The 70,962-nt window shown below is 47.3% G+C and overlaps 4 protein-coding genes, 1 non-coding gene and 2 pseudogenes across 6 annotated transcripts; 3 read left to right on the top strand and 4 right to left on the bottom strand.

The window, feature by feature from the left end:
• Window positions 1-31,858: 31,858 nt before the first annotated feature.
• On the top strand, window positions 31,859-41,937 carry LOC136522453 (uncharacterized; annotated as a pseudogene).
• Window positions 41,938-43,442: 1,505 nt separating this feature from the next.
• On the top strand, window positions 43,443-47,719 carry LOC136523531 (carotenoid 9,10(9',10')-cleavage dioxygenase 1-like; annotated as a pseudogene).
• A 1,563-nt stretch (window positions 47,720-49,282) lies between these two features.
• LOC136521997 (carotenoid 9,10(9',10')-cleavage dioxygenase 1-like) lies at window positions 49,283-57,215 on the top strand. The gene is made up of 4 exons (XM_066515782.1): window positions 49,283-49,604; window positions 54,529-56,422; window positions 56,589-56,907; window positions 57,059-57,215. Exons 2-4 carry the CDS (start codon window positions 56,201-56,203, stop codon window positions 57,124-57,126), a joined length of 609 nt encoding a protein of 202 aa, XP_066371879.1. The 5' UTR covers window positions 49,283-49,604; window positions 54,529-56,200; the 3' UTR covers window positions 57,127-57,215.
• Window positions 53,515-53,979, bottom strand: LOC136523530 (SH3 domain-containing protein C23A1.17-like). The gene has a single exon (XM_066517186.1). The coding sequence runs from the start codon at window positions 53,977-53,979 to the stop codon at window positions 53,515-53,517; it is 465 nt and encodes a 154-aa protein (XP_066373283.1).
• Window positions 57,216-61,386: 4,171 nt separating the features above from the next.
• On the bottom strand, window positions 61,387-64,098 carry LOC136521996 (jasmonate-induced oxygenase 4-like). Of its 2 annotated transcripts, XR_010775749.1 has the most exons (5): window positions 63,466-64,098; window positions 62,574-62,895; window positions 61,999-62,376; window positions 61,614-61,746; window positions 61,387-61,491 (listed from the first exon to the last, which is right to left on the bottom strand). XR_010775749.1 is itself a non-coding variant. In XM_066515780.1 (3 exons), exons 1-3 carry the CDS (start codon window positions 63,930-63,932, stop codon window positions 62,128-62,130), a joined length of 1,038 nt encoding a protein of 345 aa, XP_066371877.1. In that variant the 5' UTR covers window positions 63,933-64,098; the 3' UTR covers window positions 61,987-62,127. The 2 variants fall into 2 exon arrangements, 1 of the variants encoding a protein (XP_066371877.1); XM_066515780.1 differs by lacking the exons at window positions 61,387-61,491; window positions 61,614-61,746 and having other exon boundaries at window positions 61,987-62,376.
• A 69-nt stretch (window positions 64,099-64,167) lies between these two features.
• Window positions 64,168-64,239, bottom strand: TRNAP-UGG (transfer RNA proline (anticodon UGG)). Its single transcript has one exon. It is a non-coding gene; the product is annotated as a tRNA-Pro (tRNA).
• A 699-nt stretch (window positions 64,240-64,938) lies between these two features.
• LOC136523529 (uncharacterized) lies at window positions 64,939-66,962 on the bottom strand. The gene is made up of 4 exons (XM_066517185.1): window positions 66,471-66,962; window positions 65,523-65,835; window positions 65,034-65,090; window positions 64,939-64,985 (listed from the first exon to the last, which is right to left on the bottom strand). Exons 1-4 carry the CDS (start codon window positions 66,960-66,962, stop codon window positions 64,939-64,941), a joined length of 909 nt encoding a protein of 302 aa, XP_066373282.1.
• Between the last annotated feature and the right edge of the window lie 4,000 nt (window positions 66,963-70,962).

Here is a 70,962-nt window from a genome sequence, read left to right as displayed (position 1 = left end):
CTGGTAGACTTCGTACCCGTCGGCGAGCCGGAGTACGATGAGGTGATCGAGGAGTACGAGAGGAGATCCTCATGCAGGAGGGAGCCTAGGAGCCTGTTGGTGCTGACCCTGCTGACCCGACGCCTACCCAAGGCAAGCCCCGAAGCATAACCCATATTTTTATGATCACTAAATATATATATGTGATGTGCATTTAAGTTACAGGCATTTTATGAAAACTACCTGCATAAACATACCCACCCATGAGTCCTACTAGTACAGGCTGAGTAGCTACTATGCTCAGGATACCGGTAGCGTGAGTAGCCTGCCGTTACTCGCAAATAGATAATAAAATATGAACACTCATGATAAAATGGTGGAAAGGAAAATGGTGGCCGGGCAGAGATATGGATTGGGTACTGGTGGGTGTAAGGGGTTGTGTCCTGCGGCCAATAGGGCATGACTTGGTTACACTTTTTTCCTTGTCCGTGTCGATTAAGGACCGGTCGTTGCATATGGCTCTAGGCAAGTCATAGATTCATTGTCCTGAGCGCATACTTGGGTATGGGCGCAGGGAAGACTTGTTGCTCTCTTGTCGTGGATCTAGCTCTTTTTGGACTGACTGATGGGAAGAGGAGGTGGTGGAGGTCCTTGCACCACACTAAGTCTGGGACTCAGGATGTGGGGGCTTGGAGTCCAAGTTTGGACAGGGACCTAGACACCCAGGACGGGAGAGTGATGGGTTAGTCATGCTTGTGCCTGGGGTACAAGCGAGTGAAAGGGTCGAGATGGCAACTAGAGGGGGGTGAATAGTCCTTTTAAAATTTAATCACGTTGACTAACCGAAACAAGTGCGGAATTAAAACTATCAGTCTAGCCAAGACTACACCCCTCTATCTGTGTTCACTAGCACCTTGCAAAGATACTAATCAAGCAACAAAGGTGCCGGGCTATTTAGAGCTCACCTAACCAATTCTAGAAGCAAGGTCACACAAACCTATGCCACTAGTACTTTATGCAACAAGGGAGCTCCTACACATGCTAGTAAGCAAAAGCACAAAGCCACCTAATGCTCACTAGTAATGCTCAATAACAAGGCAACCAATGCCAAATTAGAGAGCGCAATTACTTAGCTACACAAACTAAGCAATGTGACTAATAAGATTACACAAACTAAATTAGCCACGCAAAGGAGCTACTTCTATGTTATACAAGCAAGAAGGTAATTAGCAAGCTACACAAGCTAACTAATTACAAAAGCAACAACACAAGCTCAATGTATAAGAAAGTAATCGCGAGCTTGTGTAACGGGGATGCAAACCAATGGGAAGAACAAGGTTGACACGATGATTTTTCTGCTGAGGTTCACGTGTTTGCCAACACGCTAGTCCCCGTTGTATCGACCGCTCACTTGGTGGTTCGGTGGCTAATTGGCATCACCCACCAAGCCCGCACGTCGGGCGCCGCAAGAACCTACCCTGGAAGTGAGGGTAGCTCAATGACACGCTTTACTAAAGTTGCTCTTCGCGACTCCCACGGGGCGAGCACAATGCTCCTCACAAGCTCTTCTCTAGAGCGCCGCACAAGCTTCTTGCGAGCTTCGACGGAGACCACCACTAAGCCATCTAGGAGGTGGCAACCTCCAAGAGTAACAAGCACCACCGGCTTACAACTCGATCACCTAGTGCCACTCGATGCAACCTCACAATGCAATCGCACTAGAATCACTCACTCACACAATCGGATGATCACTATCAAGTATGTGTGAGATGGAGGGCTCCTAAGCACTCTCAAGCATGGACACAAAGTCCCCCAAGGTGCTCAGCACCAGCCGTGGCCGAAGGCCACTTCTATTTATAGCCCCAAGGGCTAAACTAGCTGTTACCCCTTCACTAGGCAAAAGTCGAGCTGACCGGATGCTTCGATCGTGTTGACCGGACGCTGGACCTCAGCGTTTGGTCGCCCAATGACAGCCACATGTCACCTGTGTTCAATGGCATTCTTCTGATCTCAATGGTCATCTTCTGACTGAACGCAGCAGCTTCAACTGATTGGACGCTGGACCCTCAGCGTCCGGTCATTTATAGTAAGGTACCGACCCTGACCGAAGACGTCTGGTTGGACGTGATCGGACGCAACCCTAGCGTCTGGTCACTCTCTAGTGACACTACTTCGTCTGACAATAGGACCGGACACTGCCTCCAGTGTTCGGTCACTTTCAGAGCCAGCGTCCGATCAACTGACCGATGTTGCACACTGACTGCCACCACTGACCGGACACTGAGCCTCAGCATCCGGTCACTGCATGACCAGAGTTTGATCCACTCTGTGGGACCTTTCTCATCTCCGTTTCTCCACCGAGTTGATCCACATCAACTCCAACTTCATCTCCTTTGTAAATGTGCCAACACCACCAAGTGTACACCACCATGTGTATGTGTGTTAGCTTTTCACAATCATTTCTCAAAGGGTTAGCCACTCAGCTTGCCACACCACTCAATCCTAGTGATGATGCAAAGTTAGATCACTCGAGTGGCACTAGATGACTGATATGCAAACAAGTTTGCCCCTCTTGATAGTACGGCCATCTATCCTAAACCCGGTCATAAACTTCTCTACACACCTATGACCGGTGAAATTAAATGGCCTAGGTTATACCTTTGCCTTGCGCATTCCATTCCATCTCCTCCAATGTCGATGCAACACATGCACCAACATGATCAACAATGATATGATCCACTTCATATCATCATGTGATCATTTTGGTTCATCGATCTTGACTTCACTTGCTCTTCACCATTGCCTTCGTCCATCGATGCCAAGTCTTGCTCAAGCTTCACCGCCACGCGGTCCATCACTCTAAAGCCTCCGACTTGCCCTTCACGCTTGCAACTGGTCCATCAAGCCAAGTCATGTCTTAATCTTCTCCACCTTGATCACATGACTCAATGTCATGTCTCATGTGCAATAAGCTCCTTCATCATCACATGTGTGAGCTTTGCAACATCTCCAAGCCATTTTCACCTTCATGGCATATGTTGCTCACACATATATACCTATGGACTAATCACCTGTGTATCTCACATAAACACAATTAGTCCACCTACATTGTCACTCAATTACCAAAACCACACAAGGACCTTTCAACGGGGCATGTGTTTCTGGGGCACCTAGCTGGGCACATTGATTCGTGAATCGCCGAGAAATCCGGTACGGCTTGTCTGCGGTTTAGCACCATAGTAAGAACTAGAAGTTGAAAGGAGAAGAAATGGAACTAATTGCTCAACTCTTGCTTGAAAGTAGAACAGGTGCTTATATAGACTGGCTAGATGATAACTTAATATGGCTAATAATAAGACATGAATAAGGACTCACTATTAGCGTTGCTTTCTGCTAAAGAAAACCAGCAAACCATAAAGCCTATCATATTCCTTGGAGTCGGGAAATTATTCCCACTAGTTGGATAAGTCTTGTGAGTACATTGTGTACTTAGGGTTTATTTGCCCCTGTTGTAGGTGATGCTTGAGAAGTACCTTGTGTGGAGGATTCTTCTGGTGGGCTCAGACAGATCCTCGTCCCTATCGCTAGATGTATATTTTTAAATTCTATTGTTTATTATTCCACACTCTGGTATTTGGTATTGTAATAATGTACTTTTTAAGAAACTCTTATGTATGAAATGGACTTGTATTGTACTTGTTTCCATTATTGGATCCTTGGGAAAAATGTGGATCTTTTGGGTTCTCCCTTGGGGTGTGCCCGACGGATACCACCCGATGTAGCTGGCTTTTGGGGTACTTAATGTCTGGTGGAAGACAAGCGCCTCTGTAAGTGTGCTATTTCAGGCAGTTCTGCCATAGTTGGTACCAGAGCCAATAACGGTTACGAGTGCATCACCTTTTTTTCAAAACTTAAAAATTTGACCAACAAAAGTTTTGCAAAAAGTAGGATGCGATTAAGTTAAGTTATATAAGTATAAGCCCTAGCAATATGGTCTATCTAGGATAGCGGCACTGGTTTTATCTAATCAATTTTCTGCAGGTACACTGACTTACGTTGCGTAAGAAATCGCTTGTATACGGAAAGTGAGTGTGCGATGTGCCAAAAAGTTTTGCGAATGCCGCTATATTCTGGCTTGAGTGAACGTATAGGTCGAAGCATGCATCATGATAATAGCACCTTACTTTAACTGAAATTCCCCCCCCCCCTTCACGTATAATGGAATTAGTAAATTGATAGGACTAACTAAATGGATGCTTTAATAAATGTGCTATCATTTCTCTAATCCCTTGATTCTGATCGGAAGGGTGTTCTAATGGATGGTTCCTTTCTCTTACAGATGAACCTAAGGTCAGGACATGGAAGCACCAATGTTGGGGTAGCTCACGAGCTTGGTGAGGGCCTTGGCGATAGTGGCCAGGCCCATGAGCACAACGGGGAGAGCCATGAGGCTCCGCTTTTGGCTCCTCCTCCACCGCCACCATCACCTCCGATGACCCACGCTAAGATGATGGCTGAATTGTTGGCTACTCGCCAGGAGTCAGCTCATGCCATGGACATCATGGCACAAGCTGTCGCGGGCCTCGCCCATGGAGGCCACGGGGGCAACGGTGGGAACGGGGGTGGTGCCCGTCGTCCTGAGAGACCGTCCTCCTACCAGGACTTCCTCAAGACTCACCCCCACCTTCACCCTATCTGATGAGCCCCTAGAGGCAGAGCACTAGCTTCGCACTCTAGAGCAGAAATTTTGGCTCCTCGGAGTGGCCGACAAGCAGAAGGTGCACTTTGCAGTGCTACAGCTTTTGGGGTCCGCAGGTGCATGGTGGGACATCTTCTAGGCCATGGAGTAGCTAGATCATCTGGCAACCTAGCAGGAGTTCACTACCACATTCCAAGAGTTCTTTATCCCTGCTGGTGTCATCAACCAGAAGGTGACTGAGTTCCTAGAGCTGCGCCAGGGGAACAGAACAGTGATGGAATATGTGAACAAGTTCAATCACTTGGCTCAGTATGCTGGCAGTTAGGTGGATACTGATGATAAGAACAAGGACCGCTTCTTTCATGGTCTAGCTCCCCTCCTTCAGGAAAAGCTATACACGGCAAACTATCAGACCTTTAGGGCTCTGATGAACGCCGCCATTGCCATGGAGGGTTTTCAGCGGGAATCCTAGGTTGAGTGGAAGAGGAAGTGGGTGGCAGCTGGATCCTCTAGCTACCCTCACACATAGAAGATATAGGTTGTCCGATGGGGGTCATATCAACCATCTGGTGGGCCTTCATTCCGACAGCCCCAGTAGACTTCGCAAGCTTCCTCTACACAGTACCGTGCACCTCCATAGCAGGTGCAGCCTTAGCAGTCTCGGGGACAGCAGGTCCCACCTTATCAGGGGTTTAGGAACAAGCCAGGTGCTTATTTCAAGTGTGGCAAAGATGGCCACTATGATCAAGCTTGCCCCCTGAACTAGCCAGCTCAACCCGCTCAACCGTCAGCAAATTCCAGGCTTATCAAGAGGACCATAATCAAGAAGAAAGTGCCCAGCAGATCTGGCCAGGTGCATTTCATAAATGCTGAGTAGATTCTACAGTAGGAGCCGGTGATGGCTGGTATGTTTACCATCTACTCCCATCCAGCTTTGGTGTTGTTCGATTCTGGTGCATCACATTCTTTTATGAGCATGGGGTTTGTAGAGTGGCACAACTTATCACTTATGGCTATATTGTATGCCTATAAGATCTATACTGTGGGTTCACAATTGTTCATCAATACCCGCACAGATACAGTAAGTTTGGTATTAGCCACCCACACTTACCGCCTATTGTTCATGGTCATGCCTGGGCAAGGCATTGATGCTATTCTTGGAATAAACTAGTTGCGGGTGTATGGGGTAGTATTGGATATGAAGAGAAGTGCGGAGTTACAGCTTCCTTCTTCTGAGGATAGGATGTCTCTTGTGGTACCCTCAGACCTAGTCTTACCTGTTGCTACCCATGCTGAAGCCTCTCCTGATCTTACCTCCATTCCGGTAGTATGTGAGTTCCCGGATGTTTTCCCTAAAGATTTTCCTAGGTTGCCACCGGACTGAAAGGTAGAATTCTTCATTGAGCTTAAACTTGGTACTGCCCCTATCTCTAGACACTCGTACCGCATGGCTCCAAGGGAACTAGTAGAAATGAAGAAGCAGCTGGAAGAGTTGATGGACAAAGATTTCATCCGTCCTAGTTCTTCACCATGGGGTTGCTCGGCTATTTTCGTGAAGAAGAAGGATGGTACCTTGCGGATGTGTGTGGATTACCACCCCCTTAATGTGGTAACAGTTAAGAACAAGTATTCCTTGCCCCGCATAGATACCTTGTTTGACCAATTAGCTAGTGCTAAAGTGTTCTCAAAGATAGATCTCTGATCAGGCTATCATTGGGTCAAGATCAGGCCACATGATATACCAAAGATAGTTTTCTCTACTAGGTATGGGTTGTATGAGTACCTAGTGATGTCTTTTGGTCTTACCAATGCTCCTGCCTTCTTCATGTACCTGATGAATTTAGTTTTCATGCCGGAGCTAGATAAGTTTGTGGTAGTTTTCATTGATGACATCCTAATCTATTCCAAGAATGATGAAGAGCATGCACAACACCTTTGGATAGTACTAACTCGACTAAGGGAGCACAAGCTATATGCTAAATTCAGCAAGTGCGAATTTTGGTTAGATCAAGTGCAGTTTTTGGAGCATGTGTTGACACCTAAAGGTGTTTCTATAAATCCCAGCAAGGTGAAAGATGTATTGGATTAGAAGTCTCCCAAGTCTGTGCATTAGATTTGTCAGTTCCTTGGTCTGGCTGGATACTATCAGCATTTCATTCCCAATTTCTCTAAGATAGCCCAGCCAATGACCAAACTGCTCCAAAAAGAAGCTAAGTTTGACTGGAGCCTAGCCTGTGAAGAAGCTTTTCAAGCTCTGAAGACTTTTCTGACCACCGCTCCTGTGTTGGCCCAACCAGATATTGATAGGCCCTTTGATGTATATTGTGATGCTTTGAAGATAGGGTTGGGGTGTGTGCTTATGCAAGATGGGCATGTGATAGCTTATGCTTCGTGCCAACTGAAGAAGCATGAGGTGAATTACCCCACTCATGACTTAGAGCTAGCTTCTATTGTCCACGCTCTGAAGATTTTGAGGCATTATTTATTGGGCAATAGAGTGCACATCTTTAGAGACCACAAGAGCCTCAAGTATATTTTTACTCAGTCTGAGCTGAACATGAGGCAAAGGAGGTGGTTAGAATTGATAAAAGATTACAATTTGGAAGTCCATTATCACTCAGGAAAGGCCAATGTTGTAGCCGATGCTTTAAGACAAAAGTCACACCAGGTTGAGGAACCACCTTTATCTCTCAACCATGCAGAGATATTGGCTCACATTGCATTGACCTCAGAATTGCTGGAGCAGGTTATTCGGGAGCAGAGGGAAGACCCCAAAGAGATTCCTCACATCAGGAAGTTGATGGCTAAAGGGCGTAGCCCTCACTTTAGTGTTGATGAGCATGGAGTGGTGAGGTATAAGGATAGACTGGTGGTTCCATCCAATGAAGAGCTAAACAGAAAGATTTTGAATGAAGCTCACCATTCAAAATTATCTATTCATCCTAGCAGTAACAAGATGTATCATGATCTGCGCCACTTGTACTAGTGGTCTAACATAAAGCATGACATCACCCGGCACGTCGCGGAGTGCGACACTTGTGGTAGAGTTAAAGCAGATCATATGCGTACCCTAGGATATTTATAGCCCTTGCCCATTCCTGTTTGGAAATGGGAGGATATTTTCATGGATTTCATTGTGGGTTTACTCCGCACCTCCACGGGCTTTGATTCTATTTGGGTCATTGTGGACCGCCTCACCAAGTCTGCTCACTTTATCCCGGTGGACACAAGATATACAGCCAAGAAGCATGCTGAGATATATTTCGATTAGATTGTGACCCTTCATGAAGTTCCCCTTACTATAATCTCTGATAGAGGGTCGATCTTTGTCTCTTATTTCTGGGAGCAACTTCAGCATTGTCTGGGAACTCATCTTCTTAGAAGCTCAGCATACCACCCACAAACGATGGTCAAACTGAAAGGGTGAACCAGGTGCTTGAGGATATGTTAAGGGCTTGTGCCATCTCTTTTCCTAAGAAGTGGGACAAGTGCTTGAAGTTAGCAGAATTTTCTTACAACAACAGCTACCAAGAGAGTATCCGCATGGCACCATTTGAGGCTCTATATGGGCAAAAGTGTAGAACACCACTGAATTGGGTTGAAGTGGGAGACCGTGGGTACTTTGGGCCTGATTTCATAAAAGAGGCTCTAGAGAAAGTGAGTATTATTCGGAGTCACTTGAAGGCAGCTCAAAGCCAATAGAAAGCTTATGCTAATAAACAGAGAAGGCCCTTAGAGTTTGCAGCTAGAGATTATGTATACCTCAAGGTGTCTCCTATGAGAGTGGTGCATCGATTTGGCATTCATGGCAAGCTAGCCCCTCGATATATGGGTCCATATCAGGTGTTGGAGCAATGTGGTCTAGTTGCTTACCATCTACAACTTCCAGATATTCTATCTATAGTGCACAATGTGCTCCATGTATCACAACTGATGAAGTGTTTGCGGCTTCCTGATGAAGCGGTGGAAATGGAAGGACTTCCTCTCCAGCCAGATTTAACGTATCTGGAGCACCCTATCAAAATCTTGGATGAGAAGGAGAGAGTGACAAGGAATAGAGTGGTAAAATTCTACAAGGTGTAGTGGCAAAATCATTTAGAGGCTGAAGCCACCTGGGTACAATAGAGTTACCTATTGCAGCATTACCCTCACCTTCTCGTCGGCTTGGATAGTTAGTTGTTGCGCCAAAAATGTATCCCCTATCTCTTTCTCACCCTAGGCACACGAAATCTCGGGTCGAGATTTTGTTTTAGGGGGGTAGATTTGTAACACCTTAGGTGTTACATTGTACCATTTTGCTAAAACATTGCATGAGCATCTTACTTATGTGCAAATGTGTATGACATGAATTACAAATCAATGTTCGGCACTGGAAACATTTATATCAAACAAGAAACAAATGTTACATTTCATGTCGCATAATATTGTTTAGTATTCTAATCTAATGTTTGTCAAAACAAAAATGCTATAGAACGTTTTGTGAATGGTGATAAAGCATGTGCGGTCGAGGACAAGGATAGCAAGCTAGTACATCCCATAGGTCAGATTTGGGATTCGACGCGAAATCATTTGAATCGATGTCATTCCAAGTTTTAAAAGGGGTCGATGAAGCCGCTTTTGGCAAGTTTTGTAGGGCGATCGGCTTAGGAGGTTGCGCGATGTCATGATTTCGGTGGATAGCTTGATGTACCCTCTTGCGCATCAAACAATTAGTTTGGTGTTTGGAGCATTATGTATAAGTTTTCTAACTGCTTTAAAAAGTATGCACGGCACATGGCCGAGCCCTAGGCGTGGTCACCACCTGCTGCTGGCCTAGCACCGCTGCTGGCTGGCCAGCACACGCTACCACGTTGGTTGCATCCTGCTGCCGTGCCTATGCACGCACACAGCCCTTGCGCTACGTGCCAAGGCCGCCTGCCACCGCACGCTGACCGCGACCACTGCTGCTGCTCGCCTGCCACCGCTGCTGGCCCGCCCAGCGTGCCGAGGCGCAGTCCATGTCTTCGTGCCACCATGATTGTGATGCACGCAGGCCCAGGCACTACTGCCTTGGCTGCCTACTACCACTCACTGGCGCGTGGGTTGCCTCGCCGTGCCTGACGCACTGCGTCCGGGACGCCGACCGTGTCCTGCCATGTCGGTCGCGTCCCACTATCGTGCCATGTCCTACCCTGCTTTGGCCGAAGGCACACTGGGTCCCACGCTACATGCCTCTAGCGGCCATGCCTGGTATTGCTCCATTGACTCACCTTGGCTGCTCACACGAAGGATGACAGCCTACTCCACCATCACCTCTACGTCGCATTGCACTCTGTTTCCCTTGTCTGGTGCTACTCGTTGCGACGCCATGCCGAGCCTCGTCGGTTTATAGCCGCGGCCGTGCGGACGGCTGCGTGGAGCACATCTCGCTATCCCCCATTGTTGTGCGTGCTTGTTTGTTGCGTTGACATCCATAGCCGGACCGAGCCAAGCCACGCCAGGACCCTCCCCTGCCTCCGCTGTCACCATGGCCACCGGGACTGTTCTTTCAAATTCACCATAGTGGCAGTGCCGTGATTCAAATTGATTATGTCCTCGACTCTGCTAGGTAGCCAGCAGCCCTACCGACCCCACATCACTACCTATAGCTCCGTCCTATGCTTCAATTTTGAATCGCCGCCCCGCCAGGTCCATAAGACCGAACGGACGCGCGCCGTCGGCTAACCACGCAACCAAGGCATCCTATTCCAATTCCTTGCTCTACTAGCCTCCCCTCTAGCTGGTCATCACCATGCTCACCATAGTCTAAGCCCTACCACCATATAGCAGTCCCTGGCATAGCCGTGCCATCGCTGTACGCCGTCTCCTTGTCGGTATGCATTTGGCCAACTCAGCTCTGGCCTTCTTCGGCCAGACCGTCACCTCAAGGGTCTCCATGGGTAGTGCCTCGAGCTCGCCAGCTATTTGGTATGTTCCATTTTCACTGAGGCTCACAGGAACACACCCGCCATCGCAAGTCAAGGACCACCATCGAGGAGGGAGCCTAGGACGATGCCCCTGTTCACCGTATCGCTTCCAGACGCTACGCGTTGTCGTGGAGGTAATCATCGGCCCCGTAGCTAGGCCTTGGAGGCTCGGGTGACACCGGCGTGGCTGCCCGGTGCCCGCGACATCACGCCAGTGCACGCACGGGTGCCGGGGGATGTCACCACGGTAAAGAAGGAGAAAGGGGAGGGTGCAGCTGTAAAACCATAGACTAGAGAAATAGTGCCTTGTAGCTCGCTATAAATACCCAGTAGTTCGGGGACATTTTTGCATGTTGCTGATGTGTGCGGGTCTCTCTTCCGTCGTGGGCCATTGGCCAGCTAGGCCATGCTGCGCTGGCATGCGCATCGTGCCATGGTGGGCTAGGCCGCGCGTGTTGGGCCACGAGCCAGGATTCGGTTTCTCAATTTCTAGAAGAATAGAAATGCTTATTCAAATTAGTTTTCAAGCTAAACTTTAAGAATTTGTAGTAAATTGGGTAGTGATCCTAAAATAGTGAGACTAATTTTGTTAGGTTCACAAAAATACCATCTACTTGATAGTATAGTTGGATTGCAGTTAGTTGTGACGAGTATTGGGTCATAAATTCAAAACTAGAGAAGTAATATTAGGTAGGTTAATACTTGTAGGAATATTTGTGGATAATTGGTGATAGATATAACCACAAAAAATTTTATAGTAGGTCCACTAGGTTGTTATATACTTGCTATAAATTTTGTAGCCTTAGAATGGGTTGTTAAATAAAATAGCCATTACTCTTGTTTTATCGTATCTAGATTAAATCGCTATTAGGAGTAAGAATACCTGTAGTTGTTATAAGAATGTATGTCATGTTTCATACTTGTTAGTGGTGACAGTACGTAGCTTAGCCTTTAGTGGGTAGACCTCGCTTAGTAGTTTAATAGATGTACTTTCAGGATAAGAGTTGCTGTTGTCATATTATTAAACATTGCATCATCATTTCATGTAGATCATGAACTGGTAGACTTCGTACCCGTCGGTGAGCTAGAGTATGATGAGGTGATCGAGGAGTATGAGGAGGAGATCCTCGTGTAGGAGGAAGCCTAGGAGCCTGTTGGTGCTGACCCTACTGACCCAGCGCTTGCCCAAGGCAAGCCCCGGAGCATAACCCATATTTTTATGATCACTAAATATATATATGTGATGTGCATTTAAGTTACAGGCATTTTATGGAAACTACCTGCATAAACATACCCACCCATGAGTCCTACTAGTACAGGCCGAGTAGCTGCTATGCTCAGGATACCAGTAGCATGAGTAACCTATCGTTACTCGCAAATAGGTAATAAAATATGAACACTCATGATAAAATGATGGAAAGGAAATGGTGACCGGGTAGGGATATGGATTGGGTACTGGTGGGTGTAAGGGGTTGTGTCCTACGGTGAACAGGGCATGACTTGGTTACACTTTTTTCCCTGTTCGTGTCGATTAAGGACCGGTCATTGCATATGGCTCTAGGCAAGTCATAGATTTATTGTCCCAAGCGTATACTTGGGTATGGGCGCAGGGAAGACTTGTTGCTCTCTTGTCGTAGATTTGGCTCTTTCTGGGTTGACTGATGGGAAGAGGAGGTGGTGGAGGTCCTTGTACCACACTGAGCCTGGGACTCAGGATGTGGGGGCTTGGAGTCCAAGTTTGGATGGGGACCACCACACCCGAGATAGGAGAGTGATGGGTTAGTCCTGCTTGTGCCTGGGGTACAAGCAGGGTGTGTGTTTTTGGGGCACCCAGCTGGGCACATTGATTCACGAATCACTGGGAAATCTGGTACAACTTGTCTGCAGTTTAGCACTATAGTAAGAACTAGAAGTTGAAAGGAGAAGAAATGGAACTGATTGCTCAACTCTTGCTTGAAAGTAGAACAGGTGCTTATATAGACTGGCTAGATGATAACTTAATATGGCTAATGATAAGACATGAATAAGGACTCACTATTAGCGTTGCTTTCTGCTAAAGAAAATTAGCAAACCATAAAGCCTATCATATTCCTTGGAGTCAGAAAATTATTCCAACTAGTCGGATAAGTCTTGTGAGTACATTGTGTACTCACGGTTTATTTACCCCTATTGTAGGTGATGCTTAAGAAGTACCTTGTGTGGAGCATTCTTCTGGTGGGCTCAGATGGATCCTCGTCCCTATCGCTAGATGTATATTTTTAAATTCCACTATTTATCATTCCACACTCTTGTTTTTGGTATTGTAATAATGTACTTTTTAAGAAACTCTGATGTATCAAATAGACTTGTATTGTACTCATTCCCATTATTGGATCCTTGGAAAAAATATGGATCTTTCAGGTTCTCCCTTGGGGTGTGCCCGACGGATACCGCCCGATGTAGCTGGCTTTTGGGGTGCTTAGTGTCTAGTGAAAGACAAGCGCCTCCGTAAGTGTGCTATTTCGGGTGGTTCTGTCACAGCAACTTTGTTAGGATTTTGACAAAGGAGTTTAACAGTGAGATTGGTCTAAAATCAAAAACTTTTGTAGGTCCATCAAGAGGCGGGCAAAAAGAGTTAACCGAGGTGAAAAGGTCATGGTTAATCTGGCCTTAACGGAGGTGGTTGGTTGCCCACCGTGGTTAATCAAATAAAAAAACAAAAAAATAAGAAAACTTGTGGACAAGCCTAGCAAGCCCATCTACACATCGTTGTCGTCGTAGCTGCTCATCGGTGTGAGCATCCTCACCAGACCACACATAGAATCGGGATCCGGCCACCCATCGCCAAATCCATAGCACCCTCGTCGGAGACATAGGTCGAAGATGCTAGATTCACTACACCCAGGCTAGATCTACTGTGTCCTCACTGGAGACATTAGATCCACTGCATCCTTGCCAGAGATGTGGGTCGGAGGCGCCAGATCCACTGCACCCACGCCGGATCCACTGCGTCCTCACCGGAGACGCAGGTCAGAGACACCAGATCCACTACACCTAAGCTAGATCCACGTGCAGCCCATGCAGCCCATCCATGGTCACCGAATCTAGGAGAGGAAGAGGAGAGGGTCAGCGGTTGGGGAGAGGGAGAGGGCACCAAATCCACACCGGCCGCCCAAGCGCGCCCCGCCTTGGTCGGTCGCCCACGCCCACGCCTCCCTCACAGGCTACCCGTGCATGCCCTGCCCTGGCTAGCCGCCAGCACCCACGCCTCCCTCGCTGGCTACCCATGTGCGCCTTGTCCTGGCCAGTCGCCCACTCCCGCGCCACCCTTGCTGACCGCCGACGCCACCCCAACTCCTTGTATTGGGTGAGGGAGAGAGTGGAAGAGAGAGATGGATCAAGTGAGGGAGAAAGGGAGAGACAGCTGAGGGAGGGGGAAATGAGTGAGTGAACCCTAACTCCTTGTATATATATAAGCCTAATAGGTGGGTTGGTATGGGTTTTTGCTGGCCCCTAAACCCTAAACCCAAAAATGACCTGATTTTTTAGGCGAGCCTTAGGCGGCGCCTCTGCAAATAGATTTTGTGAGGCGGTTGATTGTGACCGCCTTGGTTAATAAAAAACAACTACATTAGTTAATCTCAGTCATTAACCGAGGCAGTTCAAAAGCCCGCCCGCCTCCGATGCCATTTTCAAAACGCCTCGCATGATGTTTTCTGTAGTAGTGGATTGTACAAAATAGTCATTTGTAGTACCAACATTGGGACGCTGAACCATGGTGGCCGGTCATCACGCCATCGTGACATCAGACCCTCATGCCCCCAACTCCCAAAGCCTACGACTACCATATGATCTATCGCTATATTTTTTTGATTACTGAGCGGGGTTAGATCACCCATCGCCCATTGACCTCACATATATCTACTTCAACATCGGCGTCGACTACACCAGAATCTACCTCCTCAACCATATGGCTAGCCTAGGCACATGATGTTGAGGGGTCATCACCTTCCCACATCACTTCTTGGTTATCTCGTTCGCATGTGTTCGTTATCTGAAAGCTCTAGTTTTGTTTTGGTGAATTGATGAAACCCTTAGTGCTAACCTAGTTTATCAAAGTGATTATGAGACAAGTAGCACTACTCCAACTGATGAAGCAATTGAAGATCATGACATGATGATGATGATGGCATGGTGATGATCAAATGCTTGGACTTGGAAAAGAAGAAAGAAAAAACAAAAAGCTCAAGGCAAAGGTGAAATTGATAGAAGCTTTTTGATTTAGTGATCAAGACACTTAGAGAGTGTGATCATATTTAGGATTGATAGCCATCCTATTAAGAGGGGTGAAACTCGTATCAAAATGCGGTTATCAAAGTTCCACTAGATGCTCTAACTCATTGCATATGCATTTAGGATCTAGTGAAGTGCTAACACCCTTGAAAACATTTGTGAAAATATGCTAACATATGTGCACAAGGTGATACACTTGGTGGTTGGCACATTTAAGCAAGGGTGGAGAAGTTGGAGTTGATGTGGATCAACTCGGTGAAGAAACTGAGGTGAAAGGAGGTCATTGTGAGTGACCAGACGTTGGGCTCTACTGGACTGGTGCATCCAGTTAGTGGCAGCAGTGAAGGCGTAGGCGTTGGTCTTCAACCGGATGCTGGGTTACTTCGTGATCGGACTTAGTAGAGGTGCGGAGAAGAGGAGAAGGACTGGACGTTGGTGTTGCGTCCGATCATGACCTACTAGACATGTCCGATCATTGTTGAGCAGCTCTGGGAGCTCTTTGGACTTGACCGAACGCTACCCCTCCTATGTCTGGTCGTGATCGAACTGACACGTCTGGTCATCATTTGGCTCTCTCAGGACCTCTCTAGAAACGACCGAACTCGGTAGAGGTGCGTCCGGTCTTGGCACTATGCTGTGTCCGGTCATCACTTGACCATTGGCATGTGGCATCTGACCATTGAGATCAAGCAACTGAGGTTGAATGGAGACGACGCATGGTGTGCATCCGATGACCGGATGCTGGACCGGGTGCGTCTGGTCAATCTGATCAGCACATTCGGTCACCCTAATTTCTCAGTGAACACAGAGCCAACGGCTCTATTCATGGAGGCTCTCTATTTAAGCCTCATTACTAACACTAGCTCACTCTCTTGGCAATTTGCATTGGCATAGCAACCTTGTGAGCTTAGCCAAAGCCTTCCCACTCATCTCCATCATTGATTCATCATCTTTGTGAGATTGGGAGTGAATCCAAGTACATTGCTTGAGTGTTTGCATCTAGAGGCACTTGGTGTTCGTATTTCGCTATGGGATTTGCTTGTTACTCTTGGTGGTTGCTGCCAACTAGATGGCTTGGAGCATCGAGGATCATCGAGTAGAGGTTGGTGATTGTCTTCGGCTCCGATCTTGGTGATTGTGAGGGGTTCTTGACCTTTCCTCGGTGGAGAGCCAAATGGTACTCTAGTAAATTGCTCATGGCTTGTGTGATCATCATCTTATGTTGGTTATGCGGCACCCTATTGAGGGTTTGGCGTGTGATGCCAATTAGCGTATGAACCTCTAAGTGAGTGAATCACCATAACAAGGACTAGCTTGCCGGCAAGCAAGTGAACCTCGGTAAAAAAATATTGTGTCAACATTTGATTCCAAGGTGATTGGTCTTCATTGGTATTCATTCTTATGATTGATTGGTTCATTCCTTGACTCGGCGGTATAACCATCTTGCTATATCTCTTTACATTACCGCAAACTAGTTGTTAAGCTCTTTAGTGTAGCTAGTCGTGAGAGCTTGTTAGTTTGGTTAATGTGGCTCTTTAGTTAGCCTTTGAGAGCACACTAATTTAGTGTAGTGGCATAGCCATTATGTGGATAGAGACTAAATACACTAGAATTGTAGTAGGTGGCTTGCATTTTTAGTAGGCTAGCGCAACACTTGCTTTGTCTCATAATTGTCTAACCGCAACACTTGCTTCGCCTCATAATTGTCTAACCGGTTTGCTAAGTGTTGTTGTAGAAATTTTTAATAGGCTATTCACCCCCCTCTAGCCATTAGGACCTTTCAAGTGGTATCAGAGGTGTGGTCACCGTGATTTGAGGCTTAACAACCTTTAGTGTAAAAATGGCTCAAATCAACAACACTAAGAAGCCACCCTAATTTGATGGCACAAATTATCCATATTGGAAGTCAAAGATGACCACACATATCAAGTCAATCAATAGAAAGGTGTGGAAGGTGGTAGAAACCAAAATTGAGGTTGCCGATCTAGAGAATCCCACCATGGCCGAAGAAGTGCTTCTCAAAAATAATGACATTACTCTAAGTGACATTCATGATGCAATTAATGAGAGAACATTTGAGCAAATCAAGAATATTAAGATGGCTCATGAGGCTTGGAAGAAGTTGGAAGAATCATTCAAGGGCACCAAGGCAATGAAGGGTGCAAAGGCATATATTCTCAAGGAGAAATTTGCTAGCTTCAAGATAATGGAAGATGAGAGTGTGTCGGACATGTTCCATCAGATGGAAGTGCTTATCAATGATATCAAAGCACTTGGTGAGAAGGTGGAGGACAAGGACTTCTCTCATAAGTTCTTAAAATGCTTACTCGCAAGATTTGGCATGTTGGTCACCTTGCTAGTGAGGACCAGTTTGGACACAATGATACCAAACCAAATCTTGGGAGATATCATGACCGATGATGCTTATAGAGATGATGATGAGAAGGAAGAAAAGAGGGAGAAGAAGGATGACAAGAAGAAAAGTGTGGCATTCAAGGCCACATCATCCAAGGGACAAAGCAAAGTAAGAATCATCAAGTGAAGATGAAGACTTGAGCTTTGATGAGATGGATGATGAGAAGATGGCTCTCTTTGTCAAGAGATTTGGCAAGTTCATGATGAAGAAGGGCTACCATGCTAGAAGAAAGAAGTCTTCATCAAAGAACAATGGAAGAGTCAAAAAGGTGCTTCAATTGTGGAAGCAAAGATCATCTTGTTGCTCAATGCCCATACAATAGTGACAAAGATGATGACAAGAAGAACAAGAAGGACAAGAAGGAAAAGAAAGAGAAGAAGGATAAGATGATCTTCAAGAAGAATAAGAAGGGTGGTTCATATGTGGTCACTTAGGATAGTGATGCTTCCTCAAGTGATGATGATGACAAGACCACCAAGAAGAAGGCACTTACAAGTATTGCTATCAATGAGAAGCCCTCTCTCTTTGACACTCCATCATGCTTTATGGCTATGGCCACTAAGGTACAAACTTGTGATGATGGAAGTGATGAGGAACATGAAAATGAAAATGAAAGTGATAGTTATGATGATGAACCAACTAAGGATGAACTACTTGACATGCTAGATGATGCTAAAGAACAATTTGACATTAAGAGAAGGGAAATGCAAAAGCTTGCATAAGGAAATAAAAGCCCTGAAGCAAGCCTTTGATGAGCTCAAGGGATCTCATGAGAGGCTAGAGGAAGCCCATGAGAAGCTTGGCAAGGCTCATAAGAATCTTGAAAAAGCTCATTCCTCTTTGCTTGATGAGCAAAATGAGAAGAAGCATGTTGAGACATGTAATGTAGGCTTAACTTGTGACCTAATTGATGGATCATTATATATGTCTATCATTGTTGCTCCCACTAACCCTTCTTGTAGCACTTCTACTTTTACCTCATCTAGTAGTGATGGTTTCACTTGTGATGCCTCACTAATGGTTGAGAATGAGACCTTCAAGAAGGAGGTCAATAAGCTCACTCACACCTTCGCTAGGCCTATGGTGGTAAGGACCGCTTGCTTATGTGCTTGGGTAGCCAAAGAGCTTCTCTCTATAAAGAGGGATTGTGCTATATCCCCAAGAAAGATAAGACAACCTTTGCTCCTCATAAGACTAGTTTTGTAAAGAACAATGGTCGGTTTTACACTATATGCAAGCACGTTGGTCATAAAGAGCATGAGTGCAAGAACAAGAGCAAAACTACTAATGTATCCTCAATTAAGATTAATTCTTTCTATGTGCTTACTAAGGGTGCAAATGGTGTAAAGGCTAAGTTTATTGGTACACCATGGATGGGCTTAAAGAAGAAAGTCATTTGGGTGCCAAAGAGCTTGGTCATTAACTGTGGCAGAATCGCCCAAAATAGCGCACTTACGGAGGCACTTGTCTTCTACTAGACACTAAGCACCCCGAGAGCGAGCTACATCAGGTGGATTTTGTCGAGCACACCCCAAGGGAGAGCCCAAATAATCCACCTTTTTCACTCAGGATCCAATAATGAGAACAAGTTTACATTACTTAGTCCATTTCATACATCTAGAGTTCTTAGAAATATATTATTACAGTACCAAATTCAGAACATGGAAATTTAATAATGGAATGAAAAGAAACATCTATCGACAATATACAAGGATCTATCTATGCCCACCAGAAGAATCCTTCACACAATGGCTACTCCTCAAGTAGTACTTGCAACAGGGTAAATAAACCCTGAGTACATAATGTACTCACAAGACTTATCCGACTAGTGGGAATAATTTCTCGACTCTAAGGAATATGATAAGCTTTATGGTTTGCTGGGTTTCTTTTTGCAAAAAGCAATACTAATAGTGAATCCTTATGTATGTTAATTATTAGCATTCATGATTAGTTCATTATCTAACCATTCTATGTAAGCACCTGTTCTAGTTTCAAGCAAGAGTTGAGCAAACAGTTCCATTTCACCACCTTTCCTCTTTCAGCTCTTACTACGGTGCTAGAGTGTAGACAAGCCATACTGGATCGCCCAGCGATTCATGAATCAATGTGCCCAGCTGGGTACCCTAAAACACACTGCCCTGCTTGTACCCTAGGCACAAGTAGGACCAACCCACTACTCTCCTGTCACTGGGGTCTAGGTCCCCATCCAAACTTGGACTCCAAACCCCCGCTCTTGAGTCCTAGAATTAGTGCGGTGCTTAGACCTCCACCATCCCTGCCTCCAATCAATTGGTCCGGAAAGAGCCAAAACCCACGACAAGAGAGCAACAAGCCTTCCCTACATCCATACACTAAGTATGTGCTCAGGATAATAAGTCTATGACTTGCCTAGAATCCAATGCAACGGTCGGTTCCTTAACCGACATAGACAGGAAAAAAGTGTAACCAAGCTATGCCCCAGTTGGTCGTAGGATACATAACCTCTTACACCCATCAATACCCAAACCATATCCTTGCCCGGTCTCCATTTTTCCTTTCCACCATTTTATCATGAGTGATCTTAATAATCACCTATTGTGAGTAACGGCAGGTTACTCACTCTACTGAAATCCTAAGCATAGCAGCTACTCGACCTATACTAGTAGGACTCATAAGTAGGTATATCTATGCATTTAGTTTCCATAAAATGCCTATAACATAAATGCACATCATATACATATTCAGTGATCATTCAAAATAAGGGTTATGCACTGGGGCTTGCCTTGGGCAGGCGGGGTGTCAACAAAGTCAGCAACTGATGGCTATGGGGCTCCCTCCTAAATGAGAATCTCCTCCTTATACTCTTCAATGATCTTCTCATACTCCTATTCACCCACATGCATGAACTCTACCAACTCATTATCTACATGCATGAAATGATGATGTAACACTTAGTAATACGACAACAACAACTCTTAAAATAAGAATACATCTATCAAGCTACTAAGCTAGCTCTACCAATGAAGATGCTAAGTTGCCTATCATTTCCACTAAGCAGGTATGAAACATTTCATGTATTAACTTAGCAACTAAAGGCATTCTCACTCTTAATACTGATTTACTATATATATAATAAAACAAGAAGTACTAGCTACCATATTTATCAACCCATTCTAAGGCTACAAAAATTACAGTAAGTGCCTAATAATCTAATGGACCTCCTGTAAAAATTTCATATCCAAAGCTATTACCAATTTGCCACAATAATTCCTACAATTATTAACCTAAATGATATTAACACTTCCAAATAATTTTATAGACCTTAGCATCAACACAGACATACATAAACCAATCACACTATCAGGTAGACCACATTTTTAGGAACTCAACAGAATTTATTTCACAATTTTTGGTTGCCTGTGTGAATTGATATTAATTTCCAAAGTTCAACTTAGAATATAAATTATAAAGCTAATTATATCCTTTATAAAATGAAAAATAGATTCTAACTCGCGCGGCCCATGAGCGAGCGGCGTGGCCCACTCCCGCGTAGCGTGCGCGCACGCATGACCCACTGACGTGGCCCATGTGAGCGCAGCCCAACCGCGTAATGATGGCCCATGACAGGGAGGCCCGCGTGCATCGGTCTTTTTGCGAAAACGACCTTGAGCTACTTGTGATTCCCTCCAAGGTTCGCAGCACTATTCTTACAGTCAGCGTTTAAGCAAACTAGCCCTTGGAACATCCTATCTTTATCATGGCCAGGTCATCGGGCACCCGCACGCGCACCGGCGTGGCGACGACAGCACTGGGCGGTCCCACCAGCTAGCTTAGCCCCTCCCCGTCCCCGATAGCGAGCCGATGCTCACCTAGATGCGAACATGAGGCAGTGGGCGGTGAACGGTGACGCTGTCTAGAGCTCCCTCCATGGTGGCAGACCTCCTATGGCGGCGGCAGCCATGTTCCCATGAGCCAAGGCACAAACGACATGAATGGACCAAGAAATGGGCATCAACATCTCACCCAGAACCTACCCGACATGGTGGCTTGATCGGGTATGGACCGGGTGCGTCCGACCATGCGCACACGGCAAGCACAGCGACGGCCACAATGGCATGACTGCATCAATAGCGCTGGGCAGGTAGTAGCAGTGCAAATGGGGGTGCGCACAGGGTGAAGGACTACAAGGTGAGGCTAGGGGTGCAACCAATTGGGCTCAGGAGGACCAAGCAGGTAATGCCCATGGCAGCGGCGTCTAAGCCTTTAATGGCACGGCAGCAGACGCTGGCTCCAAATTGGAGCTTGCCAAGGCACGATTTGACACGGTGTGGGGGTTAGTTGGCTAGCTGGCTAAAAGACGGAGTTGGGAGCGCACTGAATTGACTGGACATGACCTATCCAAACCAAATTGGTGGCGTGGCCTGCCTGGACCGGTAGTAGAGGAGGGAGGGGAAAAGAAAGGAATGGGGTCGGCTGCTTGTCCAAGCTCTGGCAGGACATGGCTGACGTACATGCGCAAGCACTGTGAGCCAACATAGCCAGGAGAGGGGGCATACCTGCATGTGGGTGGTGGCAGCGCAGCAGCGTGGTCATGGCGCCATTAATGGCGAATGACAAGCGGGTGGCCTCGATAAGGCCACGTGCACAAATTCAGCGACAACGACGTAGAGACATAGGCGGACGCAACGCAACGCTATGGCGTGGCGATGATAGCATGGTGTAGCACGGTGATGGGATGATGGTGGTGCAGTGGCTCGGACAGACGCGACATAATGCAAAGCAGTAGCAGTGACCCGGCGAGGGCAGGCGGCCAGGGCATCAGGCCCACTGAGCACGGCGGTGCACGGCGTGAGAGTGTGTGTGCTCTGCTCATTCAACATGTGCCTAGGTTTGATAGCGGCGATGCCACTGCACCCAAGCAGAATGGCGGCAGCGCCTGGTAGAGCAGAGCTGGTAATGGAGCAACACGAGCGGTCCCAAGGCACCAGCAGCGACATCAGCGGTAGCGCACCTCACAGTAGTGGGAAGGAGAAGCTACATGCCCCAGCAGCCAGCCATTGTGACCAGCCAGGCATGGCTACACACGCGCACGTGCATGGCCGATGCGCCACCACCGGCACAGGAGCACAGTGACCGCATCAACGTGAGGAACTCGGCCCAAAACGTGCCATGCACACTTTTTAAAGTGTCCCAAAAATCCAATTCGATTATTCAATTGCCAAACCACCTATGCTATACTTAAGAGGGCATGCTAGGCTACTAAAATAAGCCTTAACACCCCATCACTCCTTAACCCAATTCTTCTACAAAAACCAACAAACCTAGCTTTGTCAAACCACTTTTCAGACTTACAAAATCGACTAAGTCTCGATCGGATTCGTGTCAAATTCAATTTCCAAGCTATTCAATATGCTAGCTAGTGAATTCATCTCTTGACCATAGGTATTTCATCATCATCTACAATGTCCATACTTCTAACTTTACTAAAGTTCCATATATACGTTCTATAGTGTTTTTGTTCAATAAAAATTCACGAACATCCGTACTTGATAATTTTATACGTCACGAACGGCCTTTCGTTAAGCATTTTTGTTAGTCATTTTAAGTTACATAAATTGATTCGCACACTATACTACATACATTGACACATAACTATGATGCTCATGACATGTTTTAGCAAAAGATTTTAAAGTGTAACACTGAGGGTGTTACACTAACCTTCAAGGATCCAAGCAAGTTTGGGTACCTAAAAAGAATTGATCTTCTTTTGTAGGTCAATTACAAAGCCAGAGGAAGGCATTGAGTTTTTGATAGTGGGTGCACTCAACACATGACCGGTAATGCAAGAATGTTCAACTCAATAAATACCAATGGCAATGATGGTTATGATAGTATCACATTTGGTGACAATGGCAAAGGCAAGGTCAAAGGTCTTGTTAAGATTGCAATATCCAATGACATGAGCATATCCAATGTGTTGCTAGTAGAAAGCTTGAACTTAAATTTGCTATCAATGGCTTAATTGTGTGATCTTGGATTCAAATGCATATTGGGGTAGATGATGTAGAGATCATAAGTGTAGATGGCTCTAACTTGATCTTCAAAGGCTTTAGATATGAGAATCTATACTTGGTTGATTTCAATGCTAGTAAAGCTAAATTATCTATATGTTTGTTCACTAAGTCTAGCATGGGTTGGTTATAGCATAGAAGGCTTGGTCATGTTGGAATGAAATAATTGAATAGATTAGTTAAGCATGACTTGGTTAGAGGCTTGAAAGATGTTGTGTTTGAGAAGGATAAGCTTTGTAGCTCTTGTCAAGCCGGCAAACAAGTTGGAAACACCCATCCTAAGAAAATCATAATAAGCACTAGTAAAGCATTTGGGTTATTTCACATGCATTTGTTTGGGCCAACACAATATACTAGCATTGGTGGTAACAAATATGGCTTTGTGATAGTGGATGATTATACTAGATACACTTGGGTATTCTTTCTAGTGGACAAAAGTGATGTGTTTGCAACATTTAAATCATTTGTCAAAGGCATTCACAATGAGTTTGAAACAACCATCAAGAGAGTTAGAAGTGACAATGGTAGTGAATTCAAGAACACTAGAATTGATGAGCTATGTGATGAATTTGAAATTAGACATCAATTATCGGCCAAGTACACTCCACAATCAAATAGCCTTGTTGAGAGGAAAAATAGAACACTCATTGATATGACAAGGTCTATGCTTAGTGAGTATAATGTGAGTCAATCTTTTTGGGTTGAAGCTATCAACATGGCTTGCTATTGTAGCAACTGCCTCTATTGTCACCCATTGAAAGAGAAGACACCATATAAGCTCTTAAATGGTAGAAAGCCTAACATTGCATATTTTTGGATCTTTGGTTGCAAATGCTATATCTTGAAGAAAGGCACTAGATTGGACAAGTTTGACAAGAAATATGATGAATGATTTCTACTTAGATACTCAACTACTAGTAAAGCATATAGAGTTTAGAATTTGGATAGTAGTACTCTTGAGGAAGTTCATGATATTGAATTTGATGAAACCAAGGGTTCATAAGAAGAAAATGAGAACTTGAAAGATGTTAGAGGCATTCAACTTTCAAATGCCATGAAGAACATAGGTGTTGGTGAATTGAGGCCTAGGCAAGTGAATGATGATGAAGATGATCAAGTGTAAGTGCTCTCTAACTCAAATGTGCAAGATGATACAACTCAAGCTAGTACAAGTGGCTCTCATGACAATGAACAAAATTAAGTGGCTAGTACATCATCTCAACCTAATGATCAAGCAAGTGCAAGCAATCAATTTCCAATCCTTCAACCAACTAATATTGCAAGGGATCATCCATTGGACACTATCATTGGTGATATTTCAAGAGATATGCAAACTAGATCAAGATTGGCTTTATTTTGTGAGCATTTCTTATTTGTGTCATCCATTGAACCAAAGATGATAGATGAAGCATTGAAGTATGTTGATTGGGTGAATGCTATGCATGAAGAATTGAATAACTTCACAAGAAATCAAGTATGGAAATTAGTAGAGAGACCAAAGAGACACAATGTGATTGGAACCAAATGGGTCTTTAGAAACAAGCAAGATCAAGATGGGATAGTAGTAAGGAACAAAGCAAGATTGGTAGCACAAGGATATACACAAGTTGAAGGTCTTGACTTTAGAGAAATATATGCCCCGGTTGCTAGATTAGAAGCAATTAGGATCTTGCTAGCCTATGCTTGTGCCCACAACATTAAACTCTATCAAATGGATGTCAAGAGTGTATTTCTCAATGGTTACATAAATGAAGAAGTATATGTTGAGCAACCTCTCGGTTTTGAAGATGAAGAGAAGCCCAACCATGTGTACCAGTTGAAGAAGGCATTGTATGGCTTGAAGTAAGCACCTAGAGCATGGTATGAGAGATTGAGGGACTTCCTACTCTCTAAAGGGTTCATGATGGGCAAGGTTGACACCACTCTTTTCATCAAGAAGATTGGAAAAGATTTATTTGTGTTGCAAATCTATGTTGATGACATCATATTTGGATCAACCAATCAAGACTTTTGTGAAGAATTTGGAAAGATGATGGCTAATGAGTTTGAGATGTCCATGATTAGAGAGTTAAGTTACTTCCTTGGTCTTCAAATCAAGCAATTGAAGGATAGCACATTTGTGAGTCAGGGCAAGTATATCAAGGACATGATCAAGAAGTTTGGCATGAGTGATAGCAAAGCCATTAGTACATCAATGGGAACAAATGACAACTTAGATAGTGATACAAGTGGTAATATGGTGGATCAAAAATTGTATCAGTCTATGATTGAAAGCCTACTCTATGTTACCGCATCAAGGCTGGATGTCATGTTTAGTGTATGCATGTGTGCAAGATTTTAAGCCTCACCAAGAGAAAGTTATTTGAAGGCCATAAAGAGAATATTGAGGTGTTTCAAGCATACACAAAAGGCAACGTATTAGGTGCAAACCAACCAACCTATGAAAACTTAAAAACTACCAATCAAGACCACTAGATACTGATCCAATGGATGGGGCGAGGGGGCTTAAGTGCAAAAAAAATACCGGCGGGTGGGGGGCTTAAGCGCAAAAAAATCCCACCTCTTACCCCATCCATTGGATCAGCATCTAGTGGCCCTGATTGATAGTTTCCAAGTTTGCACAGGTTGATTGGTTTGCACCTGATACATTGCCTACACAAAATGTTGGTTTGTGGTATCCCAAAGGTGCAAAGTTTGAGCTAGTTGGTTACTTCGACTCGGATTATGCGGGATGCAAGGTTGAAAGGAAGAGCACCTCGAGCATATGTCAATTATTAGGAAGATCACTTGTTTTATGGTCATCAAAGAAGCAAAATAGTGTTGCATTATCAACCGCCGAAGCCGAATACATATTCACCGGTAGTTGTTGTGCACAAATACTTTGGATGAAGGCCACCTTAAATGACTTTGGAGTCAAGTCAAAGAAAGTACCATTGCTATGTGACAATGAGAGTGCAATCAAGTTAATCAATAATCCGATTCAACATGTAAGAACAAAGCACATTGATGTCCACCACCATTTCATAAAAAAAACTCGACCTACGGAGGGTTATGACGGCCCCCGGGTTTTCCCTTTAAGAAGAAGATCTTTTCACACAGATCCTGACGCAGGAGGTACCGTTACCCTATGAGAACTGGGCCAGGGCCTTCCACTGCGCTTTGGCACATGGGGACGGGTGAGGGGATTTTTTTAACCTCGGCCTAAAATCCGCTCCCACGGGGAGTCGAACCTAGGACCTAAGGAGTGCCGCTGGGTCACCTAACCGTTTGAGCTAGGTGCCCTTTGGCATAAGAGATCACCAACAAGCCATTGGATGAGAAAAGGTTTTGCAAGCTAAGAAATGAGTTGAACATATTGGATTTCTCAAATATGTGTTGATGCACCTCCTCACTTATATGACATGCCTCTCCTTCGAGCAATTCAAGGTAAAAGTTGATTGGCATGGCATACATCCTTGCTAAGGACATGTTTAGTGCATCTAGTCATTTTTCACATTTAATAGGCTCATTCATGAAAATCAAATTATTTTGATGTTTGTATGGTACCACTATTGCTTCTCTGCTTAATTTGGTCTAGTGGTAGCATATGACATATTTGTGGGCTTTTAAACCTAGTGTTTGATCTAGAAAATGAGCTCTAAGTGTTTAACTCAACATGGTACAAGATAACCCTTATTTGGAGGTGTGAAGAAGCTTGTTCTTGGATCAGACCAAGTTAAATTTCTTTGGCAAGTATTCTAGATTGAACCAAATTTAGGAAAAAAATCCTCATCCTATTGATTGACATTGATAATCTCAACCTATCTATGTTTTAACCTTTGTGGTCATTGATGACAAAGAAGGAGCAATAGTGTACAAAGATAGTGAAAAGACAACAAAGATAGTGAAAAGACAACAAAGAGGGAGAGAAACAAAGATATAAGTGATAGGGGAGAATTTGACATAGGGGGAGAGATATGATAAAGGAAATGGATCAATTAAAATTTTGAGCAAACAAGTAGGGGGAACAAGCTCATAAACTTGGTGGATGCATTTGAATGTGCATTTCATATGCTTGCTTGCATGTCACAAGTTTTAAATTTCAATATCCATGCTTGTGTGGTGTATGCTAGTTGTAGGTTTGAATGATGAAATGAAAAACTAGCATGCATAGGTTAAGTAACTAGACTCAAGCTCACATTATGAAAAAACTAGACCCTTACTTCTAATGTCGATCTCATGGGGTATTATAGTTTTGTGTATGTCTAGTTACTAATGGTGCTAAGGATGGTATATTGGTGCACTCCGATTGATATCATGCTTCAAAGGTCCATCTTTTATACCTTAGCATCATTTGGTAGATATTGTCTCCTATATTTCCTATCTAAGCATATGTGCAAGCTACAATCCAAACTCTTAGCACATATGTAGGAGGAGCAATTGCTACCATATGGGATTCATGAAACTTGTCCATATCCTTTTACACATGGTAAATATGCTTGGGCAAGCAACATGGATTTAATTTAAATTTCAATTCATATCTTTGTGTAAGGGTTATCATCAATTACCAAAAAGGGGGAAGATTAAAAGCTCTAGTTTGGTTTTAGGTGAATTGATGAAACCCTTAGTGCTAACCTAGTTTATCAAAGTGATTATGAGACAGGTAGCACTACTCCTAAGTGATGAAGCAATTGAAGATCATGACATGATGATGATGATGGCATGGTGATGATCAAATGCTTAGACTTAGAAAAGAAGAAAGAAAAAACAAAAAGCTCAAGGCAAAGGTGAAATTGATAGGAGCTTTTCAGGTTTAGTGATTGAGACACTTAGAGAGTGTGATCACATTTAGGATTGATAGTCGTACTATTAAGAGAGGTGAAACTCAGTATCGAAATACGGTTATCAAAGTGTCACTAGATGCTCTAACTCATTGCATATGTATTTAGGATCTAGTGGAGTAATAACACCATTGAAAACATTTGTGAAAATATGCTAACACATGTGCAAAAGGTGATACACTTGGTAGTTGGCATATTTAAGCAAGGGTGGAGAAGTTGGAGTTGATGTGGATCAACTCTATGAAGAAACGGAGGCGAAAGGAGGTCATTGTGAGTGATCGAACGCTGGGCTCTACTAGACTGGTGTGTCCGGTCAGTGGCAGCAGAGAAGGCGTAGGCGTAGGTCTTCGACTAGACGTTGGATCACTTCATGATCGGACTCGGCAGAGGTGCATCCGGTCCCGCTGATGTGGCGGTGCAGAGAAGAGGAGAAGGACCGGACGCTGGTGCTGCATCAGGTCATGACCTATCGGACGCGTTCGGTTGTTGTTGAGCAGCTCTGGGAGCTCTCTGGACTCGATCGGACACTGCCCCTCCTGCGTCCGGTCATGATCGAACTGACGCGTCTGGTCATCATTTGGCTCTCTCGAGACCTCTCTGGAAATGACCAGACTAGGCAAAGGTGCATCTGGTCTTGGCGTTGTGCTGCATCTGGTCATCACTTGACCGTTGTCGTGTGGCAGTTGACCGTTGAGATCAAGTGACTAAGGTTGAATGGAGGCGACGTGTGGTGCGCATCCGATGACCGGACGCTGGACCGAGTGCGTCTAGTCAATCCGACCGGTGCATCTGGTCACCTCGATTTCTTAGTGAACAGAGAGCCAACAACGCTATTTGTGGAAGCTCTCTATTTAAGCCCCATTACCGGCTCTAGCTCACTCTCTTGGCAATTTGCATTGACATAGCAGCCTTGTGAGCTTAGCCAAAGCCCTCCCACCCATCTTCATCATTGATTCATCATCTTTGTGAAATTGGGAGTGAATCCAAGTGTATTGCTTGAGTGTTTGCATCTAGAGGCACTTCGTGTTCGTGTTTCACTGTGTGATTCACTTGTTACTCTTGGTGGTTGCCGCCACCTAGACGGCTTGGAGCAGCGAGGATTATCAAGCGAAGGTTGGTGATTGTCTCCGGCTCTGATCTTGGTGATTGTGAGGGGTTGTTGACCTTTCCCCGGCGGAGAGCCAAAATGTACTCTAGTAAATTGCTCATGGCTTGTGTGATTCTCATCTTGTATTGGTTGTGCAGCACCCTATTGAGGTTTTGGTGTGTGATGCCAATTAGCGCGTGAACCTCCAAGTGACTGAATCACCACAACGAGGACTAGCTTACCGGTAAGCAAGTGAACCTCGGTAAAAATCGTTGTGTCAACATTTGATTTCGAGGTGATTGGTATTCATTCTTGTGATTGATTGGTTCATTCCTCGACTCGACGGTATAACCATCTTTCTATATCTCTTTATATTACCACAAACTAGTTGTCAAACTCTTTAATGTAGCTAGTTGTGAGAGCTTGTTAGTTTGGTTAGTGTGTCTCTTTAGTTAGTCTTTGAGAGCACACTAACTTAGTGTAGTGACATAGCCATTGTGTAGATAGAGACTAAATAAACTAGAATTATAGTAGGTGGCTTGTATTTTTAGTAGGCTAACACAACACTTGCTTCGCCTTATAATTGTCTAACCAGTTTGCTAAGTGTTGTTGTAGAATTTTTTTAATAGGCTATTCACCCCCTCTAGCCATTATGACCTTTCATCATCGTCACCACAGATATTAGGACAGCCTCTTGCTGACTTCCATCATTGTCTTGCCTCGCACATACTAGGTATGATTAGCCGATTGTGCGCAATCCACCCTAGCTCCTGTGACATCTAGGTCTCCAATGGTTTTGTCGTCACTTCTAGAAGTCCAAATTGCTTTAATGTTTTTCAACTCTTGTAGCTCCACCTATACAATGTGAAACCACTTTTGTTAGGCTAAACTGCCTGACAAATATTAGGGCACATTTTTTTTTCAATTTCCCCATCCAGAAGTTCATGTTGAGCGACCGATATTTCTCTCTCTCAAATGATACAAAAAGATCAACGCTTGCCTTAGGCCAGTCTCGACTAGGAGTTTCATGGCTTCAAATAGAATGAAATGAAATATTGATGAAACACCTACTCTCAATGAAAAGTGTTATTCTATAATTTTATGACTCATAGAGAGTTGATAATCAGTCCCAACAGAGTTCATCTCATTTCTTCTCTCTTCTTAAAAACGTTATCATGTCATAAAAAATACATGTGTGACAACCTATTAAATATAAATAAAACTCACATGAAACTGCCTTACCTACACCGTTGCTCAAGAATGCCACCTCGCGCGTGGTGGTTGGTCACGGCATCGTGGACATGGTGATTACGTGAGGAGCTGGTGGCTAGACTAAACTAAACAACCAACGAACCTACGCGTCGAGGTGGCAAACAAAAAAGTCTTCAGGAAGGGAGACAAGGATGATACAGATGTGCCTAATTGATAGAGCTCATTTCTTCTTAAACTCCAAAACCAAACATCTTACCCATCAATTCTCAATATAGTTTAATTTACCTCCCTCCCCAAGTTAGAAATAGTTTTCAAGGCAGTTCCATCCTTTTTATTTTAAAAATATGCTAAATATCCGATAAGGTTTTCAAACCTCATAAAAAAACCTATACATAAGCTTTCAAAAATTATGAGAAAACCTTAGTGATGGACTTAGACACAGAAAACTCAAATAAAATATTTATGGGTCATGAAAATATCTCTAAATGTTTCCAAAAGATATATTTAGCTCTAGAAAAATGAGAAAATATCCAAAAAATCAGGGAATTCCAAAACATTATAATTTATGTCTAGACATGTTTTTCAAAACTATTCACAGCAAAAAATAAGATGAATTTAGCATTAGCTTTATGTTGCATTCTTTCTGGTTGCATCTCATATTTTTGTTTTAGAAAGTTTTAAAATTCATTATATATAAATTACAATGTTTTGGGAATGTTACATATTTTTCTAGATATTTTTTCTATTTTCTTAGTGCTAAATCTATTTTTTGGAAGATTCTAGATAATTTTTTACCCTGAACATTTAAAAGCTTAGAGACATTTTTCATGGTTTAAAAACCTTATTATCATTTATAAGATTAAGACTTTATTAAACAAAAAAATGATGCAACCACCTTGGAACTACTTCCAATAGAGGTAGAGAGGTAATTTAAATAATTTTTATAGATGCCAGTTTTGGAGTTTATAGGCCCTCGTTCGCTGGTTTGAATCTTGGCTGAAACTGACTGAAAAATACTGTTCTGGCTGAATTGTTGCGAGAGAAAAACACTAGTTTCGGCTGAAAAAAACAAGCCGAACAAGCCGAATATGGGATAAGCCGAACGAGGCCTATAAGTGGAAAAAAAATCAGATCATTACCCAAGGATCTTTTGCTTGGTTTTTTTTAGGAAAAGGACCTTTTTCTTTGTTTTTTTTGGAATCATGCTTTTTTTTTTGAGAAACAGGACCTTTTGCTGTTTTTTTTAGCAACAGGACCTTTTGCTTTGTTGGGATCGGTTTTTCAGTCCGCTAACAGTACAGCCCATTTACTATTGATGTCAAGGCCCAATCCGAGAATTCTGGCCCTAAAAAACACTGCGCGCCCTCGGAGTCAGAGGCGCCAGTGTTTCGCCGTCTCGCCTCGCCGTCAGCAGCAGCAGCTCCACCTCCATTCCACGGCGTCCGTCGTGCGCTTCGTCTGCACGGGGACAAAGGCAACGGCGACGGCGACGGCAACGCGAGGGGGAGGAGATGAAGCTGAAGCAGCTGGAGGGCCTCTTGGGTGGCCTGACCCAGTTCCCCGACCCCAAGGTACTGCGCCACCGCCACCGCCACCGCCGCCACCTCTTGGGTGGCCTTTCTTTCTCCTTTCTCGTCTTCTGCTCGATTTCGCTTGGCCCCACCCCGACAAAGGGAGGGGGAAAGGCAGAGGAGTATCTGACTTTTGCCACCGACGGCGTTGTTGGGTGTAGGTGGAGCTGGAGCAGTACCCGACGGGCCCTCACATCGCGTCGCGGATGCTCTACACGGTTAGTGCTGCCACTTGCGTCCTGCTCCGATTCCGATCCCTTCCCGCTTTGCTTCAGGATGCTATGTATCTTTCTTTTCTCGGGATAGTCTTGGGATGCGGCGCCGGGCTTTCTTGTGACGGTAGTGGGATTATGGAATTGGGTGCCACAAAGTGTAGCTTTGATTCTGAATCAACTGAGCTGCTAAGCAGTAGGTTTACGGCTGGAGTTGGGTGGCTTTGTTCTAAGAATCGTAGCTGCTTCAGAGCCCTGTCACAGAGAAAAAAAATCACCCTTGTGACCTTGCGTATTTGCCCCTTCTGATCTTTAGTTTTGGCAAAACATAGCACTTATACTTTTCACCGTGGCTGGCAAGGTTCATCAATGGAGCTTTGGGGGGACTTCCATTGAAGCCCAAGCTTGGGATTATTCCGATTTTTATGTTTTGATCTGTTTCAACCTATGATTCAACATTTGGTAATGTTTTGCTTGTTAGTCTCCTAAAAGTGTATGCAAAAAACTTCAGTGGACAACTAGTTCGAGTAGACTATTCCTTCTCTATGGTTGTCTTGGTCTGATGCAAGTGTCAATTAGATACTGAAATTCTACTACTTATGATTTGATGTTTACTTAACTTTATCATATTAATGTTGATTTGATAAACAATCAGGCGGAGAATAGTTTCGATGACATTACTGGGCAAAGTGGTAGCTGACTTTGGCTGTGGCTGCGGCACTCTGGCTGTGGCGAGTGCTCTACTGGATGCTGAGTGAGTATGTTTAACTTGGTAATTTTAGGCAATCGTGGTCTTCTTCCCCTGACAATCCCTCTAGCAGTGTAATGTCCACTTCGGTATTTTTTTTAAAATAAACTTCCTGTTTAGTGCTTATGTTTGTAATTTTGCACAGTTCTTTTGTACGCTGATCGATCTGACAAAAAGTTATTGCCTCTGCAATTGTGTCCTGATAGATTGTGCCTAAGTTCTTGCTTGCTAGTAATTGTGCACGTGTCTTGTGTTGGTAGGAGAATTCTTACTCTCATCGAGAGAGGATGACACTAGGAGTTGGGGCAATTTTCTTGTCTATTTCTCACACAAGCTCACACAAATGCCATACCAACCTGAGGGGTTGGGGTTACATATTTATAGGCTGCTAGCCAGCCAAGCATATGCCAAGATGCTAGTCTAAGATGCTAGTCTAAGATGCTAATATGCTGTCCTAGCTAAGATGCTGTCCTCTAGTCTAAGATGTTATCCTCTAAGATGCTGTCCTCTAGTCTAAGATGCTGTCCTAAAAACAGAAAAACAGTCACAAGGACCATGACCATGTGAGCATCATAGCCCCACAAAGACCAGCCACACATGAGACTTATCCATCATTCTCCCCCTAAGTCTTGTGCGTCGTCTTGTGGGAGAGTTGAACCATCCCGGTCCTGGAGCAGAGCTCAAGGAACTTGATCCTCCCAAGGGGCTTGGTGAGCAGGTCCGCAAGCTGGTCCTTGGTGTTGATGTAGCTCGCCTTGATGCTCCCTTCCTCCAAACAGCCTCGGATGAAGTGGTACCTCACCCGGATGTGCTTGCTGCATTCGTGGAACACGGGGTTCTTTGCCAGGGCCAGAGCGGACTTGCTGTCCACCCTGAGCTCCACCGCTCTAGTGTCTCTGCCGAGGAGATCACCAAGCAGTCGAGCAAGCCAGAGCGCCTGAGTCGAAGCGGTGGAGGCCGCTATGTACTCGGCCTCGCAGCTGGACAGGGCCACCACCTGCTGCTTGACCGACTGCCAGCTAACGAGGCACTTGCCGAGGAAGAAGAGGATCCCGCTCGTGCTCTTGCTGGTGTCGATGTCGCCGGCGTGGTCGCTGTCGTTGTACCCGACGAAGTGTGCCGCCCCAGGGCACCTCGGGTAGTAGAGGCCGTGGTCGAGAGTCCCCGCAACATAGCGGATGATCCTCTTCACAGCCTGCTGGTGCTCCGTCGTCGGTCGCTGCATGAACCGACTAACGTAGCCGACGGAGAATGCCAAGTCCGACCGTGTGTGGGCGAGGTAGCGAAGGCTCCCCACAAGACGCCGGTACTGCGTAGCGTCCACCTCCTCCGTCGTGCTGTCGCGGCTCAGCTTCAGCCTCTCCTCCATCGGAGTGAGAGCTGGGTTGCAGTCGGTGAGCCCAGCTAACTCAACGACGCGCTTGGCGTAGGCGGTCTGTCGAAGCGTGATCCCAGAGTCATCCTGGTGTACCTCGATTCCCAGGTAGAAGGAGAGAGGCCCCAGGTCACTCATCTGGAAGGTGGCCTTCATCTCTTCCTTGAATGCCGCCACCTCCGCGTCCTTGGTGCCGGTGATCACCAAGTCGTCGACTGTAGACACCCACCAGCAGGGCATTACCTCCATTGCCCCGTCGGTAGATGGCCGCCTCGTGCGGGCTTTGCTCGAAACCCATCCCCTTTAGCGTGGAATCCAGCTTGGCATTCCACGCCCTCGGTGCCTTGCCGCAAGCCATAGAGGGCCTTGCGCAGGCGGAGCACCTTGCCCTCCTTGTCGGGGATCGCAAATCCCGGCGGACTGGTGCACGTAGACCTCCTCCTTCAAGTCGCCGTTAAGGAACGCCGACTTGACGTCCATGTGATGAACACGCCAGCCCTCCTGGGCAGCTAGCGCAAGGAGGAGTCGCACGGACTCCATCCGTGCCACGGGAGCAAAGGCGTCGTCGAAGTCGACCCCCTCCTGCTGCACGAAACCTCGTGCCACCAAGCGAGCCTTGTGCTTGACGATGGCGCCGGCTTCATCCCTCTTCAACTTGTACACCCACTTAAGGGTGATCGCGCGGTGACCACGAGGAAGGTCAGCAAGCTCCCAGGTGCGGTTCTTCTCAACCGCATCCATCTCCAACTGCATCGCGGCGCGCCATGCCGCGTGTCTCTCGGCCTCTGCAAACGACCGAGGCTCACCGTCGTCACACGCAAGGTGCAACTGCGCCTCCAGGTCGTGAGGCACCGGTCCCGGCACCGGCTGGTCGCCGAGAAGGTTCTCCACCGTACGGTACCGCAACGGCTCGCCGTCGTGGTACGCGTCGACGCGCTCCTCGTCGTGAGAGAGCGGAGTAGCGAGCTCAACCGGGCCGTGCTCGACACGAGCTGGTGGTGGAGTAGACGTGCCCGGAGTGGTGCCTGTCAGTGCTGGAGTGCGTGGCGTTGCCGGCTGTGGTGGAGCCGGCGAAGAGCTCATCGCAGCCGAGGTCCTGGCTGGAGAGCGTGGTGCTGTCGGAGTAGCAGGTGCCGGGGTCGGTGGAGGCTCGGAGACTGGGGTAGACGCGCTCGCCGAAGAAGAACTGCCTACTCCCCCAGCTCCCTCGAAGTGGACGTACTCGACAGTGAAGTCGTCGTACGTCGGAGCCGAGCCGTCGTCCACTGCCTTGTCCCACGCCCATCCTCGCCCTTCGTCGAACACAACGTCGCGCGCCGTGCGCACACGCTGTGTCTTCGGGTCGAGGATGCGGTAGGCCTTCGAGCCCTCCGCGTAGCCGATGAACACTCCCGGAGTGCTCCTGTCGTCGAGCTTGCTGATGTGGCCAAGCTCCTTGGCGAACGCGAGGCAGCCGAAGACCCGCAAGTGGGAGACCGCCGGCTTGCGCCCATGCCAAGCCTCGTACGGCGTCCTGCCGTCGAGCGCCTTGGTAGACGAGCGGTTGAGGATGTAGACGGCCGTCACCACCGCCTCTCCCCAGAAGACAGCCGGCATCCCCCTCTGCTTGAGGAGGGCCCGAGCCATCCCCACAACCGTCTGGTTGCGCCGCTCGACGACGCCGTTCTGCTGCGGGCTGTACGGCGCGGAGTAGTGGCGCTGAATGCCCTCGTCAGCGCAGTATGACGCGAATTCAGCCGCCGTGAATTCGCCGCCGTTGTCGGTGCGCAGCACGCGCAGCTTGCGGCCGCACTCCGCCTCCGCAGCAGCCTGCGCGCGTCTGATGGTGTCCGCAGCCTCTCCCTTGCTGCCGAGGACCATCACCCACATGTAGCGGGAGAGGTCGTCGACGAGCAGCAGGAAGTAGCGTCGTCCTCCCGGTGTGGCCGGTGTCACCGGGCCACACAAGTCCCCGTGCACGAGCTCGAGCCTCTCCTTGGCTCGAAAGCTCGCCCGCTGGGGAAAAGGGAGTCGCCTCTGCTTCGTCAACACGCAGACGTCGCAGAGCTGCTCCACATGGTCGAGGCACGGCAGGCCTCGCACCATCTCCGTGGCACTGAGCCGCTTCAGGGCCTCAAAGTGAAGGTGCCCGAAACGCTCGTGCCACTGCCACGCCTCGTCGTCCCGACGAGCAGCGAGACAGAGGGGTTGTGCCACCTGCACGTTAAGGACGTAGAGTCGATTTGCGCTTCTGGATACCTTGGCAAGAAGGCGACGACGACGATCCCAAATCCTCATGACTCCGTCCTCAACCACCACGCGCGAACCGTTCTCATCCAGCTGTCCCAAGCTGATGATGGAGTTCCTCAACGCGGGGATGTAGTAGACTCCGGTGAGCAGCCTGTGCTCACCAGACACGGCGGTGAAGATGATGGAGCCGACGCCCTTGATCTCCACGCCGGAGGCATCCCCAAACTTGACGGAGCCTCGGACGCTAGAGTCAAGCTCGGTGAAGAACTCCCGTCGACCGGTCATGTGATGGGTGGCGCCGGTGTCGAGGCACCACCCGTCAGTCTTGTCGTTGCCGGAGCTGTCGCCGAGGAGGGCGTGTGCTTTTGGCTCGTCAAGGTGGAGGAGAGCCGCTACGGCCGGTGCCGCTGGAGGTAGCTCGATGCTGGCATGTGCCATGAACAGAGCCGGCTCCTCCTCCGCCTGTGCGACGTGGGCCTGGCCGCGTCGTGGCTGTCGACAGTCCTTGGCCCAATGGCCAAGCTGGCCGCAGTTGCGGCAGGCGTCGTCTCGTGCCGGCTTGTGCCTGCCGGCGGCGCCGCCCTGGGCGCCTCCGCGGGCATCACCTTCGGCACGTCCTCGCGCCCCGGCCTGGGCGTCTCTGCGCGCCTTGCGTGGCTTGCCACGCTTGCGGCCGCCTGTCGCGGAAGAGGGCTCCCCCTTCCTCCGGTCACCTTGGCTGGCAAGCCACTGCTCCCGAGTGAGGAGGAGCTTCCCGCCAGTGGTGATGGGCCCCGAGAGGGACTATGGCTCATCGCTGTCGACGACCTTGAGGCGACCTATCGCCTCCTCGATCGACATCGTGGAGAGATCCAGCAGAGACTCGATCGAGCGAGCCATCTGCTTGTACTTCTCGGGGACGCAGCGGAAGAGCTTTTCGACAGCTCTCTCCTCGCCGTAAGTGTCGTCGCCGAACTGCACCATCTTCTGCAACAGAGTGTTGAGACGGAGAGCAAAGTCATCAACGTCCTCACCTGGCTTGAAGGCCAGGTTCTCCCACTCCTTGCGAAGTGCCTGCAGTGTGGACTTGCTGGACGCGGTCGCTGCCGATGCGTGCCGCAGCGATGGCGTCCCAAGCCTCCTTGGCAGTCCGCTTGCTGGTAAGCGAGAACTGCATCTCGGGCGGGACTGCAGCAATGAGAGCATCCAACGTCCGTCGATCTAGGTCGTAGTCGACGTCGCCATACCGGACTGCCTCCCACATGTGCCGCACCTGGAGCTTTACCCTCATCACCGCAGCCCACTCGACGTAGTTGGTCTTGGTGAGGGTAGGCCACCCACCGCCGGGACCGACGTCCCTGACAACAGCCTGGAGCCCGTGGTAACCACGGTACCGATCCGGGGAGAGAGAGCCACGCTGCCTGTGAAGGCCGCGCTCTCCATCGACCCGTCGGTACCGATCCGGGGAAGAGAGAGCCACGCTGCCTGTGAAGGCCGCGCTCTCCATCGACCCGTCCGCCACCGTTGCCGTGCGCGCCTCCTCCAGGAGCGCCGCCGCCGTGCGCGCCTCCTCCAGGAGCGCCACCGGCACGTCCGCGCCTGTCTGGGCTGCCGCCGCGCTCGTGGGCGTGCGGCGGCTGCCCCAGGAGCGCCCACCGCCGTGCGCAGCCTCCTCCAGGAGCGCCACCGGCGCGTCCGCGCCTGTCTGGGCTACCGCCACGCTCGTGGACGTGCGCGGCTGCCCACTGCGCCGCCCGCGCTCGCGCTGCCTCCCTCCCTAGCAGCTCGAGGGTCCGCGTCGGCGGTGTCGTCAGCGGAAATAGAGCTGCCGATGCTGCCGCGCAGAGCCTCGACCTCCGCTGCCGCCGCACGCGCTGCATTCGCCGCCGCGCCGCCTCCGCCTCCGATCTGGCTGCTGCCAGCTCCGCCGCTGCCAGCCTCGACGCCCTTGCCGCCGCCGCAGCGGTCTCTGCCGCCGCTCGCTCGCGTTCCTCTGCCGCGGCAAGTTCGGCCTCCTGCCGACGCCGCGTGCTCGAGGCGACCGAGCGCTGAGACTGCCCTGCGGACATGACGCGCTACCGGGGGCTGCTGCGTGGGGAGAGGGCTGCTTCAGACGAGCTAGGAGAGGAGTGAACAGGAGCGGCCGGAGGAGCTGCTGCTGCCAACAGCTGGGGCTGTTGTGGGGCTGGGAGAGAAGATGAGCAAGAGATGCTTAGGCTACAGGATAATACGGCTCTGATACCAGTTGTTAGTCGCTGAATTCTCACTCTTGGTAGTAGGAGAATTCTTACTCTCATCGAGAGAGGATGACACTAGGAGTTGGGGCAATTTTCTTGTCTATTTCTCACACAAGCTCACACAAATGCCATACCAACCTGAGGGGTTGGGGTTACATATTTATAGGCTGCTAGCCAGCCAAGCATATGCCAAGATGCTAGTCTAAGATGCTAGTCTAAGATGCTAATATGCTGTCCTCTAGTCTAAGATGCTGTCCTCTAAGATGCTGTCCTCTAGTCTAAGATGCTGTCCTAAAAACAGAAAAACAGCCACAAGGACCATGACCATGTGAGCATCATAGCCCCACAAAGACCAGCCACACATGAGACTTATCCATCATCTTGCAGGTGAAGCTAAAACAACGAACAGTATTCCATGTCATAAAATGATTTTAGATACTGTAGTATACTTTTAAATACACCTCATTGATATATGTAACCATAAATTAATGGGTATCTCCAGTACAGGCTTGTTTTTGGTTTCTAGTTTTCTAACTTTTCTTATTGTTCATTTCTAATGTGAATTTGCTATGGTTGTGATTCACAGACATGTTCTTGGTATTGATATTGACCCACAGTCACTGGAACTTGCTCAAGAAAATGCTGCTGATCTGGAGGTATGACAATGTTTTGTTTCTTTAGTGTTCCACTTCAACCATTCTTTTATTCTAAAATGGAGAACCATTCACTTTATTTTCCTGCTTGTGTTTTCACCTGTTAATGGTTTATGACTTGTATCAATTCCAAACTCTGTATAATATTTTAATTGTTTAGACAATATTCTCACATATACGTGGTGCAAAATGCTAACCTGCATCTTTATTTCAATGGCTTGTTAAATGTTCTAAGTAACTACAATGCTAAATCACCTGTTAGTGTGATTTTTAAGCAAAGCTACCAGTCTAGTTGTTATTTACTCGGCCTTCTTTCTTTGTAGTAGTATACTAGCAATGTTGGATAACTATTTGCATTGACTAAATAAAAGATATCAAAAGGTGATAGGTAACATTAGATGTCCTTCAATTTCAAAGTTCCATTGTCCTGGAAAACTGCACATATTTACATGCTTGCTGCCTGTCCGCCTTGCTTCAAAATCAGCATGTAGTTTTGTAAGCTGAGCTCAGATGCCACATGGTTGAGTTATTCCATAAATTGAAGTCTTCCTTCCAGATAACAATATCATATAATCTGAAGCCAGTGGTAGTTGATTATTGCAACTAATAAAGCTAAAATCATCTGAAAGCTGGATCATTGGGTACACCCAAGCTATGCCATACAACCCTGAGCAGCATTAGTGAATGCAGTTTGTTTATAGTTGACAAAACTAATGTTTGTGCTTGTAGAAATTAGTTGTCCTATGGTGGAGGCATGGGGCCATCTAAATCTTGTCATATAACTTCTGTGTTTAATTGAGTGCACCTAAGCAATTATAATTTCGCTTTTATTGGCTTCTCTGATGTTCTTGCATGAAGCATAAAAATACCATGGTTATGTTAAAACACATGTTCATGAAGCAGAGCTGAAAGTAGTATTTGGTGACTCTTAACTAAAACTTAAATAATTATTTGTACCTAACTTTATTTTCTCAAACTTGTGAATGACATGTATCTTTTTATTAAATGTTTGATTGTGCAGCTGGATATCGACTTAGTTTGGTCTGACATAAAGAACTTAAATTTGAAAGGTATTGTTCTCAAGTGCTAACATATTCTAACTAGTGAGGCTGAACCTCTAGTGTTTTTTTTTGGTTACCGTAAAAACTATATATGCTAGTCTCTCATCTTTCTAGAACTTTTTCCCAATATTATCTGTAACTGTAATAAGTAGTCCATGTCTAGGAACTCATTTTACAGTCATAGTTTCAGTGTCCTCACTGAACTTGCTGCAGATTGATCTCCAGTACAAATTGAACATCAGTCGCTAGTGAAGTAGCGATTCATACTTGTGTAACATTAGCAATTGTCAGGCTAATAAAGTTGATGAAACAGCATCGCACAGAGCAAATAGAACACTTTTAAAAGTATTCTTCTTTCCCTAACTGAACTTTATGTTTATGCATTCAGTATCCCAAAACATTCCCCAGCCTTGTGGCTGAATAGAAAGCAATTTAGTGCAGGCATCCATGTTGATACTGGTGCTTGTTTGCAATGGCAGTTTCCTTTGAAAGATGATATTGATGTTTTAAGGTGCCCATTTGCTATTGACAGGTTGCTTCTTCTCAAGTTGTCTATTCTCTACACAAGACTTCCACTAGAGAAGTAAGTTTTTTTTTTTCATGGAACAAGTACAAAAATATAACTCATGAGATATCCTGGCAATACCAAATCTTCGTTTATTTCTCTTTCCTCATGTATTTCATAGTTTTTTTTTTGTCTTTGATTGTTCACATTTGTTTTCTTTTTTTGAATTGTCAGCATATCAAGAAGGCAGCCTTGCGTGGCTGCAACGGCCGCAGTGCGGAGGTTCTATGCGAGGTAAATATATTATATAAACACCAGTCGCTTTTCCTTGTTACCAGGAATGTGTTTCAGTACTTTGTTCCATATTCCTAACAAGGCATAGAGGTCCCAAAGAAAGCAACTTGACTTTTGTTCATCAGATCATTGCCCTAGAGCCCCGAGTTTTGCTGGTGGTTTTTAATCTACCCTTTCCTCTCCTTTTTTCCTGAAAAATTGCAGCTGCGTTACGATCTACCGCAGACGTACAAGTTCCACAAGAAAAAGGAGGTCGACATTGCCTTCGACTCGTGGCGCTTTGTTCCTAACGCCCCACAGCAGCAGCTAGCGCGCTATGCGCCCAGCGGCCCAGGTGATGGAACAGCAACATGAACGAAAAAGGAAAATGGTCAAATGGAGATGTGTGTCTCAAAAGGCCGGACCTGATCGAAGATACCCCACGCGTGGTGTGCTTATCGTCGTCTTGGGTTGACAGTCCCAGTAGCGGGAGCTCGGAATTTGACGAACTGAGTAGAGTTTTGTGGGCACAGGTGCTGTTTCCCTCTCTGTACTGTAGTGTGTACAATGAATGCACGGCGACTCGGTTCTTGAAGTTCCCGTCTGTATGTGTTGTGCTCACATTACTGTATCTCACGATGGATTTGGGTGCCTGTGGAGGACATGGGTGTCTTGGCAGAGCATTCTGGGTTGGCACGTTGCACTCATGCTTCCTGCCAATGATGCACAGCAGCTCCCCCAGCGCTCTGCCCCTTAGCAGCCTGGGAACGGGAACATGGCCCACGTTTAGGTTCCCATGTTCCACTTTCCGTGAACGTCTACGTTCCGGAAACGCGAATGCTCCCGTTCCCACGTTATAAAATGATACCCCAGGTTTTCGTTCCGGAGGAACATGGCTGCTAAGCCCTGCCCACCACGACGCGCTGGCGCCGGTGCTGGTGTGGGAGGCAGCGCAGCGAGCCGAAGGGTGCGCGGGCTGCTACCTGAGCTGCCCGTGCATTCAGGGTTTCAGGCACGGCGCCACACGCGTTGCACGCGGACTTTGCAGCTTTGCCGCTGGCTGGCTATACTACCCGCGGCCCGCCTGACGTGCGCGCGCACGAGCCCGGGGCCAACGCCAAGCGCAGCACCGCCGGCCCCCGGCGGAGGCCGGCGTGAGCGTAGTCGCACCTCGAGGGAAGCAGCGAAAAATCCCCACGCTCAAAAACAAACACGCTGGGAGACGTCCGCAGCATCAACAAAAACGGTCAGACCCAGTGATGAGACGGTGACCGAACACATGACGCGAGTGGTGGCCCTGCGCCGGGCTGGGCTCGCGCCATACGGACGTTTCAGTGACCGAAGAAATGACGCGAACTGCACAGGCTCTAAACCCGTCTAGGCCCCGTTTGGCCGGGCTCCCGTGTGCTCCGGCTTCTACACTGTAGCCGGAGCCGGAGGAGAAAAAAAAACGACTATGTGAGAGAGGAAAAAAAGAGAGAAAACCGGCTCTGATAAACAGTATACGCACAGTACATGAACAGCGTCACGCCTAGGGAGCCGGAGCCGTCCGGAGCTGCATCAAAGGGCAAGTTCACTGATCGAGTCGTCGCGCGGGCGGCAAACAGCGACCCCACATCACACGATGCCACTAGTCGGTTGTCCTGCCGCGGCGGCAGCTAGCGCCGGCCTTTCCACAACGGGGCTCGATTTCTCACTGGTCTCACTCATAACCCTAATAAACAACATAATAATATAAACGGCGACAAATCTGCCACCTCGAGGCTGCACTCCAGTGGCCATGCCCTCGCGACCCATGTGGTTAAACCAAACCCTAGTTGCATGGTTGCTGAGTTGGAACACCCTATTTTATGTGTTTTTTTTCCATGCCCTAGTTGCATTTGTGACGCCCACTATGTTCGTTCGTTCGACCCAGGCCGACCAATGAGGCCGTGTTATTCCTCTCCACGGCCGGGACGTGAGACGGCATAAGCCATGTTTGTCACGGCTAGCTCCTGCCTCGTCTATATAGCCAAGGCCACGGCGCCAAGCGGCATGGGCATCGATCGATCTCACGAGCCTTTGTTAATTGTTATCTTATCCCTGAGGCTAGCTAGCTACGAACGACTACGACGACGCCATGTTCAGAGATGTCCTGAAACCAACGGCCACCGCCAGCAGGTGCAGCCACAGGGCTCCAGATCATGCACTCCCCTTCACTCCGCCAAATGCCATCAAGGTATCATGCAGTGATGATGATGCAAATAAACCTGTTGTTTAACCTTGTCTTTGTCAGCTATGTATGTATATTTAGGCTGTACTCCTAGCTAGTATTCCTGCACTGCACATGGCTGCGTGGCAAAAAAAAAGAGCTTCAAGCCTGTCAGTTCTGAAACTCCCTGTTACCAGATGAACGAGTGCATGCAGGATGCATTCCACACACTGGAGATACTAGTATATACATCTATAGTACGTAACAGAATAACAAGTAACAACGAGGGGCCGTACCATCCTACTGCACAATTTAGCAATATTCCAATATATTCCTTGAACAACAGTAACTTGGATCTTTGCGTATTGCAAGGTGGTGTTCTATTAATTTAGATTAAAAAAAACATAATAATTTCTCGTCGGTTTAGGTGCCACCATCTCCTGGATTGAAGAAGCAGGCCCTCCTCATACAGGGAATGTCGCAAACTCTGAAGTCAGTCTCTTCAAATCTCCTTGAGCAATTCATAGACAGGGCTTACAGATTCTCTGAGCAGCCTTCTCTGAATGAGGTAAGAATGTAAAGATGCATGATTTTATTTGCTATTTTAAGTTTCAACTTAAAAATGTTATCATTACTCGTGTCTCGTGGCATTTGGGAAAAAGAAAGAAAGAAAATAAGTGTGAAATTCATAACTGGCCTATAGGCTGCACTGGCTCTTTCCAGCATATTTTTGTTAGTCTGTTTTACTTATGCAGTACTTTCTCCATCTACTGACAGTGTCAAAGGTGCTTCTTTTAATACCCAATATGCAATGTCTATATATGAGCAAATCTTCCCAGCTCTTGACATTACTACTCATGCATATTATTACTCACTACAATTAGACAAATAAAATCGACCAAGTCCTCTACAGGGGAATTTTCGACCTGTCAACGAAATCGACGAGGCAGTTTTACTCAACAATCTTGACGGGGAGGTCCCTGGAGATTTTCCTGAGGGTGTCTACATCAGAAATGGTGAGCTATACACTTAAGCCATGTAAAATACAGTATGAATTACTCCTCACAGTTGCATCGATGGGTTCCACATTCAAAACACAAAACCTGTAAAATGTTTAGGAAGCTATCATCCAAGTAACTGATGTATAATTTTTGGACCTGCGTCGAAACTCAAAGGGAATATCCATGTCTTGATGTATTGTACTACTTTAATTAACAGGTCCGAACCCTCTCAACCCAACACAGACAATCGCAGATTCCATATTTGGTTCAACATCATACATGTATTATGAAGGTCATGGCATGTTACATGCTGTGTATTTTAACAAGAGCAGTCTAGGAGAATGGAAGATATCGTACAGGAACAAGTATGTGAACTCAGACACCTTTCAGTTGGAGAGAAAAAAAAATCAAGTGGCTTTTGTGCCATCTGCTGATGGACAGCCCTATGCAACACTAGTTGCATTTCTTCTTAATATTGTAAGTCTTACAGAACTTGACGGTAAAGGGTAAATTCAATTTTAATTGGTAAACTTAGTTGTGATAAACACTAATTTCTATGTCAGATATTCCAGTGCATTTTGTTTTCTTGGAAATTATAATCTAATGAAGAAAGGATGACACAGTATGAGTAGAAGATAATCTGCTTCATTAATCTTTTAGAACTCAGAAAGCGAATGATGGAACTCTTTATTTGTAGATGTAATTGCTATATCGGTTCTTCTGCAATGCTGACAGAAGTTTTATGCATGGCGTAGTTGAGATTTGGAAAGGCTGTGAAGGATAGCGCAAATACTAACATATTTGAGCACGCTGGACGAGCTTTTGCTATCACGGAGAACCATCTGCCTTACGAAATCGACATCAATAATCTCAACACACTAGTACTTTATAACATCAATGGAGCTTGGAACCAACCTTTCACTAGTCATCCAAAGGTATGAAATGGCAGCTGTCAATTATTTCTCCTACAAACTCCTTGCAAAGAAAGAAAAAATTGAGTTCATTAATTCTAACCTTCATTTAATAAGCACAAGTTCACACTATGGTTTACCAATCCACGGGCAAATGATTTTCAACCCACAAGTTCTCACTATGGTTCACAATTTAATAAGCACACAAGAATGGAGCATTTTAAATGCTATTTAGAATGTGCATAGGAACTAACTTATTCAAGATTCTTATTAGATAACTGTAACTCTTCAACAACACATGCTCACATTATGACTTGTTTGTACAGAAAATTCATGGGAGTGGAGAACTGGTGATAATGGGGACAAATACTGAAAAGCCCCACTATGTGCTTGGAGTAATTTCATGTAAGTTGTTGGGAAATGTTAATCAATCCGCCATCTAACAGCTAAAATAATATACATCAAGATAGAAGTAACATTATTTAGGTTAGTAGCTGAATTAACTGATCAAGATAAACCATTCCAAATATGAATGTGAAAAATAAATAAATAGATACATTAATATCAAGTTTTCTTCTCTCTCTGGCATTACCTTAGTTGCTCACTGATAGCATACACCACCAAAATTTGTGAAAGAAAAGAAATGTCTTTCAAATTCTATTACAACTGCATTTAACTATTGATCCCCTTTCACATGAATTAGCTGATGGTGAGAGGCTTGTTCATAAGGCTGATCTCAAATTTGAGGAAGGGAAACTCATTCATGACATTGGAGTAACTAAAAGGTATATGCTTTATTTTTGTTTAGGAGTCATTATAGCTTTCTTTTAAACATCACCTTTTCTTAAACAATTCTTTCATATTATAGGTACAATATTATAATGGACTATCCTCTCAGATTCGACATATCCAGGACATTCTTACGAAAGTCGTGAGTGAACTCCGCATGTATCATCTTTACCGTGGGAATAACCTTTTGGAGGGTATATACACTACAAATTCTGCCATAATAACATGTACATATTTATCTTCAGATTTATTGAAAATGATATGAATGGAAAATCACGTATCGGGGTAATGCCTCGTTTTGGTGATGCTGAGTCCATCATATGGTTTGATGTCGAGAACCACTGCAGTTACCATTTATTTAACTGCTTTGAGGATGGAAATGAGGTAATTCCTACAAAATCTAAACATACCATGAAAAATATACACAAAAAGCATCATGATCCAAACTGCCCATATGAAAACATTCCTCCTTCTATATATGGATGATACTAATAACATGTATCAGGAGTTGTTCATATTTTCCTCTTTTGCTTACTTTGATAAAAAGCCTATTAATAGGTTGTTATCAGAGGATGTCGACTACTTGGTTCTATTATCCCTAGTGGACGCCATAGAGTTGACAAATCAAAATGGTATGGAAGGGCATTTCTCCAACCAGATAAGGATTCAGAAGATTTTGATCCTTCACTAGATGGCACTCTCTTTTCTCGCCCATACGAGTGGAGATTAAATTTGGAAAACGGCAGTGTACATGAAGGTTATATTACCTGTGAGAAGGTTGCAATGGATTTCCCTGTCATTAATGACAAATTTATAGGTATTCAAAACAAATATGGATATGCTCAAGTTGCTGACTCATTAGCCACTAGTAAAACAGGTAACATTCTTACTGTATAGAGTTCTGAAATATTGTAAAATTCTTGTTGTCCAATCTTAGCATACACTTCGTGGCATGTTTTCATGTTGTTCTAAGTTATTTGAATCATCTCTAATGCTGTATGTAATTAGTTCTGTATAATGATACAGGCTTGTTTAAGTTCAAGATGATAGCAAAGCTACACTTCGACCTGCCAGATAAGGTTAGTGGTTATTAGTACCAGATATATATCTGTTAGTACATACTAAAGTATCAGCAAAATCTCCAGGAAAACAAACAATTGATCTCAGTAGAGTACCACGCTTTGCAAGAGAAACAATTCTGCTCTGGAGTTCAGTTTGTTGCAAAGGAAAACGGAATCGATGAAGATGATGGATGGATAGTCACTTATGTCCATGACGAGGGAACAAACGTCTCTCAGGTAGTTAAACTATCTACTTAAAAATCATACAACACTGCATCATCATTTCTATACATTCATTAATTTATCAGATTTCTTGTCTTCTGCAGGTTCATATTATCGATGCAAAGAGATTTTCAGAGGAGCCAGTAGCAAAAATTACTTTGCCTCAGAGAGTTCCATATGGTTTCCATGGGAACTTTTTCTACACAAGTAATCAGAGATGATGCAATGTTTAGGCCTGGTGTATGAATTGTAACAAGCCATTACACTGTTTGAATAAAATATTTCATTTTATGGTTGAAGGATCAATAGACTACTTATTAGGTGCTAAATTAGGAAGGGCATGGATCGATCTATTGATCCCAAGGGTATCCGTTGATCACCCCATGCTCATCCTTAGGTTAAATTAATTACAGCCAGGTTCATGTAGCAACTTCAAGAATGGATCGATAAGTTCAGAGATAATGCTCTGAATCCGTCTATGATTCCCCTTGGTTGATGTAGCACTATTAGTTAATACTCTAAACTGTTTGTCGCTGCCAAACACAAAGCAATCCATGTGCGCGCGTTCCAGTTCTGCCGACTCGATGCCAAATGAGATCACCTAGCAGAGCAGGAGTGAGTATATTCCATCCTCGATATTTCTCACTGGCGTTGCTATCACTCATCGTCACCATCCTAAAGAACAAAACATAGCAGGGACAAATTTAAACCTGCCACCTCGAGGCTGCGTTCCATTGGGCAATGGCCATGCCCTCGCAATCCATGCATGTGTTAAACAAAACCCAAGCTGCATGGTTGCTGAGTCTGAGATGGAACACCAGCACCTACTGCCTATTTTATGTGTTTTATTCCCACACGTCTCCACAAGCCATGTTTGTCACGGCTAGCTCCTGGCGCGCCTTTATAGCCAAGGCCACAGCGCCAAGGCATGGGCACATCACTAGCCATTGTTATCGATCCCTGCGGCTACTAGGCCACCGCCGCCGCCGCCGCCATGTTCAGAGCTGGCCTGAAGCCGACCACCAGCAGGTGCAGGTGCACCCACAGCCACGGGGCTCCAGATCATGCACCCCCCTTCACTCGGCCAAATGCCATCAAGGTATCATGCAGTGATGCAAACCTGTTTCTGATCCTTGTCTTTGTCAGCTATATACTTGTATAGGAGTGGGCTGTATAGTTAGCATTCATGCAGTGCGACAGAGCTGAGTGGCAAAAAGAGCTTTAAGCCTCAGTTCTGAAACTCCGTGTTATCAGATGAATGAGTGCAGGATGCAAATGCATTCAACACACTGCTAGATACTATACTATATACATCTATAGCAACAGAATAACAAGTAACGAGGCCGTACCATTATACAGTTTAGCAATATTCCAATATATATTTATATATAGTTATATATACCTTGAAGGCTTGAATAAGTAACTTGAATCTTTGCGTATTGCAATGTGGTGTTCTATTCATTTAGATAAAAAAATATAATAAGATGGTATATGTACGATAAGAATGCCACAACACTAATTCATGCCGTCGGTTTAGGTGCCACCATCTCCTGGGTTGAAGAAGCAGGCCCTCATACAGGAAATGTCGCAGGCTCTGAAGTCAGTCTCTTCAAATGTCCTTGAGCGATTCATTGACAGAGCTTACACATTCTCTGAGGATCCTTCTCTGAATGAGGTAAAAATGTATGTAAAGATGCAAGATTCAATTTGCTCTTTTTTCTCGCTTGCATTTCTTACTATAACTTTTAGGTTTCAACTTAAAAACAAATGAAATAAGCCTGAAATTAACTAGCCCATGGGTTGCCCTGGCTCTTTCCAGCATATATATTTTTGTTAGTCTGTATTACATATGCAGTACTTTCTCAATCCACTGATAGTGTCAAAGGTACTTTTAATAATGGAAAATGCAAATGTCTATGGGCAAACTTTCCCAGCTCATGATGTTACTGAACTCATATTACCACAATTAGACAAAAACATAAAATCGAGCAAGTCTTCTACAGGGGAATTTTCGACCTGTCAACGAAATCGACGAGGCAGTTTTACTCAACGATCTTGACGGAGAGGTCCCAGGAGATTTTCCTGAGGGTGTCTACATCAGAAATGGTGAGCTCCAGCGTCGCGGCGGCCTCGGAACGGGCCGACCCCGGCTGATACGGCAGGATGGGCGGCGGAGGGCGACCGTAGACCACCTCGAATGGCGTGGCACGCAGGGCCGTGTGGAATGAAGTGTTGTAGCAGTACTCGGCCCAAGACAGCCAATCCACCCATGCGCGCGGACGATCACCTGTGATACATCGAAGATACATGGCGATCACCTTGTTAACCACCTCGGACTGGCCGTTAGTCTGGGGGTGGAAAGCCGTGCTCATGCGCAGCTTGATGCCGGCGCATCGGAAGAGGTCGCGCCAAACATTCCCGGTGAACACCGGTCCCTGTCGCTGACGATGGAGGAGGGGAACCCGTGCAACCGGACGATGCCGTCGAAGAAGGCGCGGGCGACGGACGCGGCGGTGTAGGGGTGGCCGAGCGCGATGAAGTGCGCGTACTTGGAGAAGCGGTCGACCACCGTGAGAATGACGGATTTGCCGCCCATCTTGGGCAACCCCTCGATGAAGTCCATGGAAATGTCCGCCCACAGTTGGGAGGGCACCTCCAGCTGTTGCAGCAGGCCGGCTGGCTGCAACGTCTCCATCTTGTTGCGCTGACAGGTACTGCAACGGCGCACCCAGTCCTGTACCAGCGCACGATCGCCCGGGATGTAGAAGTCGGTGCGCAGGAGGTGGAGCGTCTTTTGGACACCCTCATGGCCGGCCGAGTGAGCCAGTAGCAGCGCCTGTGGGCGCAGGTCGCCGTGGTCGGGGACGAAGATCCTGCTGCCATGTAGCAGCAACCCACCATCCAGGCGCCAGGGGGCAACCAGCGCCCGGCGGCCAGCTGCTGGAGCAGGTGCTGGGCGTCCTCGGCCTCCCTGGTGGCGCGGCGCACGTCGTCGAGGAAGGCGAAAGAGGGGCCCGAGAGAGCACACGCTGCACCCTCCGTGCCCTCAGCCACCCGCTCTGTGTCGCGGCGAGACAAGGCGTCCGCCACGGTGTTGAGGCGGCCGGGACTGTACTCCACCGTGAAGTCGAAGCCGAAGAGTTTGCTGATCCACTGATGCTGAGGCACGGTGGACAAGCGCTGATCCAAGAGAAACTTTAAACTGTAATGGTCAGTGCGAATAAGAAAGTGTTGTCCCAAAAGGTATGGCCGCCAGTGGCACACGGCCTGCACCAAACCGATGAGCTCGCGCTCGTAAGCTGCAAGCTTGAGATGTCGAGCCGCGAACGGGCGGCTAAAGAAGGCGAGAGGTCCGGCGCCCTGGTGAAGGACAGCGCCGAACCCCACACCCGAAGCGTCGCAGTCCACCATGAACAACTTGTCGAAGTCGAGCATCTAGAGCACGGGCCCGGTGGTGAGGGCGCGCTTCAGCGCCTGGAAGGCCTCCGCAGCCTCCGTGTCCCAGTCGAACGCGTCTCGCCGCAAGAGACGCGCCAGGGGAGCCGCGATGAGCCCGAAGTCCCGGATGAACTTCCGGTAGTAGCCCGCCAAGCCCAGGAAGCCACGAAGTCCCCGGGCCGAGCGTGGAGGTGGCCATGCCGCGACTGCGGCCACCTTGTCGGCGTCCATAGCGACGCCGTCAGCGGAGATGACGTGACCCAGGTAACGAGCACTTCGAGCGCTTGAGGTGGAGGTGGTGCACCCGAAGCTCGTTGAGGACGATGGCGATGTGCTGCAGATGCTCCGCCCACGACGAGCTGTAGATGAGAATGTCGTCGAAGAAAACCAGCACAAACCTCCGCAGGTAGGGGCGAAGCACGTCGTTCATCAGCGCCTGGAACGTTGCCGGCGCGTTGGAGAGCCCGAACGGCATGACCAGGAACTCATAGTGGCCATGGTGCGTGCGGAAGGCAGTCTTGGCGATGTCGTCGGGGTGCATCCGCACCTGGTGGTAGCCCGACCGCAAGTCGAGCTTAGTGAAGAAGCGAGCCCCATGGAGCTCGTCCACCACCGGGATCGGGAACTTGTCCTTGGACGTCTTGGCGTTGAGGGCGCGGTAGTCGATGCAGAAACGCCAAGACGCGTCCGCCTTGCGGACCAACAACACCGGTGCGGAGAACGGCGAGGTGCTCGGCCGGATGATGCCCTGGGTGAGCATGGCCTCGCACTGGCGTTCCAGCTCGTCCTTCTGCAGCTGGGGGTAGCGGTACGGTCGGACGGCAACCGGGGCCGTGTCGGGCAGCAGGTGGATGCGGTGGTCGTACGGCCTCGCCGGAGGGAGACCGCGCGGCTCGTCGAAGATGGTCGCGTGCTGCTCGAGGAGATGATCTAGCAGGGGCTGCTGGACGGCGGCGGCAGCTGCCGCAGCCTGCTGGGAAGGCTCGGGTGGGTCAGGGCCGCCCACGCCCTGCCACTGGATCCGGCGTCCGCCACGCCAGAACGCCATGGTCTTGGCCTCCAAATCCCAAGTGATGGGGCCGAGCGTGCGCAGGTAATTGTAGCCGAGGATGAAGTCGAAGCAGCCCAAGTCGATGCCGGCGCACGTGATGGTGAAGGTCTCCCCTTCGATGGTGATGGGACGTTCCAGGCGAGCCCAGCGCAGCGAAGTTTGTCCCCATTGGCCACCGTGACGCGGAGGTGTTCCCCGCCATCCGGAGCGAACCCAAGGCGCCTCATCGTCGCCCCACTGAGAAAATTGTGGGTGGAGCCGGTGTCGAGCAACGCCAGCAGGCGCTCCCCCTTGATCATCACCGGCAACAGCATGGTGTTGGACGTCCGAATGCCTGCAAAAGCATGGAGGGAGACCGCAAAGACATTAGCAAGATCGGCCTCGGGAGCGGCATCTTCCTCCTGCAGAGCCGACGCGACCACATCCTCTTGTGGCGGCGCGGCTTCCTCGATGATGTCGTCAGCTGCCAGGTAGAGGAGGCGCGGGCACACGTGGCCCGGGGCGTAGAGCTCATCGCAATTGTAGCAGAGCCCCTGGCGGCGCCGTTCTTGCTGCTCGACTGGCGTGAGTCGACGGAATGCGCGGCCGCCCGGGGCGCCCGCTCCCGCGGCTGGAGGAAGCGCAGCCAGCCTGGCCCCTGGTGCGCGCGCCGCTGGAAGGCCCGCCCGTTGGACCGGTCAGGCGGCGCGTGCAGGAAGCGCCGGAGGAGTCGCAGCCGCCCGCCGCTCAAATGCGCGGGCGTAGTACATCGCCATCTGCAGGTTCTACGGGCGGTGGATCTCGACATCCACCCTGATGTGCTCCGGTAAGCCGCCGACAAAGAGCTCAGCACGCTGGCGCGTAGAGACGTCCGGTGCGTGACAGGCGAGCGCTTGGAAGCGGTCGGCGAACTCCTGGACGGTCGTGGCGAAGGGCAGCCGCCCGAGCTCAGCCAGCCGACTGCCCTGTAGCGGCGGCCCAAAGCGAAGGCGACATAAGTTGCGGAAACGCTCCCACGTCGGCATGCCTTCGTCCTGCTCCAAGGCGTAGTACCAAGTCTGTGCACCCCCGCGGAGATGGTAGGACGCAAGCCAGGTACGGTTGGTCGTCGGCGTGCGCTGGCCGCGAAAGAACTGGTCGCACTGGTTCAACCAATTCAGCGGATCAACGGTGCCGTCGTATGTTGGGAACTCGAGCTTGTAGAACTTGGCCTGCGGATCATAGCCGAACGGCGGCTGGCTACCATGGCTGCCATAGTTGGAGGCGCCGAATGGCGGCTGGCCGCCATGGTTGGATGCGACGCCACCATCGTTTGGGACGCCCCCGTAGGCAGCCCCCCCCCCCCCCGTACGCGTCCGGAACTGGCGGCGCTGAAGGGTGGGACGATGGCATGCTGCTGCCGTGGAACAGCGGCCCGTTGGTGCCACCATAGAGGACCCCCGGGGCCGGAGCACCCCCGTAGGAGGACCCGACGCCGGCGGAGGACGGTGGTGGTGGAAGCCATGGCTGCGTCGTGGAGGATGAATAGGCCAGCGGTGCCGCGAACAGCTAGGGCGGCAGCGGGGACAGGGAGTGCGGGAACTGAATTTGTTGGATCGGCACCCCACCCGATGGGTTCGGCACGGACGGGCGTGGTGATGATCCGTGCACTTCGGGCGGCATGCCGTACTGGGGCACCATCCCTGACGTAGCGATTGCGGGGGACGGCGGCGGCGGCAGTTGTTGCTGCGGCGGCCGTGGTGGGAGTTGCGGTTGGGGAGACGGCTGCACGTGATTTGATCCGCCCAGGAAGGCGCGAATCTCGCCCACCGCGCGGCCCAGATCGAGGATGGCTTGCGTGACTTCCTCGGGCGTGAGGACGGCCGGCCCGCCGGTGGCAGCGGGCGCCCCTGCGGAGCCTAGCGGCATCGGGGACGATGGGATCATGGCGTTGGTGGTAGGGGGTGGTAGCGGCACGGAGGTGGACGGCAGCGGAACGGAGGTGGACGAAGAGGTGGGCAGAGGGAGCGACATCGAACCAGAGATCTCTGATACCAGGTTGATAGGCAGCTGCTCTCTGTGCCTTGTCGATCGGAGGTTGTAGCTGTGAGAGATCGGTGGTCGGGGCTTGAACGTCGTACGACGGCGAGGCGCCGTGATTGCACGACGAGAGAGAGAGAGAGATGACGGCTAGGGTTCTGGAACTCCCGGCTCCCAGAGGGAAGCCGAGTAATGTGATTACTCTTTGCTTAATTCTGTCCACGGGAATTACAACTCCTATATATGGCTAATTGCTCTACTAATTATGGAAATAAACAATTAAAGATAAATATGGGCTTTTAGCCCCTAGCTCCTGCGCCTCATCTACCCACTAATGGGCCTCCTCCTGGCATATTGGATGCCGGTCATAACAGAATTACTCTTTGCAGCTGATTCAATTTGGTTCCAGATTCACATCACACTACATTTAAAATGTTTAGGAAGCTATCTTCCAAGTAACTGTATAACTTTTGGATAAGCTGCACTTAAAAGAGAGTATCCATACCTTGATGACTTGATTGATGTATTGAACTACTTCAACAGGTCCCAACCCTCTCAACCCAACACAGACAATCGCAGATTCCATATTTGGTTCAACATCATATATGTATTATGAAGGTCATGGAATGTTACATGCTGTGTACTTTAACAAGAGCAGTCTAGGAGAATGGAAGATATCGTACAGGAACAAGTACGTGAACTCAGACACCTTTCAGTTGGAAACAAAAAAGAGTGATGTGGCTTTTGTGCCATCTGCTGATGGACAACCCTATGCAACACTAGCTGCATTTCTTCTTAATATTGTAAGTCTTACAGAACTTGACAGTAAAAATAATAACCAAGGGTAAAATTAATTTTAATTGGTAAAGCTAGTTATGAATTATGATAAAGACTAATTTCTATGTCAGTTATTCCAGCATATTTTTTGGGTGATCATAATCTCATGAAGAATGGATGTTATAGTGTAGAATAAGATAACCCGCTTCATTTTTAATCTTTTAGAACCCAGAAAGTGAACGGCGGAACTCTTTATTTGTAGATATAATTGCTATATTGCTTCTTCGGCAATACTGACAGAATTTTTATGGCGTAGTTGAGATTTGGAAAGGCTGTGAAGGATAGCGCAAATACTAGCATATTTGAGCACGCTGGACGAGCTTTTGCTGTCTCGGAGCACCATCTGCCTTACGAAATCAACATCAATAATCTCGACACACTAGGACCTTATAGCATCAATGGAGCTTGGAACCAACCTTTCACTAGTCATCCGAAGGTACGAAATACCAGCTGCAATTATTGCTCCTACAAACTCCTTGAGAAAAAAATAAGGGGGAGACTTTGTTCTAACCTTCATTTTAGGATCGTTTACAGTCCACGGGCAAATAATTTTCAACCCACAAGTTCACACTATGGTTCACAATTTAATAAGCACGCAAGAACGGAGCATTTTTAATGTTATTAAGAATATGCATAATATATGAACTAAATTATTCAAGATTCTTATTAGGTAACTACAACTCTTCAACAAAACATGCTCACATAATTGACCTGTTTGTACAGAAAATTCATGGGAGTGGAGAACTGGTGATAATGGGGACAAATAGTGAAAAGCCTCACTATGTGCTTGGAGTAATTTCATGTAAGTTGGGAAATGTAAATCAGTCCATCTACAAGCAAAATAATACATTACAATAGAAGTACTAGTATTTAGGTGTAACTACTGTTTAAAAACACAATAAATTTATTTAACAGCCTACTAGTAGCTGCATTAACTGATCAAGATAAATCATTCCAAATATGAATGTGAAAAAAAATAAATGGACATTGATATCATATATTCATCTATCTCTGGCATTATTAGCACTATCTCAGTTGCTTACTGATACATACACCACCAAAATTTTGCAAGAAAAAATGCCTTTCAAGTTCTATTGCAACTGTATTTAACTATGGATGCCCTTTCACATGAATAAGCTGATGATGAGAGGCTTGTTCATAAGGCTGATCTCAAATTTGAGAAGGGAAATTCATTCATGACATTGGAGTAACTAAAAGGTATATGTTTTATTTTGTTTAGGAGTCATTTTAGCTTTCTTTTAAACATATCTTTTTTCGTAAACAATTATTTCATGTATACGTACAATATTATAATGGACTATCCTCTCAGATTCGGCATATCCAGGACATTCTTATAAAAGCCGTGAGTGAACACCTCATGTATCATGTATGCTGTGGGAACCACCTTTTGGGGGTACACTACAGATTCTGCCATAATAATGTGCACATATTTATCTTCAGATTTATTGAAAATGATATGAATGGAAAATCACGTATCGGGGTAATGCCTCGTTTTGGTGATGCTGAGTCTATCATATGGTTTGATGTCGAGAACCACTGCAGTTACCATTTATTTAACTGCTTTGAGGATGGAAATGAGGTAATTCCTACAAAATCCAAGTATACCATGACAAATATACATAAGAAGCATCATAATCTAAACTCCCATACGAAAATATTCCTTCTATGGATGATATTAATAACGTGTATCAGGAGTTGTTCATATTTTCCTCTTTTATCTACTTTGACCAAAAGCCTATGAACAGGTTGTTATCAGAGGCTGTCGACTACTTGGTTCTATTATCCCTAGTGGATGCCATAGAGTTGACAAGTCGAAATGGTATGGAAGGGCATTTCTCCAACCAGATAAAGATTCAGAAGATTTTGATCCTTCACTAGATGGCACTCTCTTTTCTCGCCCATATGAGTGGAGATTAAATTTGGAAAATGGCAGTGTACATGAAGGTTATATTACCAGTGAGAAAGTTGCAATGGATTTCCCTGTCATTAATGACAAATTTATAGGTATTCAAAACAAGTATGGATATGCTCAAGTTGCTGACTCATTAGCAACCAGTAAAACAGGTAACATACTTACTGTAGATAGTTCTGAAATATTGTTAAGTTGTTCTTGTTGTCAATCTTAGCATGCACTTCATGGCATGTGTTCATGTTGTTTTAAGTTACTTGAATCATCTTGAATGTTGTATGTAATTAGTTCTGTGTAATGATACAGGCTTGTTTAAGTTCAAAATGATAGCAAAGCTACACTTCGACATGCCAAATAAGATTAATGACTATTAGTATTGTACAAAGTACCAGATATATATTTATTAGTACAAACTAAAGTATCAGAAAAATCTCCAGGAAAACAGAGAATTGATCTCAGTGGAGTACCACACTTTGAAAGAGAAACAATTCTGCTCTGGAGTTCAGTTTGTTGCAAAGAAAAACGGAATCGACGAAGATGATGGATGGGTAGTCACTTATGTTCATGATGAGGAAACAAACATCTCTCAGGTAGTTAAAATGTCTACTTAAAAAGCATGCTACATTGTATCATTATTTCCATGCATTCCTTAATTTATCAGATTTCTTGTCTTCTGTAGCAAAAATTACTTTGCCTCAGAGAGTGTTAGGAAATAGAATATCCCCTGCTAATTATGGATATCATAGACATAATTAGCAGCTGTAAATCAGGGATCAGTTGCTATAGTTAGCTGATGTAAATCAGGGAGATTACCCCCTGCCTTGTAAAGCAAGGCCAGCCGGCCATATAATAGAAGGCGCCCCCTCACATTGAAGTGTGGCCAATTGCCCCAAACTCTATTCTTCTACATGGTATCAGAGAACCGGGCCTTGATCTGATTTCCCACCTCCCACGCCGCCCCTCCTCCTTCTCTTCCCATGGGAACTGCCTCAGACCTCACCTCTGCCACCAGCGGCACCCTAGGGGCTACTTCTGCCCCGACCATCTGCCCCTTTGCCACTATCAATGTCAAGCTGCACGTCCCCATGGTCCTCGAGTTGAAGCCCTCCAACTTCACCAAGTGGTCGATGGCTTTCCGCGCCATGTGCGGGAAGTTTGGCCTACTGCAACACCTCGACACTGCCTCCCCTGCGCGCCCCACCGACGAAGCATGGCAGCAGGTTGACTTCTGCGTCCGCGGATGGATGTACAGCACCGCCTCCGACTCAGTCCTCAACCTCGCCATGACCAACACTCAGCAGACGGCATGCGCGCTGTGGCAGGCCATCGACGACGTGTTCCAGGCGAACAAAGCGCCTCGTGCCATCTTCCTCAATCACGAGTTCCACTCGATGATTCAAGGGGATTCCTCCATCGACGACTACTGCGTCCGCATGAAGGCGAAGGCCGACGAACTGCGTGACGTTGGCCAGACCGTCCTCGAGAGCACCCTCGTCCTCAACCTTCTGCGCGGCCTCAACGAGGTCTACTCTACGGTCGCCGACAACATCGCCGGGCAACAGCCCCTCACCTTCTCCTCCGCTCGCCATCAGCTTCTCCTCAAGGAACTGCGGCTGCAGAATGACGAGAAGGTACGTGCTGCCTCGGCGCTCTTCACTGCTGCCTCCTTTCCTGCTAGTGGCCAGCAGCAGCAGCAGCAGGACAACCGGCGCCCCAACAGCAAGAAGGGCGGCCAGCAGCCCTCCACCTCTGGCGGCCACAACCCCAACCGGCGCCTACCCTGGGGCTTTAACCCCTGGACCGGCGAACGCGTGGCTCTTGGTGAGCGGGTCACCCCTCCTGGACAACGCCGCCATAGTGGCTTCGGCGGGTCTGGTGGCCCCAACGCCCAGTCTGGGCGCCAGCAGGGCCTCCTCGGGCCTGCTCCCCAGGCACACACAGCCTTCGCTCCTGCGGCAACCTCCGGCAACTCCAGCAGCTCCACCTGGGATGCAGCCGGCCTCATCGCCACCCTACAGGCCATGAACATGCAGGGCACCTCACCCTGGGTCGTCGATTCCGGCGCCTCAACACATATGACGTCCTTGGATGGTATGATTACCCAGCACCTACCCCCTTCCATCTCCTCAATAACAGTAGGTAATGGCACTACCATTCCAGTCACGTCTAGAGGTCACTCCGTCCTACCCACTCCCACATCTAATTTTATTCTTAAAAATATCCTTGTCGCACCATCTATAGTTCGTAACCTGCTCTCTGTTCGTCAATTCACTCGCGACAATAGCTGTTCATTTGAATTTGACGCTCATGGTTTTTCTATCAAGGATCTCCGAACGGGACGCGTGACTCTCCGCTGTAACAGCGACGGGGACCTCTACACCATGCCCGTCTCCACCCCTGTCGCCCTCTTGGCTGCTTCATCGACCCTATGGCATCAACGTCTCGGTCATCCATCACCTGCTGCCTTAGCGCACCTTAATAAAATTCATGCTGTTGCCTGTAAAACAGTAGATCGCTCCCTCTGCCATTCATGTCAGTTAGGCAAGCACACACGTCTACCTTTCAGTTCTTCGCATTCCACAACTCATGCGCCCTTTGAACTCGTTCACTGTGATGTATGGACATCACCTATCAACAGTCTGTCTGGTTTTTCCTACTATTTGGTGTGTCTGGATGATTACAGTCATTTTTGTTGGGTTTTTCCTCTCCGCAAAAAGTCCGATGTTCACCAACATTTAGTTGACCTCGCTGCCCTCGCCCAAACTCAGTTCAGCCTACCTATCAAATGTGTTCAGGCTGATAATGGCACTGAATTCCTTAACACCACCACCACCCAATTCCTTGCCGCTCGCGGCACTGCCCTCCGCCTCTCCTGCCCCTACACATCCCCCCAAAACGGCAAGGCCGAACGTATAATCCGCACCCTTAATAATTCCGTTCGCACCATGCTCCTCCATGCCTCCCTGCCACCCACCTACTGGGCCGAGGCCCTCCTGACAGCATGCTACCTACTTAACCGACGTCCATCCTCCTCCATCCAGCATGCCGTTCCCTTCACTCGCCTGCATAAACAGCCACCCACCTACAACCATATGCGTGTCTTTGGGTGCCTCTGTTACCCAAATCTGCAGGCCACTTCCAAACACAAGCTCGCACCTCGCTCCGCGGCATGCGTCTTCCTTGGATATCCACCCTCTCACAAAGGGTACCGCTGCCTCGACCTCTCGACCCGTCGCATAATCATCTCCCGTCATGTCATCTTCGACGAGTCCACGTTTCCCTTTACAGCAACCCCAGCCGCCCCATCCCCCACCTCCCTAGATTTCCTCTTAGACGACGATATGGTTTCGGTGCCCTGTCCTACTGTTATTGCAGGTGGAACTCCTCCCTCGACGCCCGTGGTCGCTCCATCCATCTCGGATGTCGAGCAGCCGCACACCGACGCCGCACCTACATCACCAGCAGCCGGATCAGCTTCTCCGGCACCGGGCGGGCGCCCTCCTGTGGTTCCCTTTCCACGGGTCTACGTCCGACGCCCCCGCGCGGCGTCCGCCCCTGCCCCGTCACCGGCTGCCCCGGCGCCTCCAGTTGCGCCGGCACCGCCTCCGGTTGCACCGGCGCCACCCGCGCCTTCGACAACACCGCCACCTCCGCCGCGGGTCACGCGCACCATGACTGGTGTCATCCCTCGCGTCAGCTATGAAGGGCTGACGGCCACATCATCCTCGACCTCGCCTCTCCCGACGAACTATCGCAGCGCGTTGGCCGATGCCAACTGGCGCGCAGCGATGACGGATGAGTACCAGGCTCTTGTCAACAACAACACCTGGCAACTCGTCCCGCGTCCCCCCGGTGCCAACATCGTGACGGGCAAATGGCTCTTCCGACACAAGTTTCACGCCGATGGATCTCTTGCCCGCCACAAAGCTCGCTGGGTGGTCCGCGGTTTCTCTCAGCGCGAGGGCATCGACTACGACGAGACCTTCAGCCCGGTGGTCAAACCGGCCACCATTCGGACCGTCCTCAGCATCGCCGCATCTCGCGCCTGGCCGATCCACCAGTTGGACGTGAAGAATGCTTTCCTTCACGGTCATCTCGAGGAGACTGTCTACTGCCAGCAGCCACCAGGCTTCGTCGACCCTGGCGCCCCCGACAGCGTCTGCCTCCTGCAGAAGTCCTTGTACGGACTGAAGCAGGCTCCGCGGGCCTGGCACCAGCGCTTCTCCACCTTCGTCCGGCAGCTCGGCTTTGTCGCCTCCGCCTCCGACGCGTCCCTCTTTGTTCTCCAAGAGGGGACGCACCTCGCCTACCTACTGCTGTACGTCGACGACATCGTCCTCACCGCCTCATCCACAGCTCTCCTTCAGTGCATCACGGCCCAGCTGAGCTCTGAATTCGCCATGACGGATCTTGGCAAGCTTCATCACTTCCTCGGCATCGCCGTCACACGCTCCTCCGACGGCCTATTCCTGTCTCAGCGCCAGTACGCCGTCGATCTCCTTCAGCGTGCGGGCATGGCTGAGTGTCATCCTACGGCGACACCTGTTGACACTCAGGCCAAGCTCTCCGCACATAACGGGGAACTCCTGTCAGAGAAGGACGCCTCCGAGTATAGGAGCCTGGCTGGGGCGCTCCAGTACTACACTCTGACTCGTCCTGAACTGGCTTATGCTGTCCAGCAGGTGTGTCTCTTCATGCACGCTCCCCGAGAGCCGCACCGTGCGCTGATCAAACGCATCCTGCGCTATGTGAACTCTCTGTCAAGAGTGATTTTGATCGAAAGGATAGAGAGAACAAAAGATCCCCACATGGAGAAAGGCACAAATTAGGGAGGCAGTAATAAGCAGAATAGTAGCCGTACCAATGGTGATGCAACCAGGTGATAGAGCTAGGAGCTTCACTGTCGAGCTGGCTGGCTGCTTCAAACCTGCTTTGCACCACTGTCTGCTAATGCTGCATGCCCAATCGACCTCAACGGATGAGCAGTAAAGAACCTGCAATAGATGCTGGGGACCTAAGATTAACAATTCATCTTTTTAACTGGGGACAAAATCAACTACACATACAAGGTTACAACCTAGAAAAGGTTGTCCTTAAGACCATGATCAGGTATTTCCCGGACACCAATACCAAGGATTTTTTTTTTAGAATCAATACCAAGGATTTTTTGAGAAACTAAACAAAAAAAAAACACAAGACAATGTGAAAGACAAAAAAAAATGTCAAGATTGGCAATGAAAAAGTACTTTATTGCACTGCATCCAGTATACAAATTTGTTTCCTTATCTTCATTGATTAAGGTTGGAAACTGATATGTTGGACATGCATTAGAACACAGATGAGTGGCCCAATCCTGTTTTAAGGCACCTATGGCTCTACTTCTGAATCAGGAGGGCGTCAATGTTTCGCTTGCCCTCTGGACCTTTGCTATACCAAGATGAGACATAGTCACCATAAATTACATCCCCATACTTTTGTGGCTCATCCTTGCTCACAAGCTGTGGGGCAGTGCATATTTTACTTGATTTTGATGGATCATAAAATGTTGCTACTGATAAGCGGGCACGCTCAGCATTGACAACAGCTCGATGAACTGAACTCTTGTATCTTCCATTGGTGATGATCTAGAGAAGGGTAAAAAACATGAGTACAATGATTACGGGAACAAGATTCTACATAAAGAAAAATATTCATACAATACTTTGGTCACAATCCTCTGCAAAAGTGCACATTAAAGGTGGAGGGGCATCACCATAGGTCATAAAAAAAGGGCAGAGCACTAAAGCAAAAATTGATGGCATAGCAGATTAAGGTACATTACCTCTGTCTGATCAGCCAGAATCATAAGGATGCCATCATGCAAAGCAGGCACAGGTATCCACATTCCATCCTTCAATACCTCGAGCCCACCAACATCATCTTGTATCAGAAGTGTTATTGTGCCCATATCAGAATGAGATTGTAACCCAAGAGCAAGATCAGGTTGTGGACAAGGAGAATAGTAGCTAATAGTAATATTCTGGTAAACTTCTCCAACCGCCTCTTGTATATAAGATGGTGGTAGGTTCAGATTTTCTGAGATGATGCACAGCAATTTTTGAGCAAGATCCTTCATGCTGTTGCTGTATTTTGCAATAGTATCCCTGTAAAGAGTACATGGTGTTATCTCATGTGTTATAGACAAAAGTAACATGCTGAATATGGACAGCAATGGAAACAGGATGCTTAAATATTTTATTCTTAGTAAGATGATCACTCATAGATTTTAAATATAATGGTGCAGGAAAATACAGTTAGATTCTCCAGACTCTGATATCATACTCAGCAGTCAGCACTATCCAGTATGCTATCAAAGAAACCAATGCAACGGTGTCACCCCAAAGCGGCTATATTTGGGTAGAAGTTCAAAAATTAAAATCAGAAAATTAAACATCCTTTGTGCTTTAGCAAGTCTTGGTCAATTGGTCTTCTAGGCTGTGCCATGACCTGAATCTCAACCTCTCGACAGAGACAAAATGAAGACAGCTCAATGCTCCCCCAAACCACTTTCTACTTGTCTCCACATCTGAGCATAAATTTCCTACATGTATTATGCTTATCAACTCTACCCTCTCATTCCTGTATGATTTTTTCATGAACAGACTTGTACTCGTAGCAATTCGTGACTCATCCAGAGATGAGCTGAATAGACAGGCAGGATTCCCATGAATCACCTGTAACCGGGGACGAAGTCGGGCCAGTGGGCGGGATCACGGCGGGACTCCGGGAGCGTGTGGTGGTCGAAGTAATCGCGCCAGTCGGGCACGGAGTCGTCGTTAGCGAGCATGCGGCTGCCGTACCCTTCCGCGGCGGCGCCCCTGGCCGGGTCGCAGGCGAACCGGAGCTTGTCCCCCATGGGCGCACGGAAGAAGGTGAGCCCGGCCTCACGCACCGCGTCGAGGAGCTCCCCTGGCAGGCCGTGGCCCACCACGTGGAAGGCGCCCCAGTCCGCGCACGTGGCGCGGACGTCGTCGGCGGCGGTGGAGGACGAGAGGTCGACGACCGGCACGGAGAGCGCGGCGGTAACGGGGGAGGGCGAGGGGGTCGGGCGGTTCTCAGGCGGCTGGATGTACTGCGCCGGGAGGCGGGACACGCCCGTCTCAGCGAGGGCTTGGACGCGCGCCGGCGCGGCGGTTTCCATCGGAGCGGCGGCGAAGGAAAATTCAGGCGATGTTGTGGCGAGTGGTAAAAACGGTCTAAGCGAGGGCTTGGACGCGCGCCGGCGCGGCGGTTTCCATCGGAGCGGCGGCGAAGGAAAACTCAGGCGATGTTGTGGCGAGTGGTAAAAACGCAGTTATCCGAGTACATACGGCATCTAGTTGTATTAAGCGAGTTTTCAAGTAAAAAGGCTAGGCAAACATATGAATTTAAAAAGAGGGGCGTTGCGAGAATCGAACTCGCGACCTCTCGCACCCAAAGCGAGAATCATACCACTAGACCAAACGCCCTGATATGGTTAAAAGTTGAATTATATTTTATATAAATGATGAATGTGGAATCTAAAGAAACTATCTTATACTGATAGGCATTTGGCTTTCATGCGTGCTGTCTAGATAGGCTGTTGCATAGTTTTCAAATCATTTTCTGGAAATACATCAAGGAGCAGTAAGTTGAAAGTGTCACGTGGAGAGCTTCAGCAATCAACACACAAGTGATGCAATTTTCAGGTCATGGTTGAAATTGACATGGTTATGCGCAGAGGTAGAGCTTCAGGCTTCAGCAGAATAGCAGAAACAGATTGTAACCATGATTTTCAGTCCCTAGCTGAAATCTAAGATCAGCATACATTTACTGTTATATTTGATCTATCAGTATCAGGGTCAAGGTACAAAGTAACACAGCATCATCCGTTTTTGTTATCACATATCACCCCATATGGATGAAGCTGGTGATTAGACAACCGATGTCACTGTGCAAAAACCATTCAGCAAGTTGCAAGTTCTGAAGCTGAAAGACCAGTACAAACTGCTTCCCGTCAGAAGAATGCATCAAACCTAAGTACCGAAAACAGCAGAGCTGCTGACTTCTCTGAAACTATCTGAACACGAATGAAAAGAAAGCCAATTCTCATGTCGGTGTTTCGGGAGCAGCAGCACTTTTGAATTCTGAAGAGATGAACTGTGAAGGGGTTGTCAGGAGTCCTGCCCTCATACACCTCTTGGGTTTACCACCGGGAACCGCAATTCCTGAACAACTGAATTCACAAGGGAACAAGTAAGAATTAAGAAAATAAGGCAGTTACACAGCATAGCATAGGTAATCAACTTTTGCAGCAGTTCACTTTCAGTAATCTTATTGTCTGCCAAGTAAAACAGCTGAAACTTTCAGGAAACCAAGTATTGTCCAAAATTAAATTTATATCTGTACCATTTTAGCAACTGTGGAAAGGACTGCAGACCCACTAGGAACTGTAAATGCAAGTTTACTACAGACCTGATACTATTTTCGTTCAAAATTTTCTTCCAATGTACAGCATTTTCAGATTAATGCAATCCAAAGAAAGCATAGAATTTCTTCAAGTAAGCATAACTCGATTCTTGGATGTAAAATAATAAATACTAAGAAAATGATACTGAATGCAGCTGCTATTTTATTAAACCTGTAGAGTTACTGTGAGCTATGCTACACATTACCCAAACCCAAGCTATGGTTTGTACCACATCAGCACGATATACTGAACATCTGTCACCAACCCACCATACGATCACTGGAAAATGCAAAGATCACTCACCCTGTGTCCCGATGATGAGGACGATGATGTCCATGGTCTCCTCGTTGCGAGGCAGGTCGATGAGCAGCGGGGTCAGCCGCCCGTAGCGGCCGCCCTGGACGCACATCAGGATGCGGAAGAACAAGAACGCATTGCCCGTGCGGCGCGCCACCTCCCCTCTCAGCTCGAACACGGAGCGGCCTATGAACTGGAACGTGCCCCAGTTGTCCGGGAAGTTCCCGTAGTTGTCCGCCCGCACGAACCGTATCGTCCGCTGCAGCTGCACGGGCTCCTCGTGCGGGAGGAACAGGCCGCGGAAGCTGCGTCGGTTGTTCTGTTACCATGGAACACGCTCGTGTTTAGGAAACCAGGACAAGTAGACAACACTAGTTCTGAATAGTGCACATTGTAATGGGGACAAGATGTTCAGACGCAGGCAATCAGCTTTAACCATGATCTAGCAAGAAATGACCAAATAGCTGAAAATGATTCAGATATACAGATGAAGCAAATCTTAATCTGAGAGATCAACATACTACAGACAGCCAAATTCTAAGGATCAGCTCCTAAAGTGACTACTGAAACAAATGGGAAGGCGAATAGGACCAAAAACTCCTCCTCCCTGGGCTCCAAATGCAGGGGGTGCAAGGATTCAAGAAACCAGAACTCTACGGCTCCCTAGGAGCTGGACCTACAGGAACACGATTCCAATTTTTGAGCGAGAGAATTGGTAATCTTGGCACAGAATTGATCCAGGACTGCAGAAAAGCAATAATCCCATTTGGCAGTTCTTGGAAAAATCGACGCAAGCAAAGAAACATCCAGCGCTGGTTCTTCAAGAGTTCAAGTACAGGTTCCACAAATCGGAATTGTAGGTTCCATCCAAGAACCCTGCTCCCGCCCAAACCAATGCGAGAAGCCGAGGCGAGGGGTGCAAGGCAATAGGGGTCTCGGGACGGGCGAGCTCACCAGAGTCCGCGCAAGTGCTGGCGGATTGGGGCTCGTGGGGATGGTCTCGACCTTCCAATGCATCATCGTGCTCTGGTTGTCGACGTCGTCGACGGAGACGCCGCTGAGCCAGAGGCGGTACCTGCCGTTGGCGCGGAGGAGACGGTTGGAGACGTGGCGCAGGAGGACGTAGCCGGCGTCCCCGGTGCCGACGACCTTCCACAGGATGGGGTCCACGTCCTGGTCGTAGTCGCCCATGTCGACGCGGAGGCCGATGTGGCCCGGCGGCGCCGGGTCCTGCGTGGCGGCGAGGTAGCGGCCGTAGGCGGCGCTGTGGAGGAGCACGCTGGTGGAGCCGTCCTGCAGGATGCGGTGCACCGTCCACGCCGCGTTCATCGTCCTGCGGCGCCAGCGGCGCAGGGACACCCCCATCCCGTCCTCGTCGGCGTGGAGGTACCCTCCGTGCACGCGGCTCCGCAGCCGCACGTGTGCCCCGTCGGGGAACTGCTCCATCGCCGCCGCCGGTGGTGGTGTCGCGGAGGCGTGCGGCGGACGTCCGGCGGCTAGCGAGTAGCGATTCGGTTTCTTGGCTCTGGTGCTTCTTCGGCTGCGGGGACGGGGGCGGGGTGGCGGACGGCGGCGAGGGAGTGGGTTTTATTGGCGCTGTTGTGAGGGGGAAGAGAGAGCAGAGCAAGTTCGTTGGGGGACGGTTACGTTTGGGCGCCGAGGTGGGGCGGGCCGGGGAATTTCAAGGCGAGCAGCCGATGCAATGCTTCACGTTGAGTCGCAACTCGCAACGCAAGCGGAGGTCGATTGTTCGCTGTCTCCATTGCCACTGACAGATGGGGCTGGATCGGTGAGTTTGACCAATCGCCTGCCCACTGGCACGTGGGGTCCACAAATGTGTACGACACAAACTCCGGAACCGTGGAACGCACGCGCGCAGCCGCAGCCGCAGCCGCGCCGCTCGGCGCAGGGTGGCAACCGTGGCAGGGCCTCTGCCGGCACAAGCACCACTCGCCGCATCCGTTCCATCCTGGAACCTCGCTTGGCGAGCGTGGTATCCACTATCCACCACTCCGGCGTCCGGCGGCCATCGCCAGCGGCGCCAGGGCATCCGCGCATAGCTATGGACGAGGCCACAGTTTTAGATGAGTTCGGTTGCCCTTCGTTGTCCTCGGCCAAATGCTGCCGTCGCAGTAAGTTAACTAAGTTCCTCGCTGGGCGTCACCACAAAGTGGCTTTCAGCTTTCAGTTCATGACTAAAAGCTAAGTTCAGAAAAAATTGACTGTAACATTTGATGTTTTTTTTTGAGTTTGTCTACTCTACAGACGTGTGTTTTAGCACAAGTCAACCATGATGGTTGGCTGCAAGTAAAGCACACAGATTCCAACATAAAAAACCATGTGTTTTTGGACTAACTAGCACATGGTTGTTGGATACCTAGGAAACACATGAATTCAAACACAAGAAAAAAACATGTGTTTTAGGAGAATGTAACACACAAATTCCATCAGGCAAACAAGACCCATGACTCTGTTGTTTTTGTCTTTTGGTGTTGTCTTCTGTCAAAGTTTTTGTGGTTGTCTTCTGTCCAAGTAAAGAGCAAGTCAACCCAGAGCCAAATAGACAGAGAGGCCCACTAAAGATGTACCAGCACATAAGCCTAAAACAGCAATCGATATACTTGGGAAACAAGCAGAGCAAACAGAAAGAAGCATCTGCTCTGCGTGGAGATCAGATCTCTGTGTGGGGGCAAGCAGAGCACTGCTCTGCATGCAGATCAGATCCCCCCGCAGAGCAGGAGAAAGGAGAAAATAACCAGCAGATCAAAGATGAAGATCTCCTCTGCGTGAGGACAAGCAGAGCAGAGAAAAGGGGCAAGCAACCAACAAATTGAAGGAAAACAACTAACCTCAATAGCCAAGGTAAGCACACCGACTTCCTCATGAAGATATAATTCAAGACCGCTAGTATTTGCTGCAACCAAATTCAGAAATTAGAATTACAGATTCACAAATTAAGGAACTCAGGAAAAAAAAATACAGAATACGAAAAAACAAATTGCACATTTCAAATAGTGCAACTGATATTTGCTGCTAATGCAATTATACTGATTAAATAAGCATCTTTGGATGTTGCAACCAAGGGGTTGAGAACAGCTCAAACACACTACAATGAGCTGCAAGAAGCAGCTGTGAACTCTGAATGTGGCAAACTATGCTTTCTATTTATAGCTGATTCTAACTACTTACAACAGCCCTAGTCAATATTTTAACAGCCCTAATTAAAACGGTCCTGATTCTAACTATTTATAGGTGATTGTATGAGCAGCAGATTACATCTTACATAATTTTAGATATTTTAACAGAATAAGAACAAAGGAAGAGATACAAGACAGGAACAAATGTCAGAGCCACAATATCAGATTCAGAATTCAGAGAAAGTACAAGGATACAACAATAATGATGTCAACACCAAAGACATATATGAGGTAAAATAACTCCTAATTTAAAATGCAGTCATAAATAATGAAAATATGTCAACTACTGAAGTCTACATTTTGCTACATCATTCATTTGGTTCCCTAATACATTTGATACAAGCACCAGTCCAGTTTGATCAATTACTTAAGGTAAAAACACATTTCATAGATGTAATGAAAAATTAAAAAGATATAATAAAAAGCAAAATAAGTACTCAGGTGCTCTTTTTTTATGAAACATAATAGTATGTATATGACAACAAACAGAGTTGATGATTATCCAACATCAATGAACTCACATGGTACAGAAGCAATGAAGGCAGTGCAGTCAGCTCCATATCAAGTATTTGGAGACACAAATTGTTCCACCGACCGTTTCTACAGATACAAAAATATGAGCAAAATCATTGCTTACTCCTAGGAAAGCCAAGATAAAAAAGTTGTTTTTGGACTAAAATATATTTCAATACAGGGAGGCTACACTAAACTTATGCTGGAACAGATGATGAACTCTCCAGAGGATAATCAGACTAAAATTTATAAATATCAGTATCCAAAAATTACAATTCAGACATATGCAAATTACACACATATGTGCAATGTAAATTCAGCATAATAAGACTGTAATTTCAATGCTTCATTATAAACTGTGCAACAACATAAAGAGATGCAAGGATCATTAACAAAGATGATACTTGGAAATGATAGGAATGAGATAAAACTATATTATATATGCTTGTCAAACTAGTTGTGTTATATTATAAATGGTAACCATTCTCATTATCAAACAAATAAAACATAATATGAGCCTTGAAGATCTAGATGGAATCTTTGGACCATAAACTGACTGGTCAATATCAGAGTCAAGAATGTCATATGAGGTAGATACAGATAACTAAGCCAATTTGATTATATTTATAACCAATACAAATATATACTGGCATCAAAGTAAAACTTATCTTTACAAAAACGGGATGGAGAAATGGCAATCGTCGCTGACGATGATGGAGCAACGACAAGCATAGCTTATGATGATAGATATAAAATTCAACAATACCATTGGCAAACTGATGTATTCAATAACATGGACATTGATGAGGTACATAAAAAATAATCTCTTCAACTATTTTAGTCCACACTGAAAAAATATTTGTATTATAAATGACATTACTTAGAAACTAAGACTGCTGCTAATATATTTACACGTGCAGCATAAAAATCAAGATGATCAACCAACAATGGGAGAAAATGACTTGAGGATCGTAGCAACAAAACCAACAAGTTCAGATATTACATCAGCTATAACAGATGATAATGAGCATGTAAATGGTAGCCAGGAACTAACGGAGGAAGAGATTGAATAATTCATAAAAATTGAGCAGGTTGCAGCATCTGAAGGCAACAATGCACCAATCAACAGCAAGTACACCCCACAGCTATCGATGGAATTTAAGACTAGGGATGATGCTCACCATTTCTTCAACTTATATGCGTTCCTAGCCAGATTTGAAGTTGCCATAACAAATACGACGAGAACTCAAAGTAAGAAGAGAAATAATGAGGTAGTCAAAATGACAATGAAATGCAATCATCAAGGAAAAGAAAAGGAAACAAAGTCTTTAGAGCAAGAAGAAGCTGAAGTAGACAAGGATATTGAAAAGAAACCGGTAAGGAGAAGGAAAACAAATATTCAACAGAAGTCAGATTGTCCTTGTGTTATGATGGTGAAAGAAGAAGGAGGTGTATGAAAGATTAAAACTCTTGATTTGGAGCATAATCATGAGCTATGCCCTGGAGACAGTGATCAGCTATTTTCTAGTCACAAGTATATGACTGAAATGGGAAAAGGACTTATCAAGACTCTGAACGATAACAATATCCTGACTAGAAAGGACTTACAGCTCTACCAATGAAAAAGAAAGATATCAGCAACTATAGGACAAAGCTGAATTGAGAAGTTAAATAATTAGATATGACACAAGTACTGGATTATTTCAGAAACAAACAAACTGAGGATCCGTCTTTCT

The sequence above is a fragment of the Miscanthus floridulus genome, chromosome 18 (genome assembly GCF_019320115.1).
Source record: "Miscanthus floridulus cultivar M001 chromosome 18, ASM1932011v1, whole genome shotgun sequence".
Lineage (NCBI taxonomy): Eukaryota > Viridiplantae > Streptophyta > Magnoliopsida > Poales > Poaceae > Miscanthus > Miscanthus floridulus.
Note: the sequence above shows the minus strand (reverse complement) of the source record. Positions and strands in the feature narration are given on the sequence as shown.

Bases quoted from the DNA above. Each gene is read 5' to 3' on its own strand.
- LOC136523530 (XM_066517186.1), bottom strand. From the start codon at position 53,979: ATGTCGCTCCCTCTGCCCACCTCTTCGTCCACCTCCGTTCCGCTGCCG.
- LOC136521997 (XM_066515782.1), top strand. From the start codon at position 56,201: ATGTATCATGTATGCTGTGGGAACCACCTTTTGGGGGTACACTACAGA. The intron at 56,423-56,588 runs GTAATTCCTACA...GCCTATGAACAG, and splicing joins GCTTTGAGGATGGAAATGAG to GTTGTTATCAGAGGCTGTCG. The intron at 56,908-57,058 runs GTAACATACTTA...GTAATGATACAG, and splicing joins ATTAGCAACCAGTAAAACAG to GCTTGTTTAAGTTCAAAATG.
- LOC136521996 (XM_066515780.1), bottom strand. From the start codon at position 63,932: ATGGAAACCGCCGCGCCGGCGCGCGTCCAAGCCCTCGCTGAGACGGGC. The intron at 62,896-63,465 runs GTGATTCATGGG...TACTCTTTACAG, and splicing joins GACTTCGTCCCCGGTTACAG to GGATACTATTGCAAAATACA. The intron at 62,377-62,573 runs GTAATGTACCTT...ACCCTTCTCTAG, and splicing joins TTCTGGCTGATCAGACAGAG to ATCATCACCAATGGAAGATA.
- LOC136523529 (XM_066517185.1), bottom strand. From the start codon at position 66,962: ATGGAGCAGTTCCCCGACGGGGCACACGTGCGGCTGCGGAGCCGCGTG. The intron at 65,091-65,522 runs GTGAGTGATCTT...TTTACTTGGCAG, and splicing joins CCTCATCATCGGGACACAGG to ACAATAAGATTACTGAAAGT. The intron at 64,986-65,033 runs GTAACTGCCTTA...TTGTGAATTCAG, and splicing joins GATTACCTATGCTATGCTGT to TTGTTCAGGAATTGCGGTTC.